The sequence below is a fragment of the Triticum dicoccoides genome, chromosome 5B (genome assembly GCF_002162155.2).
Source record: "Triticum dicoccoides isolate Atlit2015 ecotype Zavitan chromosome 5B, WEW_v2.0, whole genome shotgun sequence".
NCBI classification, from domain to species: Eukaryota; Viridiplantae; Streptophyta; class Magnoliopsida; order Poales; family Poaceae; genus Triticum; species Triticum dicoccoides.
In genome coordinates, this window is record NC_041389.1 from 413,976,946 (window position 1) to 414,047,757 (window position 70,812).

Genomic DNA, 70,812 nt, shown 5'->3' on the forward strand with positions numbered 1-70,812 from the left:
GCTCACTGTTCATCAAGGGAAGGAGGCAGCAGGGTTCGATCGGCTTCAGTTAGCAGCAGTAGCGAAGGAATCACTTGGGTTCAGTAATGTAGCTAGTGCAATCGCTTGGGTTTAGTTAGATCACAACGCCTCGCTTGGGTTCAGTTAGAGCCCAACGCCTCGCACACACGTGTGTATGTGTACGAGAGAAACTCGCATCACTCGGCCCCCGACCACCCACCGTAACCGGGAACTCCCCGAAATTTTCCTCGCCCTCGCTTCTACCATGGTTTTTTTCGTCATGGATGGCCCAAATAATATCATGCAGCTGCGTCTCCGGCCCGCCCAGGACGAAAAGCCCATTTTCTATCATGATTTTTTGTCATAGAAGTAGGATCCCACCACATTTATGATGATACCGAGTTTTGTCACAATTATCGTCATAGAAGTGTCATAAGCATGACAGGAAAAAAATCATTCGGCCCAAAATGTCACGGACGTGTCTTTTTTTGTAGTGTCCGATGATGCGTGAGTAGCTTACCACAGACCTTCGGGTCCATAGTTATTAGCTAGATGGCTTCTTCTCTCTCTTTGATTCTCAATACAAAGTTCTCCTCGATGTTCTTGGAGATCTATTCGATGTAATATTCTTTTTTAGTGTGTTTGACAAGATCTGATGAATTGTGGATTTATGATTAAGATTATCTATGAATATTATTTGGTTCTTCTCTGAATTCTTATATGCATGATTTGATATCTTTGCAAGTCTCTTCAAATTATCGGTTTAGTTTGGCCTACTAGATTGATCTTTATTGCCATGAGAGAAGTGCTTAGTTTTGGGTTCAATCTTGCGGTGTCCTTTCCCGGTAACAGTAGGGGCAGCAAGGCACGTATTTTATTGTTGCCATCGAGGATAATGATATGGGGTTTTCATCATATTGCTTGAGTTAATTCCTCTACATGTCATCTTGCTTAATGCGTTACTCCTTTCTTTATGAACTTAATACTCTAGATGCATGTTGGATAGCGGTCGATGTGTGGAGTAATAGTAGTAGATGCAGGCAGGAGTCGGCCTACTTGACACGGACGTGATGCCTATGTTCATGATCATTGCCTTAGATGTCATCATAACTATGTGATTTTCTATCAATTGCTCGGCAGTAATTTGTTCGCCCACTGTAATATATGCTATCTCGAGAGAAGCCACTAGTGAAACCTATGGCCCCCGGGTCTCTTTTCCTTTATATTGAATCTCTTTTCCATAATATTGCATCTCATTTACATCTTGCTAGTTTCTGATCTATTATTTTGCAATCTTTACTTTCCAATCTATAAACCAAAAATACCAAAAATATTACTTTATTATCTCTATCAGATTTCACTTTTGCGAGTGACCATGAAGGGATTGACAACTCCTTTATCGCGTTGGTTGCAAGTTCTTGATTGTTTGTGCAGGTATTCTGTGACTTGTGCGTCGTCTCCTACTGGATTGATACCTTCGTTCTCAAAACTGAGGGAAATACTTACGCTACTTTGTTACATCACCCTTTCCTCTTTCAGGGAAAACCAAAGCAAGCTCAAGAGGTAGCATTTCTCTCTTACCTAAAGGGAGTGATGCCGGCTGAAATAAAAATGTAGGCCCATTTGTCTACTTAATGTTGACTTCAAAATATTCACCAAGTTTTTGGTGAATAGGTTGATTGCAATCATTAAGGGCATAGTTAGAGCATTTCAAATAACCTTCACTAAAGGAAGGTATATTTTAGAGGGTGTTATGGTTTTGCATGAAACTTTGAACTCTATGCATAAGGGGAAAATGTGAGGGGTTCTTTTCAAGATTGATTACGAACAAGCTTTTGACAAGGTTAGATGGCATTTCAAGATCTTAAGATGAAAAAATTCCCTGACAAATGGAATGATTGGGTAAGGAAAACATCTATGGGGGAAGAGTTGTTGTTAAGGTAAATGGGGGAGATAGAGCCTTATTTTAAAACACATCAAGGCCTGAGACAGGTGGATCCCATGTCTCCCTTCTCCTTGATTTTTGTTGTAGATGTCCTAGCTATACTTTTTGACATAGTTGTTGAATGAGGTTTGTTACAGGGCTAGCCAATCGTAAGAAGAAAGGGGATGTGTCCATCTTGCAATATGGAGATGATACTATCTTACTCTTCCAAGATGATTTAGACCAGGCTAGGAATGTTAAGAGGGTCATTAGGCTGTTTGAAATTATGTCAGGTTTGAAAATCAATTTTCGTAAGAGTGAGGTGATCTGTGTGGGCATCGGAGGAAAGCATTAAAATATTTGAGGAAATTCTTACACGTGGAAGAGGGACTTTCCCTATTAAGTATTTAGGGATTCCACTAGACAAAAAAAGATTAAAAATGGTGTATGGAATCCTTCTGTTGTTAAGGAGAAAATAATGGTGGGTGGTTGGGTAGATAATTCCTCAATATTGCTGGAAGGACTACCTTAATCGACTCCTCATTATCCAATTTGACTCTTTCATGCTTTCCTTTTATGGGCTCCCCAAAGGGATCAAGAAGAAGCATGATAGGCTCAGGGCTAGCGTTTTGTGGAGTGGAGAGAAAGAGAAACATAAATATCATTTGGCTGACTGGAGGAAAGTTTGTAGGCCAAACGACATGGGTGGTTTGGGAATCTTAGATCTTGATATTATGAACATTGCCTTCTTGCTAAGTGGTTGTGGAAAATGTTCAATGAGGTTGTTTGTGGTAAAATATCTTATGGAAAAAATATATTGGTAATCTAACACTTGGGGAAATGCAGTTAAAATAAGGGGACTCACATTTCTGGCAGGCATTGCTGAAAATAAATAAAAAACCTCTTTCTGGTTTGTTGTAATTTTTGTGTTGGGAATGAGAAAAAACTAGATTTGGGGAAGATAGATGGTTAGGTAAATAAAGTTTGTCCTCAATCTATCCCAGGCTATACAACATTTCTCATAATCAACATTTCGTTTCAACCTTTCTTCTTTAAGTTTTAGAAGAGCTTTGGTTGGAGAAAAAGTTGAACACTGGCAGTCTTTGGTTGATGTTTGTAAGAATGTTTCGCTAAATGATAATGAGGATATGTTGTCTTGGTTGCTAGATTCAGCATGCCAGTTCAGTATTAAATCCTTCTATTTTGCAATGCAACTAGGTGAAAAATGCCCTGACAGATTCCTGTGGAAGGTAAAAATTCCTCCCGGGATTAAAACCTTTCTCTAGCTTGTCTTCAAGAGGAGCATTTTAACCAGGGACGTGTTACTGCATCGGGAGGGGGTGAGGAAGCCTGCCTTTTCTATGGGAGAAAGGAATCTACCAATCATCTTTCTTTAAAGTGTCCCTCGCTAGGTATACTTGGAATATAGAGAGCTGCAATTTAGGGATTCCATGTAATTTCTATGATTTTAACACTTGCTTCAATGTATGGTTAAAGGGGACGGGGTTTGGGAAAAAATTGTGGGGGTGTAGCAATTTTTTGGAGCATTTGGAAAGTGACGGATTTGGCTTGTTTTCACAGAAAATGCCATGCCGATCCTTGTATTGTTTTGTTCAGAGTGTCATGTTGTACTAATGAATGGAGTGTTTTGCAGGTGAGGGGGCACAAAGTTGGGGTTACAGCGGTTCACAAGACCTATGGATCGAGCCGCCAATGAGATATTCCAAGCACGAAGAGGTTGGGCGTCCTGGATCCCGAGGCTGGAGGGTGGATGATCTGTAGAGGAATTGTTATGTCTTCCCCTGTGTCTGATCATACTTTTGTGGCTCAGTTCTACTGTGTATGGGCTTGTGTTTCCCTCTGTAGATGATAGATGTGAGTAGGGTGTTGGTGTTTTCGCAGAAACAAAATGAGTTTGTTGTGCTTTTTGGCTTTCTTTGTCGGCCCTGATCTTAGGTTCTAGTTTCGGGGGGGGGGGGCTACACTTCATCTTGTTATGATGAAAGGATATGGGAAAAATGGGATGGAGGGGTTTATCTGAGGGATTTTGAGAACTTATTGGTGGTCTCTATGTTGGGTTGTAATCAGATTCTGGTTTCGTTCATGAAATCGGGGAGCAAATCCCTTTTATTCCCCGACTCGTTCCCTACCCTAGCCACCGTGACGAGCCAGGCGACTAGGGAGACGATCTTCTTCCACCAATCTCCATCGGCGAGGGTGCTGGCCCCCTCTCCCTCTGGCTGCTGCTCTGACGGCATGAGGAAGGGGGACCCCGTTCCTCCGCCATGTAGTTAGGGTTTGGATTTGTAGGTCGTGGTGCGCTGTTGGGGTGGTGGGAGCGGCGCCCGGATGAATAAATCTGCCTCAACTCCACTCCCACACCGACGGTGTCCTTCATGGCGGCGTCTTGGAGTTGCTGACATCATGTGTATGCCGATCCTTCAGATCGACGACATTAGGGTTTATGAATGGTGTCGGTGAGGCGGTGACGGCGACTCCATTAGGTGTGTATCTCCTTTTGCTCTGAGACCTCATCAAGTTCTATCTTCCTCTAACTCAATTCTTTTGAGAGAAACTCTTTCTCGAGAAAGGACACGTTCTTAGCGACAAATACTTTGCCCTCAGATATGAGATAGAAGGTGTACCCAACTATCTCCTTTGGGTATCCTATGAAGACACATTTGTCCGCTTTGGGTTCGGGCTTTTCTGGCCGAAGCATTTTGACATAAGCATCGCAGCCCCAAACTTTAAGAAACGACAACTTAGGTTTCTTGCCAAACCATAATTCATATGGTGTCATCTCAATGGATTTAGATGGTGCCCTATTTAAAGTGAATGTAGTTGTATCTAACGCATAACCCCAAAACAAGAGCGGCAGATCAGAAAGGGACATCATAGAACGCACCATATCTAATAAGGTACGATTACGATGTTCGGACACACCATTACGCTGTGGTGTTTCAGGTGGCGTCAACTATGAAACAATTCCACATTGCCTTAAGTGATTGCCAAACTCATAATTCATATACTCTCCCCCTCGATTAGATCATATGAATTTGATCTTCTTGTTATGATGATTCTCAACTTCACACTGAAATTGCTTGAACTTTTCAAATGTTTCAGACTTATGCTTCATTAAGTAAACATACCCATATCTACTCAAGTAATTAGTAAAGGTGAGAAAATAACGATATCCACCATGCGCATCAACACTCGTCGGACTGCACACATCAATATTTATGATTTCCAACAAGTCACTTGCCCGTTCCATTGTTTCAAAAAACAAGGTTTTGGTCATCTTGCCCATGAGCCACGGTTCGCATGTGTCAAATGATTCAAAATCAAGTGACTCCAAAAGCCCATCAACATGGAGTTTCTTCATGCGCTTAACACCAATATGACCCAAGCGGCAGTGCCACAAGAAAGGGGTACTATCATTATCAACTCTACATATTTTAGCATCAATGTTATGAACATGTGTATCACTACGATTGAGATTCAAAAAACTATTCACATTGGATGCATGACCATAGAAGGTATTATTCATGTAAACAGAATAGCCATTATTCTTTGACTTAAATGAATAATCATGTTGCAGTAAACACAATCTAACCATGTTCATGCTCAACACAGACACCAAATAACATTTATCTAGGTTCAACACTAATCTCGAAGGTAGAGGGAGCGTGCGATGGTTACATCAGCCTTGGAAACACTTCCAGCACACATTGTCACCTCGCCCTTAGCTAGTCTCCGCTTATTCCACCGCTTTTGTTTCGAGTTACCAATATTAGTAATTGAACTGGTATCTAATACCAGGGTACTACTAGGACTACTAGTAAGGTACACATCAATAACATGTATACCAAATATACTTTTGTTGAAGTTGCCAGCTTTCTTATCTACCAAGTATTTGGGGTAGTTCCGCTACCAGTGACCATTCCCCTCACAATAGAAGCACTTAGTCTCGGGTTTGGGTTCAACCTTGGGTTTCTTCACTGGAGCAGCAATTGGCTTGCCATTCATGAAGTTTCCCTTCTCGCCCTTGCCCTTCTTGAAACCAGTGGTCTTGTTAACCATCAACACTTGATGCTCCTTCTTGATTTCTACCTTCGCGGCCTTAAGCACCGCGAACAGCTCCGGGATCATCTTCATCCCATGCATGTTATAGCTCATCACGAAACTCTAGTAGCTTGGTGATAGTGACTGGAGAACTCTGTCAATCACTATCTTATCTGGAAGATTAACTCCCACTTGATCCGAGCGATTGTAGCACCCAGACATTCCGAGCACATGCTCACCGGCTGAGCTATTCTCCTCCATCTTGTAGGCAAAGAACTTGCCAGAGGTCTCATACTTCTCAACACGGGCATGAGCCTAAAATACCAATTTCAGCTCTTGGAACATCTCATATGTTCCATGGCGTTCAAAACGCCTTTGGATCCCCAATTCTAAGTCGTAAAGCATGACACACTAAACTATCAAGTAGTCATCAGAACATGTCTGCCAGATGTTCACAACATCCACAGACAACGCTAGAGGGGTTGGCACACCAAGCGGTGCATCAAGGACATAAGCCTTCTGTGCAAGTGAGGACAATCCACAGACTATGGCCCTAGTCTGCATAATTGCTTACAATATCTTTCAACTAAGTATTTCTCTAGGAACGCATTGAAATTCAGGGAGCTATTGCGCGACCAATTGATCTACAACATAACTTGCAAAGATTGTTTAGACTATTGTTCATGATAAAGAGCTCACTTAATCATATTACCTAGAACTCCACTCAAATCAACATACCTTCGATTGTCCGAGTGTAACATGATCCAAATTCACCAACCCAAGTCCGATCATCACATGAGGTGAGGTGGTTTCAATAGTGAACATCTCCATGTTGATCATATCTACAATATCACTCATGCTCGACCTTTTGGTCTCTTGTGTTCCAAGGCCATGTCTGTACATGATAGGCTCGTCAAGTTTAACCCAAGTGTTCCACATGTGCAAAACTGGCTTGCACCCATTGTATGCGAACGTAGAGTCTATCACACCCGATCATCACATGGTGCTTCAAAACGATGAACTTTCGCAATGGTGCACACTTGGGGGGAACACAATTTTATCTTGAAATTCTAGTGAGGGATCACCTTATAATGCTACTGTTGTCCTAAGAAAAATAAGATGCATAAAAGGATTAACATCACATGCAAATCATAAGTGACATGATATGGCCATCAACTTGTGCCTTTGATCTCGATCTCCAAAGCACCGGCATGATCTCCATTGTCACCGGCAATGACACCATGATCTCCATCATCGTGTCGCCATCGGGGTTGTCACGCCAACCATGCTTCTACTACTATTGCTACCGTTTAGCGATAAAGAAAGCATTACATAGCGCTTAATGATTGACACGTAGGTCATACAATTATTAAAGACAACCCTATGGCTCCTTCCAGTTGCTATATGCATCGACATGCAAGTCGATATAAACTATTACAAACATGATCATATCATAAATCAAATATATTTCATCATGTCTTTGGCCATATCATATCACAACATACCCTGCAAAAACAAGTTAGACATCCTCTAATTTGTGGTTGCATGTTTTACGTGGCTGCTATGGGTATCTAGCAAGAACGATTCTTACCTACGCAAAACCACAAAGGTGATATGCAAGTAGCTATTTAACCTTCTACAAGGACCGCCTTCGTCAAATACGATTCAACTAATGTGGAAGAGACAGACACCCGCCAGCCATCTTATGCAACAAGGTCACATGTCATACGACGGAACCGGTCTCATGTACGTGGACATGTAAAGTTGGTCCGGGCCGCTTCATCCCACAATACCACTAAATCAAAATAATACCAAGGAAGGAAGCAATCTGAATATCAACGCCCATAAACTCCTTTGTGTTCTACTCGTGATGTCATCTACGCAAGACCTAGCTCATGATGCTACTGTTGGAGAACGTTGCATGGGGAACAAAAAAATTCCTACGCTCACCAAGATCAATCTAGGAGATGAACATCCACGAGAGGAGAGATTACATCTACATGCCCTTGTAGATCGCTAAACAGAAGCGTTAAGAAACGTGGTTGATGTTGTCGAACGTCTTCGCGATCCAATCACGATCCGTGCCGCAAACTCCCGATCCAAGTGCCGAACGGACGACACCTCCGCGTTCAACACACGTACGGCTTGATGAAGCCTTCCTACTCGATCTAGCAAGCGGTGGTGACGTAGTAGCTTGACTCCTCCGGCAGCACGACGGTGTGATGGTGGTGGTGGTGGAGAAATCTCAGCAAGGCTTCGACAAGCCTCACGGAGAAGAAGAAGGACTACGAGGGAGAGGAAGGGTAGCATCATGGCATAGATGGGTTGCAGCTGGCCTCCCTATACCCCTCCATATATGGGGGGAAGGGAGGGGAGAGGGCTCCCTAGGGTTTCCCCTAGGGGGCGGCGGCCACACCAGATGGGGGCGCCCCTAGGGAAACCCTAGGGTGACTTGCCCCCCAAGCCAGGTGGAGGCACCCTAGGGGGCGCTGTCGGTGTCAAAAACGGCGGATCTCGGGTAGGGGGGTCCTGAACTGTGCGTCTAAGGGTAATGGTAACAGGAGGCGGGGGACACAATGTTTACCCAGGTTCGGGCCCTCTCTATGGAGGTAATACCCTACTTCCTGCTTGATTGATCTTGATGATATGAGTATTACAAGAGTTGATCTACCACGAGATCGTAGAGGCTAAACCCTAGAAGCTAGCCTATGATTATGATTGTTCTTTTCCTACGGACTAAACCCTCTGGTTTATATAGACATCGGAGGGGGCTAGGGTTACACAGAGTCGGTTACAGAGAAGGAAATCTGCGAATTGCCAAGCTTGCCTTCCATGCAAAGGAGAGTCCCACCCGGACACGGGACAAAGTCTTCAATCTTGTATCTTCATAGTCCAACAGTCCGGCACAAGTACATAGTCCGGTTGTCCGAGGACCCCTTAATCTAGGACTCCCTCGGTAGCCCCTGAACCAGGCTTCAATGACGATGAGTCCAGCGCGCATATTGTCTTCGACATTGCAAGGCGGGTTCCTTCTCCGAATACTCCAAGGTAGATTTTGAACACATGAATCGTGTCCGGCTCTGCAAAACAAATTCCATGTGCCACCGTAGAGAGCACAATATTCCACAAATCTAATCTACCGACTACTTTTTATAGCATGACATCACGTTGCAGCCCGGTCATTATACGAACCGTTTTTGCCAACCTGCTGCTGCACGTCTTGCGAGGCGGTAATATTGGCATGTATTGTCGAAGCAGAGATCGTGTTCCCCTTATCATGAGATTCTCATCAATACGGGCGTGGGTAACCCAACCGTGTCGTTAGTATGATTCCTCGGTTTTAGGAAAGTCCCAAACGGCCATGCGGAGGATGCTTGATATTCGTCCTCTTTATAAAGAGGTTAAGACCTGTCCTTTTCTTTCCACGCTCGATCCTTCCCTTCCCCTACCTCGAGTTCCAACACCCAAGGCTCGGTCCAAGCGCTCCGGACCTTCAACCATGTCCGGATCCAACCTTCAAGGCCGGTGGATGGCCTCTTCCGTCACAGAGGAGGACATCAAGAAGCTTAGGGAGGCTAGGTATATGACCGCCAAAATCCCTCATAGGCTACCTGCTCAAGGGCAGGTCATCCCCACTCCCGAACCCAACGAGAGTGTTGTATTTCTTTCCCACTTCCTCCGAGGGCTAGGTTTTAGTCTTGATCCCTTTGTTAGAGGGCTCATGTTCTATTACGGGCTAGATTTCCATGATATAGCTCCAGATGCCTTCCTTCACATCTCGTCATTTATCGTCGTGTGTGAGGCCTTCCTCCGCATTACCCCACACTTTGGTTTGTGGCTCAAGACCTTTAATGTAAAGCCAAATATGGTCGACGAGCAACACGCGGAGTGCAGAGGCGCTATAATAAGCAAAGGTGCCGACGCCCCATGGCCAAAGGGTTCCTTCCTGGAGGTGTCTGACCTATGGCAACGGGAGTGGTTTTACATCACAGCACCCCGAGGTACAAAGTGGGCAGCCGCCCCAGCCTTTCGCTCTGCCCCTCTGCCCAACTGGCATCATGGGTCAACAAATGGCTGGACTGGGGGCCAGTTAATGATGTGACGACATTGCAAAGCCACATCCGAGATCTCCTCGAGAGGGATATCAGTCTCATCAAAGTAATTCAAGTAATGTTATTTCGTCGGGTCCTACCATGCCAACGTCGATCTCTCCGTATGTGGGAGTTCAACCCGGAAGGACCGCAATCCATTCAACACTTCTTCGGCGTGACGCTCGAAGGGATGTATCGATTATTCTTCAGATCACTGATGTCTACTACACAACCTTCTTATTGTAGATGTTGTTGGGCCTGCAAGTGCACAGGTTTGTAGGACAGTAGCAAATTTCCCTCAAGTGGATGACCTAAGGTTTATCAATCCGTAGGAGGCATAGGATGAAGATGGTGTCTCTCAAACAAACCTGCAACCAAATAACAAAGAGTCTCTTGTGTCCCCAACACACCCAATACAATGGTAATTTGTATAGACGCACTAGTTCGGCGAAGAGATGGTGATACAAGTGCAAAATAGATGGTAGATAAAGGTTTTTGTAATCTGAAATTGTAAAAACAGCAAGGTAACAAGTGGTAAAAGTGAGCGTAAACGGTATTGCAATGATAGGAAACAAGGCCTAGGGTTCATACTTTCACTAGTGCAAGTTCTCTCAACAATAATAACATAGATAGATCATATAACAAGCCCTCAACATGCAACAAAGAGTCACTCCAAAGCCACTAATAGCGGAGAACAAACGTAGAGATTATGGTAGGGTACGAAACCACCTCAAAGTTATTCTTTCGGATCGATCTATAAAAGAGTTCGTACTAGAATAACACCTTAAGACACAAATCAACCAAAACCCTAATGTCACCTAAATACTCCATTGTAACCTCAAGTATCCGTGGGCATGATTATATGATATGCGTCACATAATCTCATATTCATCCAACCAACATAAAAGTACTTCAAAGAGTGCCCCAAAGCTACTACCGGAGAGTCAAGAACGTGTGCCAACCCCTATGCATAGGTTCCCAATGTCACGAAACCCGCAAGTTGATCACCAAAACATACATCAAGTGGATCAATAGAATAACCCATTGTCACCACGGTTATCCCACGCAAGACATACATCAAGTGTTCTCATAAAAGACTCAATCCGATAAGATAACTTCAAAGGGGAAACTCAATTCATCACAACAGAGTAGAGGGGGAGAAACATCATAAGATCCAACTACAATAGCAAAGCTCAGGATACATCAAGATCGTGCCATAGAGGGAACACGAGAGAGAACACGAGAGAGGGAGATCAAACACATAGCTATTGGTACATACCCTCAGCCTCGAGGGTAAACTACTCCATCCTCGTCATGGAGAGTGCCAGGATGATGAAGATGGCCACCGGTGAAGGATCCCCCCTCCGGCAGGGTGCCGGGAAGGTCTCCCGAGAGGTTTTTGGTGGCTACAGAGGCTTGCAGCGGCGGAACTCCCGATCTATCTTCTGTTCTGGAAGTTTTACGATATGTAGGTATATATGGGTGCAAGGGGTACGTCGGTGGAGCTTCGGGGGGCCCACGAGGCAGGGGGGCACGCCCTAGGGGGTGGGCGTGCCCCCCACCCTCGTGCCAGCTCCCGTATCTTCTGACATAGAGTCCAAGTCTATCCGGTGGCTTTCCTTCCAAAAATAACTTCTCCAGTTGATTTCGTTCCATTTTGACTCCATCTGATATTCTTTTTCCTCGAAACACTGAAATAGGCATAAAACAGCAAATCTGGGCTGGGCCTCCGGTTAATAGGTTAGTCCCAAAAATAATATAAAAGTGGAAAATAAAGCCCATAATCATTCAAAACACATAGTAATATAGCATGAATGCTTCATAAATTATAGATACGTTGGAGACGTATCAACATCCCCAAGCTTAATTCCTACTCGTCCTCGAGTAGGTAAATGATAAAAGAAAGAATTTATGAAGTTTGAATGCTAGAGGTGCACAAGTTTGATCAATGATAATTTCAATCACCTTTTCTAGCATGATAATATGTCATAACAGTAGTTCATCTCATAAAACTTTTCACGAACTAGTAACAAGCAATTCACATGTTAAAGCATAGACCATAAACATTCTTGAAAACTAGCAAACTTCATTCTTAGTCATCAAAACAATTGCAATTCATCTTATTTTCAGGAATAGCAAACTCCACATACTCAACTATCATATAGTCTTCTACAATTGCTAACACTCACGCAATACTTGTGGTTATGAAGTTTTAATTAGACACAGAGAAAGATTGGGGCTTATAATATTTCCTCCAAACGTATTCACCTTTGGGTGATGTCAACAATAATAGTTCATGCTAACGTACATCCAATTGGATATATATATATATATCAGGATCACCCCACCACAAAGTGCTTGCCAAAGGATAAAATGAAAAAGGGAAAGGTGAAGACCACCTTGACTCTTGCATAAAGTAAAAGACATAAAGTAAAATATAGTCCCTTCGCAGAGGGAAGCAGGGATTTGCAGAGGTGCCAGAGCTCAATTTTGAAATAGAGATAAATAATTTTGAGAGGTATGATCTCATTGTCAACATAACAACCAAGAGTTCCCAATATCTTCCATACTACATACATTATAGGCGGTTCCCATGCAGAATGGTAAACATTTATACTCCCCCAACCACCAACAAGCATCAATCCATGGCTTGCTCGAAACAACGAGTGCCTCCAACTAACAACAATCCTGGGGGAGTTTTGTTTAATTATTTTGATTTGATTTTGATCTTTTTGATCATGGGACTGGGCATCCCGGTTACCGCCACTTTCTCGTGAATGAGGAGCGGAGTCCACTCCTCTTGAGAATAACCCACCTAGCATGGAAGACACTGACAGCCCCTAGTTTCTACATGAGCGATTCGGGCATACAAAACAGATTATAATTTGAAGGTTTAGAGTTTGGCACATGCAAATTTACTTGGAACGGCAGGTAAATACCGCATATAGGTAGGTATGGTGGACACTCATGGCAAAAACTGGGTTTAAGGATGTTTGGAAGCACAAGTAGTATCTCTACTTGGTGCTAGGAATTTTTGGCTAGCATGAGGGGGAAAGGCAAGCTCAGCATGTTTGAATGATCCATGACAATATACTTTAACTGAGATGCGAGAAAACATAACCCATTATGTTATCTTCGTTGTCCAACATCAACTCTTTAGCATGTCATGCTTAATGAGTGCTCCCAATTATGGAAGATGTCTATGATAATATATTTATATGTGAATCTCTTCCTTCAATATTCTTTCATGAATTGTTCAAATGACCAATACAATGCTTGCTAACCGTCAATAAATTTACAACCTCTACTTCTTAGATGTGAAGTCATTACTACCCATGGAATAAGCAAATGAGGCATATATAATTTCAGATTTATGACAATCAATTCATTCAACAATTTATTCATAGGATATAAGTGAAGCACACGAGTAAACGACAAACTACTCAAAAAGATATAAGTGAAGACCAATGAGTAGCTAAATAATTATGTAACTATGTGAAGACTCTCTCTCATAAAAGAACTTCAGATTTTGGTATTGTATTCAAGCAGCAAGCAAAACAAAATAAAATGACATTGCAAGGATATCACAACTCATGTGAAGAAGCAAAAACTTAGGTTCAACCGATACTAACCGATGATTGCCGAAGAAGAAAGGTGGGATGCCTACTGGGGCATCCCCAAGCTTAGATGCTTGAGACTTCTTGAAATATTATTTTGGGGTGTCTTGGGCATCCCCAAGCTTGAACTTTTGTGTCTCCTTAATTCCTCTCATATCATGGTTTATCTTTTTATCAAAAGCTTCATTCACAACAAACTCAACAAGAACTCGTGAGATAGGTTAGTATAAGCCAATGCAAAACCTTATCATATTCTACTGTAACAAATCACTAAAATTATTATTCAACATTGAATACTAAATGCCTCTGCATATTTAATACTCCTATCCTCAAATAGAATCATTAAACAAGCAAACATAAGCAAACAATGCAATCATAACAGCAATCTGCCAAAACAGTACAGTCTGTAAAGAATGCAAAAGTAACAATACTTACCTGACTCAAAAAATTATGAACTAAAATTCCTACTGTAATAAATTTATCAGAGCTTAATATGCAAAAAGATTCAACGTTATACCATTCTCTGACTTTTCTAGGGAATTTTTGCAACAGCGGTAAACTTTCTGTTTTCAAACAACAACATGTATACTAGCAAAATAAGCATGGCAAAGGCTATCCTTGACTTTTTTTATTGAAACTAAAGATGCAAAACATTATTCTAACTAAAATCAAGCAAATACTACCAAAAGAAAATGACGCTCCAAGCAAAACACATATCATGTGGTGAATAAAAATATAGCTCCAAGTAAAGTTACCGATGAACGAAGACGAATGAGGGGATGCCATCCGGGGCATCCCCAAGCTTAGGCTCTTGGTTGTCCTTGAATATTACCTTGGGGTGCCTTGGGCATCCCCAAGATTAGGCTCTTGCCACTCCTTATTCCATAGTCCATCGAATCCTTACCCAACACTTGAAAACTTCAACCACACAAAACTCAACACAAAACTCGTAAGCTCCGTTAGTATAAGAAAATAAAACCACCACTTAGGTACTGTGATGAACTCATTCTAAATTCATATTGGTGTAATATATACTGTATTCTAACCTCTCTATGGTTCATACCCTCCGATACTACTCATAGATGCATCAAAATAAGCAAACAACACAATGAAAACAGAATCTGTCAAAAACAGAACAGTCTGTAGTAATATGTATCAAACGTGTACCTCTGGACCTACAAAAATTATGAAATAAATTGTTGGACCTGAGTAATTTGTCTATTAATCATCTGCAAAAAGAATCAACCTAAAATCACTCTCCAGTAAAAAATGGCATCCATTCTTGTGAGCTCAAAAGTTTCTGTTTTCTACAGCAAGATCATATAAACTTCACCCAAGTCTTCCCAAAGGTTCTACTTGGCACTTTATTGAAACAAAAGCTATAAAACATGATTACTACAGTAGCATAATCATGTCGACACACAAAAACAGTGAGGGTAAATATTGGGTTGTCTCCCAACAAGCGCTTTTCTTTAATGCCTTTCTAGCTAGGCATGATGATGACAATGATGCTCGCATAAAAGATACGGATTGAAACATAACGGGAGCATCATGAAGCATATGACTAGCACATTTAAGCCTAAACCACTTCCTATGCATAGGGATTTTTTGAGCAAACAAGTTATGGAAACAATAATCAACAAGCATAGGAAGGCAAAACAAGCATAACTTCAAGATTTTAAGCACATAGAGAGGAAACTTGGCATTATTGCAATTCCTGCAAGCATATATTCCTCCCTCACAATAATTTTCAGTAGCATCATGAATGAATTCAACAATATAACCAGCACCTAAAGCATTCTTTTCATGATCTACTAGCATAGAAAATTTACTACTCTCCACATAAACAAAATTCTTCTCATTCGGAATAGTAGGAGTATCATAAGAGTCTTGAACACTAAAAAATGTTTCCACATTAAAAGAGTAATGTTCAGAAAAATGGTAATCATAATCATGACAAGTTTTATAAATATAATCATCACTGCTTTTTATACCATAAGTTTCATCACAATAATCATCATAAGTAGCAACTTCGTTCTCATCATAATCAATTGAAACCTCTCCCAAGGTAGTGGAATCACTAAATAAAGTTGACACTCTTCCAAATCAACTTTCATATTCATCACAAATAGATTCAACATCCTCCAAAATAGTGGGATCACTACTTCCTAAAGTTGACACTCCTCCGAACCCACTTTCATCAATATAATCATCATAGGTAGGAGGCATGCTATCATCATAACAACTTTGCATATCAAAACTTGGGATGCTAAAAATATCATCTTCATTAAACGTAGCATCCCCAAGCTTGGGACAAACATTAATTTCAGCAAATATATTCTCAAATATTTCATACTCATCAAACATAGCTTCCCCAAGCTTTGGCCCTTTCATATCATAAGCATAATCACTCTCATCATTAAAAATATGGATAGCACCAATAGTAAAGCAAATATCATCATCACAATGAGTAGTAGGAGCAACATCATTTGGGAGGGATACCTTTCTACCTTTGTTTCTCCTTCTTTTCTTTTTCTTCTTCACATTATGTGTAGGTTCAACCTTCCTCTTTGAGCTCCTTATTGATGAGATTGGTTGAATAGAAAGCTCCTCCTCGTTACCTGATTCATCATGAGAAATAATAGGAGGATATTGGGAAGTCTCTTCCCTTTCATTAGTATTCTCATCATCTTCTATTTGTTTCCTTTTCTTTAGGTAATTGGCAATATAAGGATTTTCAATGCAGTTCTCCGCACAATACAAATAAATATCCTCTAGATCAAAATCAAGAAATCTATCAAGATTAAATTTTGGAATACCCTCGGTTATACGTTTCATTTCTTCATACCCCAAAAGAAGACTAAGCTCTTTATGATTCCCAAGGGTAATCAAGTTATCACAATTTTTGGACACGATTCGATCATAAAACAATTTGCATTGGAGATTTAAATGACCACGTTCATTGCAAAGTTCACAAGGAGCGCGGAAAATATTGAATCTTTTAGCACACTCATCAAGACTTTCTTGCAAACCTTTAGTTTTTAAATACTTATGGCTCTTGCAATATCTATTTTCTCTATTTGGTGCGTCCATGCAAATCCAATCCACTCCACAAAAATCAACATGCTTATAGGAGACATTTTCATCATAACTAGTACAATCATCATTAGTACTATGGATATTCAAAGAGTTCATACTAACAACATTGCAATCATGATCATCATTCAAAGATTTAGTACCAAGCATTTTAATGCATTCTTCTTCTAGCACTTGAGCACAATTTTCCTTTCCATCAAAGTCACGAAAGATATTAAAAATACGAAGCATATGAGACAAATTTAACTCCATTTTTTTGTAGTTTTCTTTTATAAACTAAACTAGTGATAAAACAAGAAATAAAAAGATTCGATTGCAAGACCTAAAGATATACCTTCAAGCGCTAACCTCCCCGGCAACGGCGCCAGAAAAGAGCTTGATGTCTACTACACAACCTTCTTCTTGTAGACGTTGTTGGGCCTGCAAGTGCACAGGTTTGTAGGACAGTAGCAAATTTCCCTCAAGTGGATGACCTAAGGTTTATCAATCCGCAGGAGGCGTAGGATGAAGATGGTCTCTCTCAAACAACCCTGCAACCAAATAACAAAGAGTCTCTTGTGTCCCCAACACACCCAATATAATGGTAATTTGTATAGGTGCACTAGTTCGGCGAAGAGATGGTGATACAAGTGCAAAATAGATGGTAGATAAAGGTTTTTGTAATCTGAAATTGTAAAAAAAGCAAGGTAACAAGTGGTAAAAGTGAGCGTAAACGGTATTGCAATGATAGGAAACAAGGCCTAGGGTTCATACTTTCACTAGTGCAAGTTCTCTCAACAATAATAACATAGATAGATCATATAACAAGCCCTCAACATGCAACAAAGAGTCACTCCAAAGCCACTAATAGCGGAGAACAAACGTAGAGATTATGGTAGGGTACGAAACCACCTCAAAGTTATTCTTTCGGATCGATCTATAAAAGAGTTCGTACTAGAATAACACCTTAAGACACAAATCAACCAAAACCCTAATTTAACCTAGATACTCCATTGTCACCTCAAGTATCCGTGGGCATGATTATGCGATATGCGTCACACAATCTCATATTCATCCTACCAACATAAAAGTACTTCAAAGAGTGCCCCAAAGCTACTACCGGAGAGTCAAGAACGTGTGCCAACCCCTATGCATAGGTTCCCAATGTCACGAAACCCGCAAGTTGATCACCAAAACATGCATCAAGTGGATCAATAGAATAACCCATTGTCACCACGGTTATCCCACGCAAGACATACATCAAGTGTTCTCATAAAAGACTCAATCCGATAAGATAACTTCAAAGGGGAAACTCAATTCATCACAACAGAGTAGAGGGGGAGAAACATCATAAGATCCAACTACAATAGCAAAGCTCGGGATACATCAAGATCATGCCATAGTGGGAACACGAGAGAGAACACGAGAGAGGGAGATCAAACACATAGCTACTGGTACATACCCTCAGCCTCAAGGGTGAACTACTCCCTCCTCGTCATGGAGAGCGCCGAGATGATGAAGATGGCCACCGGTGAAGGATACCCCCCTCCGGCAGGGTGCCGGGAAGGGCTCCCGAGAGGTTTTTGGTGGCTACAGAGGCTTGCGGCGGCGGAACTCACGATCTATCTTCTGTTCTGGAAGTTTTATGATACGTAGGTATATATAGGTGCAAGGGGTACGTCGGTGGAGCTTCGGGGGGCCCATGAGGCAGGGGGGCGCGCCCCACCCTCATGGCCAGCTCCCGTATCTTCTGACGTAGAGTCCAAGTCTATCTGGTGGCTTTCCTTCCAAAAATAACTTCTCCAGTTGATTTCGTTCCGTTTTGACTCCGTCTGATTTTCCTTTTCTTCGAAACACTGAAATAGGCATAAAACATCAAATCTGGGCTGGACCTCCGGTTAATAGGTTAGTCCCAAAAATAATATAAAAGTGGAAAATAAAGCCCATAATCATTCAAAACACATAGTAATATAGCATGCATGCTTCATAAATTATAGATACGTTGGAGACGTATCAATCACGAATAAAGTGTTCGGACACCACCGATGATGTGGGTCTCAACTGCAACCGTCCAGATACCCAAGTAAGTAACTCCGCAACCAAACACGCTATCATCATGTTTGTCACAACATTATTCTAAACAATTACCCTCGGCCAAGACTGGATAAGAAAGGCGGAGAGGATCAGGTGTTCGGCCCCTCTTCCCGAAGGCTCGCCGGATCCCGTACTAACCAGGATGCTGGCTCGCGTACCTTATCAAGTGCCATCAGGAGAAGACGAGGGGAGGGATAGACAAGCCAAAAGCAGGCTTCATGCATTATACATCCGACCCGGGGGAATTGGTGCCTCCGTGTCGGAGGATGATCGGGGAGGTGGATCTAGAATCCCTTCTCCCCACGGGAAGAAAAGGGCCGCCCCTGAGGACTTGGAAACGGAGGTTTCCAAACGAGGAAAGCAACCTTTACCAGGGGGCTCTGCACCGGAGGGCATCCTTAGTGCCCAGCGCCCACAAGGGGGCCAGCCGTCAACCGAATTGTAAGTAATCAAAGGCACATTAGTAAATATGCCCTGCTCTTTTCCTGAGAATAAAGACCGAGACATATGTTTTGCAGTCCGGCTCATAGCCCTTCTCCACAATGTTCGTCTTCGGGGGATCTTCTTCTGGAGATGATGGAAAGCGAAACGCCTCCTCCTGCTTCCCCGCCTCATGAGATGGACGATCCTAAAGTGTCGTCGCGGAGGATTTCTCCTAATCCGCAAAGGCCAGAAGGTAATTCTTCGGCCGCCCGAAGTCCGGAGTTCTCGGCTCCCAAGGAGACCAATAGAAAGAGCCCGAGATTGTCCGGTGTGAAACCAGACACATTGATGGGTCTTATGGAGCAAGCGGCTATCTCAGAGGCACATCGTACCTTAATGGGTACGGTGGTTGAGAGGATTTCATCCACAAAAAGCGGGTTGAATGAAGCCTTTACGAGCCTGCTAAGAGGCTTTGAGGTACGCAAAGTAATATGTATATTTTTGACTGTACCGCATACGCAAGGTGTGCATTGTATAGATATTAGCCCCTGAGACTCTGGTTGCCGTCCAAACGCGGTGAGCAGAGGATCATAGTCTCAGGTAATGATAGCACTGCTTTCGTGCGCAGGCAGCTGCAGATCCAGCGGCTGACCGAACTGCTAAATTTACCGAATTGAGGCGGCAACTTGATGTGGCGGATGCGGACATCACGCTTGTTAACAAGCGGCTTGACGAGGCACAGGGTATGCACATTCGGATGGTCAGCAAATTTTAAGAAGAACATGATGCTAGTATTTATAGTAAGCTTTGACTGCAGATGGAGCTGCGGTCGTGGAGACCCTTCAGACAGAACTTGCCCAAGCCAAGGAGCAAGCCAGGAGAAGTGATGCGGCCGCCCTGAAGGCGGCCGAAGAATTAAAAGCTGAACAGGTTGCACATCGCCAAAGTAAGGATAAAATAGCCAGCATGGCTATTGAGCTAAAAAATGCCGCCAGCCGATATGAGCTTCTCGAAAGGGAAAACCAATCAAAAACGGCTGACCTGGAGAAGGCCTTGCAAGCAGCAAAGGAAACTCGCTCTGAAATCAGAGCGGCGCGGGAGGAGCTTCGGCAAGCTGGTGATATCGCGGCTGGGAAGCCCTTTTTATTTCGAACAAAGTTCGGCGATCCAAAATATGCCCCTCTTGATCAATTGTGGAGTTCTGCGGATGCATACTTGGATTTAGCAAAAAGTGCTACTGATGCGACGGAGTATTTCAAGGATCATAAAGATCATGAGGTGGAAAGATTGTTCTGGTCGCAATTCAGTGCTCCAAAGCATTTGCTGCTGTTGAATGAGCAAATGGCCGAGTGGGCCGAGCTCCATAGGTTGTACGGACTTGCCATGAAGGCTGTCGTGGATCATATGTGGCCGAAGGAACCAAGCCCAAGCAGTTATTTTGGTTTGGGACAACGATTTCTTCGTGTTGTGCCGCATATCGACGCTGTCAAGAGGTCGACGTGCATAGAGGGTGCGCGGATGGCTCTTGCGTGTCAAGACATATTAGGCGAAGATGGAGGCCACCGAAATTGCGACCAGGGGTCCACCTGGGGGTGAGTACTCGCCCGAGCACTATTTTGAAGAAGTCCTATAAGGTGCCCGTTCAATAGAGGCTCAGTGCTCCAAGAATACCATGTTTCAGTGACATGTATCTTGATTGTAAAAATAATGCTATTTTGATTATAAAGGCTATATTTATACTTTTGCCCGTAAAGTATTGTAGTGCCTCCTGTGCGGCCGTTTATGTATGTATGTATGTATGTATGTATGTATGTATGTATGTATGTATGTATGTATATAACCTGAAAGTTTGTAGTCGTCGGCTTCAGCCCCCACGCATATAATGCGGGGGTGTTAGGAAAAGCGCGTACTCACACTTGATCCAACATCTTGGTCCGTTAAGGAGGTGATAGCGCGGCGAACAAGGCAATCAGACTGTATAGCTTTAACACTTTCACTTAGCCATAGGAGTTTGATGGTGGAGATACTATATAGCCCCTGGTATGTTCGCGTTCATCTGAATACAGGGCGCATGCATACGTGACCGGGAAACCGGTCCTTCATTAATGCGGAGGAATCGCGAAGATTCCGCTGAGTCGTCGAGTGGTTGACCAGTCTCTCGCTTTATCATGACAGTCAGTTTTCGGCTTTCTCTACTGAGGTGCTCGTCCAGATGAACCAGGGCACAATCGCAGTAGTTCTCCCGGTGCCTCCTTAGCCGATAGAGCGGAACGTAAGGTAGCAAAACACGGGACCCGTGCAAACCCAACTATTGACCAAAGGCATGATTCAGAGCTGATGCATATAAGGCCAAACTCGCAATGCCGAACACTCCCGAAGGTATTCGGATTTTACAACATATACTGGGCCGATTAGTGCCCTCGATAATGAGCCCTGAATTTCCAGGTACATGCATTAACCTGGCGTGATGAAAGAGCTTGCCAATAACGCCAGTATCCCTCTCAGTTGTTCTAAGTGTCCGGAGGGTGTGAAACAACAAGAGACAATAAAAAAAGGTTTACACATGGTCTTGATCTAAAAAGAAACCTTTGAACGGGGCCCTGCTGCACGTCTGCGCCTTTGTCTCCGTTGTGCCGTATCCTGGAAGGGTGTAGCATGATGATCATCTATAAAAAAAAGAAAAACCTAGGTGAAAGAATCTGGTGTGATCGTGCGAAAAGTTGGTTATTCTTAATGAACCATGAGAATTCAATTTATTATGTATTAATAGGGTCGAGCCAAACTATGGACCCTTTTACATGCGGACAGCCCCTAGCACCACATATGGGGGCGTATCCGTCGACCAAGCTCAGGTTTATCTGGGCTACTACAACTAGTGGTGCGTCGGACACGTCTAGCCGTGTCCGTGGTCTCGACGACCGATCATTTATTCGGGTTGAAGAAGATGTTCAGTGGTTTGGCTGCTAGAGCCGCCACATATTCTTCCGCACGCAAGGAACACTCTGTATTTCCGCTGATTGTAATGACGCCACGTGGACCGGGCATCTTGAATTTAAGATAGGCGTAATGCGACACTGCATTGAAACGAGCGAAGGTCATTCTTCCGAGTAGTGTGTAATAGCCGCTTCGGAATGGAGCGATGTCGAAGATTAGTTCTTCACTTCGAAAGTTGTTGGGAGAACCGAATACAACCTCTAATGTTAGAGAGCCCGTGCAGCGGGCCTCTACACCTGGTATTACTCCTTTAAAGGTAGTACTGCTTTGGCTAATTCTTGACGAGTCTATCCCCATTTTGCCGACAGTGTCCTGATATATCAGATTAAGACTACTGCCGCCATCCATGAGGACTCTGGTGAGATGGTATCCGTCAATTATTGGGTCGAGCACCAAGGCAGCCGAACCGCCATGCCGGATACTAGTCGGATGATCCCTGCAATGTAAAGTGACCGGGCAGGCCGACCATGGGTTGAATTTGGGGGCAACGGGCTCTACATCATATACGTCTCAGAGTGCGTGTTTGCACTTCCTCTTTGGTATGTGGGTGACATAGATCATGTTCACTATTTTGACCTTTGGTGGAAATTTTTTATGTCCCCCAGTGTTCGGCTGGCGAGGTTCGTTCTCGTCTTCACTTGGCGGCTCCCTCCCCTTGTGTTCGGCGTTTAGCTTGCCGGCCTACTTGAAGACCCAGCATTCTCTGTTGGTGTGATTCGTAGGCTTCTCAGGGGTGCCATGAATCTGACATGACCTGTCTAGAATTTTCTTTAGGCCGGACGGTCCATCTCTGCTGCCTTTAAATGGCTTTTCCGTTGACCGGGTTGAGAGCCCCTGAATCCGGCGTTTACCGCCGTGTTGTCTGGGCTGTCTTCATTATTTTGATGTTTGTTTTTATTGTGTCGCGGCTTTCCATTGTCATCCCTGACTTCGGATGTGCCTGAGTCGCTGGTGCCGCTGCGGGCCAACCAACTGTCTTCGCCCGCGCAAAAGCGGGTCATAAGGCTTGTTAGGGCTGCCATTGTCCTCGGTTTTTCCTGGCCGAGGTGTCTGGCGAGCCATTCATCCTGGACACTGTGTTTGAAAGCCACTAAGGCTTTGGCATCCGGGCAATCAACGATTTGGTTCTTCTTGGTGAGAAATCTGTTCCAAAGCTTACGGGCTGACTCTCCGGGTTGTTGGATTATGTGACTTAAATCATCTGTGTCCGGAGGTCGGACATAGGTCCCTTGAAAATTGGCCCTGAAAGCGTCCTCAAGTTCCTCCCAACTTCCAATTGAGTTTTTGGGGAGGCTTTTCAACCAGTGCCGAGCTGGTCCTTTCAACTTGAGAGGCAGGTATTTGATGGCATGGAGATCATCTCTGCGAGCCATGTGGATGTGAAGGATAAAGTCCTCAATCCAGACTGCAGGGTCTGTCGTTCCGTCATATGCCTCTATGTTTACGGGTTTAAATTCCTCTGGAAATTCGTGATCCAGCACCTCATCGGTGAAGCACAGGGGGTGCACAGCACCCCTATATTTGGATGTGCCGTGGCATGTTTCTGACGAATGTAGTGTTCGGTGTTGATTCCGAGCCAGTATTCGATCATTATAGTTGTTTTGGTGGCCGTGATCCTGCATAGGGGCACGCTTCCTAGATCCATAGATGGACCTAGCCATACCGCCTTTTTTGTCCAGATGCTCACGTAGATCATGTGCTGACTTGGCTGCGGCGTCATTAGTCACTCTGTCTCGGCCACGGGGTGGTCGGTCCCGCAGCTCGGCCATATTATTTTTCGGCAGGATGGGCTCTATAGCCTGGTCATCGAATTCGGGCAGCAGCTTGCGCTTTGGGTAGCTCTTTGTGTGGCGATCGCCACCGTATTTTTCGTCAGTGTCGAGCACTTTGTTCCATCTGCGGTTGAGCGTATCCTGCGCGGCCTTAAGCCTTTGCTTCTGCTTCTTCAAGCTCCTCGCGGTGGCGATAAGCCTTTTGTGGAGGTTTTCTTGTTCCAAATGCTTTTTCGGGATGATGAATACATCATCGTTCGGACTGTTCTCCTCTCCAGAGACAGGTTCATGAGTTTTATCTTTGCCATCGCTATGATCAGACAGCGGCCCCAGACTATGTTCTCCATCCCTTGGCTCATCCTGCTCCATCGTTGGGTCCATGGGGTCGTCGTTACCTTTGGAGTCGACCGGGGTATTATTCTTTCTTGTGCCGCTATCGCTGTTTTTGGTGTGGCGGGATTTAGAGCGGTGCCGTCGCTCGAGAGGATTATCCTCTGTTGCATCCTTCGGTTCCTCGCCGTTGTTTTCTTTGGGTGTGTCCACCATGTATATATCATATGATGAGGTGGCTGTCCAGCGCCCTGTCGGCGGTGGTTCCTGTTCTTCTCCGGCATCATTGTTCATACCGTTGATGTCTTCGGAGTCAAAATCAAGCATGTCGGTTGAGTCGTCGACAGTGGCTATTAAGTGGGTGGTGGGTGGGAGACAAATTTCTTCGTCGTCCGCTTCCCACTCCAGCCGGACATAGTTCGGCCAAGGGTCTCTTGAAAGGGAGAGAGATTTCAACGAATTTAGCACGTCGCCCAAGGGTGAGTGCCAAAAGATATCCGCGGAGGTAAACTCCATGGTCGGTGCCCAATCAGGTTTGATAGGCACGAATGCACGCAGTTCGGAGCCTATGGCCGGAGACGAGTCCGAGGGTCCGATGACACATACCTCATTGGAGGCGAAGTCTGTGTTCGGCTCTATCGTCGATGAGTGTGCGGCCTCCGTGGTGGGGTCTATCCACTCGTCCTCGGAGGGCACAATCTGCTCCGAATCTAAGGCGGGGACAGCTGTAGGCGTGATCTCCCGAACACCGTCTGATAGCAGATCTAAGTCATGCTCATCGTGACTGTTCGGCACACCTGTCATGGGCTCGAATCCATTGAAGATCAAGTCTCCGCGGATGTCGGCAGTGTAGTTCAGGCTTCCAAACCTGACCTGATGACCAGGGGCGTAGCTATCGATCTGCTCCAGATGGCCAAGCGAGTTGGCCTGCAGTGCGAAGCCGCCGAATACGAAAATCTGCCCGGGGAGGAAAACCTTACCCTGGATCGCATCGTTGTGGATGATTGAAGGAGCCATCAAGCCTTACCATGACGACACAGTGGAACTCTCAATGGAAGCACCAATGTCGGTGTCAAAACCGGCGGATCTCGGGTAGGGGGTCCCGAACTGTGCGTCTAAGGCTAATGGTAACAGGAGGCGGGGGACACAATGTTTACCCAGGTTCAGGCCCTCTCTATGGAGGTAATACCCTACTTCCTGCTTGATTGATCTTGAAGATATGAGTATTACAAGAGTTGATCTACCACGAGATCGTAGAGGCTAAACCCTAGAAGCTAGCCTATGATTATGACTATTCTTTCTACGGACTAAACCCTCCGGTTTATATAGACACCGGAGGGGTCTAGGGTTACACAGAGTCGGTTACAGAGAAGGAAATCTGCATATCCGAATTTCCAAGCTTGCCTTCCACGCAAAGGAGAGTCCCACCCGGACACGGGAGACGGGACGAAGTCTTCAATCTTGTATCTTCATAGTCCAACAGTCTGGCATAAGTACATAGTCTGGCTGTCCGAGGACCCCTTAATCCAGGACTCCCTCAGGCGCCCCACCTCCTCTATTGATCGTGGGAGGGGGACTTGGGGGCGCACATCCCCTTAGTGGGTTGATGTGCTCCCTTCCCACACATGAGGCCCCCCAACACTTGCCGGGGGCCCCGAAACCTCTTTCGGCTCTCCTGGCCTCAACCCAGTACCTCTGTAACACTCCTGAACTCTGATGACCTTCGTCCTATATATCGATCTTCACCTCCGGACCATTCCGGAGTTCCTCGTCATGTCCGGGATCTCATCCGGGACTCCTAACAACCTTCGGTAACCATCATAATGACACAACTATACATATATCGTCACTAAAGGTTAAGTGTGTAGACCCTGCGGGTTCGAGAACTATGCAGACATGACCGAGACACCTCTACGGTCAATAACCAACAAAGGGACCTAGATGCCCATATTGGTTCATATTCTACGAAGATCTTTATCGGTCGAACCTTGATGTCAAGGATTCATCTAATCCCGTATGTAGTTTCCTCTGTCTATCAGTATGTTACTTGCCCGAGATTCGATCGTCGGTATCTCCATACCTAGTTCAATCTCGTTACTAGCAAGTCTCTTTACTTGTTCCGTAATACAAGATCCTGTGACTAACCCATTAGTCACATTGCTTGCAAGCTTCTTGTGATGTTGTATTACCGAGTGGGACCTAAGATACCTCTTTGCCATACGGAGTGACAAATCCCAGTCTTGATCCATGCCAACTCAACAAACACCCTCGGAGATACCTGTAGAGGACATTTGTAGTCACCCAGTTACACTGTGACATTTGGTACACACAAGGTACTCCTCCGGTGTCAGTGAGTTGCATGATCTCATGGTCATAGAACATATACTTGACATGCAGAAAATGATAGCAATAAATTTGACACGATCATGTGCTACGTTTATAGTTTGGGTCTTGTTCATCACATCATTCTCCTAATAATGTGATCCCGTTATCAAATAACAACTCATGTCTATGGCTAGGAAACCATAATCGTCTTTGATCAACGAGCTAGTCCTGTAGAGGCTCACTAGGGACATGTTGTTATCTATGTATCCACACATATACCTGAGTTTCCGATCAATACAATTCTAGCATGGATAATAAACGATTACGATGAACAGAGAAAATATGATAATAACCAATTTATTATTGCCTCTAGGGCATATTTCCAACAGGAGGAGGGAGGTTTTGTCATCCAGGAGTACACGCAGATGCTTGTCTACGCAAGTGACAGCTGGAAGATGGTGCATCTTGTGCTAGTTTTGTGATTGGAGGCTGACAGTTCTGGTTTCCTTTCCGAGGTATTATTTCACCGACAATGGTCTTACTTCAGGCAAAATACTTTGGAGGTCTGTAAAGCTGCTGATCAACAATGGAGCAACGTCGAGCTCAGGTGAAGAGGTGACCTGTCTCCTTTTCCTTAGTGGAGAGGAACATGCACTGACTTCTTGCATAGGATTATCCTATCTTTCCAGTCTTGCAATGTTGATGTTTACGTGGCTTGTAACTAAATCTTTATGTTATTAATGAGACACGTATTACTACGCAAAAAATCACTTTTATTCAAAAAGAATGGAAAATGAAATTCATCTCGTGCACACTCTGCATTGCACAAACGTCCCATCTTTTCTTTTCTTTGAGGGGTTGCACACATCTTACCTTTTTTCAAGACAATGTTGCACATAGCTTTACTGCCTTATTACTGGAGGATAGGAACTTGGTGCTCTCATGTACCCGCGCACCCTATATGCGCCAAAAAATTTAGTAATTCAAAAAAAGTTAAAAAATCTAAATCTTTTTTGGAATCAAACATGATCAGGTATTGTGCTCGTATAAGAAGTTTGGACAAGAAGTGATTCCTATTGACTTGAGGGCAAAAAAGACAAGTTTATGACGACAATATCGTGTGTACAATACTTGTACATAGCGACCTTTCTCCGAATCTTCGACCTAGGATTAAACCAAAGCCATTCTCTGACAAAACTTTTTATACAAGTGCAAGACTTGATCATGTTTGATTTCAAAAAAGATTTGGAATTTCTGAACATTTGTTGAATTACTTTTTTTTTTTTTGCATATAGGGTGCGCTGGCACTCGAGAGCACAGATGTATTTTCCCCTTACTCGCCTTCTTCCTTGCAGTCTTGGGCCTCTGTTTCTTTTCCTTTACCGTTTTGGGCCTTGGTTCTGTGCTCTACAGCCCATCAATCTCCAAACCAACAACGGTCCAGGGTTGTTCACTTTCTGCGAACCCTAAAAAAAAACAAAAAAACTTCACTTTCTGCGAGCGGGAATACGAAATTAGCTGCGGACACCCACGAATTCCAAGTCCCCGCTCTCCTTTGCTTCCTCTCGCCAGAACCCCCAACCAGCAAACCCCACCGCCGCTCCGGCCCGGCAGAGTCCCCTCGACCCGCGGCGGCCGGCGATGGACCGGATCCACGTCACCGTGCGCGCGCGGCCGCTCCCACCGGAGGACGCGCAGAGCAGCCCGTGGCGGATCTCCGGCAACGCCGTCGCGCTCACCGCCCAGCCCTCCACTCGCTTCGAGTTCGGTGAGGAATCCGCCCCCCTAACCCTCGCTTCCTGACGCTAGCCGCGGGATTACTGAGAAATTGCCCTCTATTTCGTTCTCGCAGACAGGATTTTCGTCGAGGACTGCCACACGGCCGACGTCTACGGGGCCCGCACCAAGCACATCGTCGACTCTGCCGTGCAAGGGTTCAACGGTAAACATTTCTTTGGCACAATTTCCAATTCTGATTTCTACAACTTGCTAAGTTGAAAATTGACTCCAGCTCTGAGTAGAATCTGTGGGCCGCAATACTGGGCTCTTTCGCTTCTTACATAGTGGTGCTTGATAATAATGTTCTCACCTCTCAATTGTAACCGACCGATACAGGATGAGCAATGTACAATGTACAATTTCTAATCATACGAACTCTGCCATAAAACGCTACAGTATTCTTGCTCGCGCCTTCTTAAATATATTTTTCATTTATTAGATTTTTTGTGAACTATCCGCAGAATATATTTTTCTCCATCATTCTGGCAGCATGTGGGTATTAATGAAATGTTCGGTCCCTTTCCTTGTATGACAGGCACTGTGTTTGCATATGGACAAACTAACAGCGGAAAGACCTATACAATGAGAGGATCTGCTAATGAACCTGGAATAATACCGCTTGCGGTTCATGATTTATTTAGAACTATACAGCAGGTGATTTGTATGTCCATTCTCATCAGACAATCTTTATTCTGCTTACTGTGTAATGTGTATCGCGGATTGCTTACAACATATACACAGTTATTGCGTTTGGCTATTAGAGTACCGTCTAACTGTCATTTTTTATTCCGTGCAACTAGTACGTGTCCTGCATAATTGCGTGGTAAATGTTTGTCATCATATTTAATGTATTGAACCCACATAAAGATATATTGTTATGCTACTTGTAGAAATACAATATTATGAATGGCACAATATTAAAGTTCAGATTGTCAGTTTGCAGATTGTTAGTTTGTAAATGTTGTTGGCCTATGAGGTATCATTACACAAAACTGAAGCTCATGTTGCTTGCCAGTCGGTGTTTTTTATGTGATGTTAGGGCAGTGCATGAAATTAATGAGCACATTTGACATTACATCTAGAAATTAAAGCGGATGATGCCTAACTGTAGTTAGAAAAAAATATCAGCTGTGATCAACTCGGTGAACCATAAGTTCATAACTAATATCTAAAATATTTTGAGAACCGTGAATTTAGCAAGTCTATGTTTGGCGTCAAGTCTGCATGCTTGAGATTATTTTTGAGGGTGAAAAAAAAAGAGAATACACAGGGAGAAACACATTGGATTGGGACTCTACTTGCATCCCGTTCCTTTTTATCAGATTCAAGGTTGCATGCAGATTAGTTATTAGTTATAAGGATATACTGTTGTGATCTTCTTAGAAACAATTATGATAATCTATTGCTCGGTCTGTCTAGGCATGATTATATGATTATAAAGGTCTATTGGTTTTGACTAACTTATCAGAAATAAGTCCATCAGACTCTTTTGTGGACTGGGACTCTACTTGCATCCCATTCCTTTTTATTAGATTCAAGGTTGCATGCAGATTAGTTATTAGTTATAAGGATATACTGTTGTGATCTTCTTAGAAACAATCACGATAATCTATTGCTCGGTCTGTCTAGGCATGATTATAAAGATCTATTGGTTTTGACTAACTTATAAAAAATAAGTCCGTCAGACTCTTTTGTGGATTTTTTTTGACATTTCTCTCTTTTTCTGTCACATTGTGCTTTTAATATACAGTTATGAGACTGAAGGGAGATATGTTTGGATAAGTTTGTCTGTCAGTTATGATATATTATGTACTTAATGTCTTCTTATGTTCGTACTATGTTTTCACGGTCTAAAAAAAGTTGAGATGCAAATGGTCATAAAGGCTAATGTGACCAGCTTGGTTTTTTTAAGGCCTGTTTAAAGTACTCTTAACTACCTCTGTGTTTAATACGAAATCACCTTTGTACACTATGAGGCTTTGCTTATAGTTTTCATTGCCTATAGTGTATAATTCTGCCTGACTTAATTTTTACAATTTTAGCATATGGACAGAGAATTTCTTGTCCGCATGTCTTATATGGAGATTTATAATGAAGAAATAAATGATCTTCTTGTCCCAGAACATCGAAAATTGCAGATTCATGAGAATTATGAGGTAATATTTCATCATTAGTATCAAATAATTAACACTATTTTGAAATATTATGTATCCTCCTTGCTCTTCTTATTGATATTCTTGTTTGTAGAGAGGCATATATGTTGCTGGCTTAAGCGAGGAAATTGTAACCTGTCCTGAACAAGTCTTGAAGTTTGTGTCATTTGGAGAATGTAAGTTTTTTTACTGTTTGGTATCTCAATTAATTTATGATTAACTTATTTTAATAATTATTAGAAAAATTGCAGCCCACCGTCATATCGGGGAGACAAATATGAATGTCTACAGCAGCCGTTCTCATACCATATTTCGCATGGTATGCTTAGGTTCCATTGTGCTGTCCTATATGCAATATCAACCTATCTTATGCCACAAATTACTCAGGTTATTGAGAGTCGAGATAAAGCTGATGACAGTGACACAGATTCTTGTGATGCTGTTCGAGTTTCTGTTCTGGTACACACAATTCTCAGTTTTAACTAGCATATGCTTTTGTCCAAGTTACTTCTTCTTTTAGCTTTATACACGCAAAACGCACAAAATATAAGACGTTTTTTGTTTTGCATAGAGCATAAAAAACTTCGTACATTTTGTTACGGAGGGAATATTTCACATTTCTCTTTAACACACATATCAATAAGGAAACAACATGTGCATTTGATTTTTTATGATGACTAAAATAGGTGCATTTAAATGAAAATATTGCCTTGAATCAAAACAATAACTAATCGCAGACTAAAACTAAATTGCTGCTCCCTCCATATCACAAAAAGTGACGTTGTAGACATTGACACGGTCTTCAAGATGTAACTTTGAACACTAATTTATAATACAAAAATACAATTGTATAAGACTTAGAAAATATAATATTCTGAAAATATTTTTCAAGACGTACATATGATTTTCAAATGGAATAATTAAAAGGATACTCACAGTCAAACGTTTTAATTTTTTGATTGGAGGCATGTCGAAAGCGTTACTTATTTGTGATTGGAGGAAGCAAAACATTATCTTTCTTGCACTAGTGGTTGTACTTTATACAATTATTGTCTGCCAGGGTTTGTTTTGTTATGTTGCAATTGACATGTATTTTCACATTTTAGAATCTGGTGGACTTAGCTGGTTCAGAACGTGCTGCAAAGACGGGTGCAGAAGGTGTGAGACTTAAGGAGGGTTCCCACATTAACAAAAGTCTAATGACTCTCGGAACAGTAATCAAGAAACTAAGTGAAGGCATAAAGGGCCAGGGGTAAGTTAGAAACTTCTTACAACGACTCAAGTTGATTTGATTCCCCCTTTTGGGTTCATTTAGTAATGAATTTCATAATCAGGGGGCACGTTCCTTACCGAGATAGTAAGTTGACAAGGATATTGCAACCTGCTCTGGGTGGAAATGCTAACACAGCTATCATTTGTAATATAACACTTGCACAGGTATGCTATATTAAACATCTCCGTATCTCTTATTGACCGGTTCCTATATTGCTTGGTATTGGAGGTAGAATACAGATATTAGGTGTTTTATCTTTTCTCACTTACTGCATTTTTGGACAGTAAAGTATGAACCACAAGTATTTATTATTTCTTGTGCATTGCTATTGTAATTTCAATTGTTTAATTCCCTCAAAGAAAATCAACTGTTCAATTTTATTTAACGGTTAATTGTATGGTGTTGGAAATTATAAAATGATTATCATGACATCCTCTTTGGTCATTAAAATGGATTCCATTTTAATTTTAATTTCAGGTATTGCGTCATAGGTCAGTCATTAGTCGGCTAGCCGCAACTATTACCTTGTCATGTACTCATGTGGCTTGATTGGTGAACTGAAAATTTACAATAATACCATTAATCAAAATAAGATCTGTGGGGAATTCTTGATTGTAAATTTAAAAAAGCAATATTAACATAATGGTAGCTTTGCAATATTATATGATAACCCTTTTAGGGCGCGCTTGGAATGGTTGTAAGTAAATACGGGGGTGTTTACTTTACACTTGTATCTTACCAGCCGCGTAGCAAATTTCGGCTGGAATCGAAACGACGAGCCGAGACCTGTATTTATTTTACAGGTGTATTTGGAGGAAACACGACAATCCAATCAAGGCCTTACATAAGGGAAACTAGTTTTTCACAACGCTTCCATCGAAGAAATCCACACATATAATTCTCATTATTAAGTGGAGAAAAACAGGTGACGGGCCAGTTCGTTGCGGGATAGTCTTTAAGGACATTGGTATTTTTTTCTTCTGTAAGTTAGGAATGGACAAATATGTTACATATGTGTTATTGTGTTGGTGGTGGTGCAGTGGATAGAACTCCCTCAGCTTTAGAAGATAAAATGTGTTACTAGATCTTTGTACTAGCGGAATTCTGACTTAATGATTATCTACATACTACGTGTTCCTCAAATGATCTACTCCTAAAGTGATGTGAATATTGTAGAACTAAAAAGGGCAGCCTGGTGCACGTAGCTCCCGTTTGCGCAGGGTCCGGGTCCGACCACTTTGGGTCATTTGTATGCAGCCTTTCCCTACATTTCTGCAAGAGGCTGTTTCCAGGACTCCTTTCCCTACATTTCTGCAAGAAGCTGTTTCCAGGACTCAAACCTGTTGGTCCGAGGCAACAGCTTTACCGCTGCACCAACGCTTCCTTTCATGTGATAATCTACAACCATGCTTAGAAAATACTACCTCTGTACCTTAATATAGACGTTTTTGGCACTATCATAGTGTCAAAGAAGTCTTATATTAAGTTAAGGTACAGAGATAGTACTAGAGTAACAGAAATTGGACATTTGAAAAGAAGTTCAAAAAAAAGAGAGAACAATTATTCTTACAAAGTTACAATTATTTATTTGCTTCAATTTTTTGGCATATGTCCTTGCAAACTATTCACTTTATTTGTACTGTAGGTCCATGCAGATGAGACTAAAAGCAGCTTGCAATTTGCTAGTAGGGCATTACGTGTTACAAATTGTGCAGAAATCAATGAGGTAATGACATTTTTTTATTGTCAATCAAATTGCGTTTTCCTGATTAATTAAGGTGTTAAAAATGCATAAATGTTTACTCCACATGTATGTATGCAAATACAGATTTTGACGGATGCCGCTCTTTTAAAGCGCCAAAGGAAAGAAATAGAGGAACTTCGAGCAAAACTCAAGGTATGTATTAAAAAAGTTATGTTAAGTCAATGCATCTTGAACCTAAAAAACTGTATACCTGCGTCCACAGAACTCTCAAAGTGAACACTTGGATGAAGATGTTTTGCACTTGAGGAACACCCTGCTACAGGTCCCTTTCTAATCCTTAAGCACATCTTATCTCTTGGTTGTAGAGTATAGTGCCTTAAATAATCTGAGTACTGTTTCCAGAGTGAACTGGAAAAAGAGAGAATTGCTTTAGAGTTGGAGGAGGAAAGGAAAGCTAAAGAGCAACGCGAGAAGAGGTTGCTTCAGCAAGCAAAGAAGATCGAAAATCTTAGTTCGTTGGTTTTAAATTCAGAGAGAGATGATAGGGCTATTGTTTCTAGTAAGGTCAGTACTCATTTCCTTTATCTCATAGTATGTACTGATAGTCATAACAAGCTGCCCCATTTAGACAGCGGAACAACAATGTAAACCTACCTCTGATGTCTTTATATTTGTCCCTTGAACAGAACAAAAGAAGGCAAACATGGTGTGCTCGACCCCTGTCGAATGAATTCAGTGTCGAGGTATAATATACTGTAACATGTTAAATTCATCATTCTGAAAATCTAAAGGTACATTGTTCTTTTGGGGTCGCTATAGCATCATGAGCTGATTGTTCTCATATCATTTATGAAATGTTAAAACAACTACCCAAAATATTCACTTGGATGCCCTTCTTTCTGGGTACTTACTTTACTTCTCTCCTCTTCTTTAGTTCCTGGGATAAATTACATGTGATATTCCATTTTTTGGTACTTCATATGGATACATGACATACTTCTGTCAATGTTCATGTTATAGTTTTCTTTTCATGTTCAGTCCATGACAGAACTTCATCAAATTTATAGAAGACTACATATGTTGTTAAGATATGTTTTGGGCATCTCTACAAATATCCAGGTTCAAGAACCTGCTTCTGAACAAGGCTCTGCAAGCAGCTCAGTTCGTGAAGAGCGTAACATGGGGATGCCCCCATGTTTTGAAGAGCTAATGCAAGAAAGTTACGCCAGCAATGGCGAGCCTTCTGCTCATGGTTGTTCATTCAGTGATCTATCAAATGAAGATGTTTCTCTTCCCGATGCACATGCTTTGTTGCATGTTACCAGCAGAAGAAAGCCAAATACAATGGTGTGTGACTCTCATTTTCAATTAATGCAACATATCGCTATTGAGGTTTGATTGGAAAAGTGAATCCACATTTTTTTACTGCAAATGCCTTCTGAATTTTGAAATACATTGTCTTGACAGAAGAAAGCAGATCAAGAGCAACTTAGGGGTTCAGTGCCTGAACTACCCCAAGACCCTAATGAGCAGAAAGATGCCATGCTAAGTCAAGAACCTAGTGGCTTATCTGCTCGAGAGTCCGAGGCAATTCTTGTCATTAAACAACTTCAAGACCAGGTGCTAGTCCTTTTTCTATGATTTCCCTATTCTGAAATGTGTTTCCAATAAGTATTTCTGGAAATCCCAAGTAGGTAAACTCGCTGGAGTTAGAGAAGAGTTTGATTCAAAATAACTTGGACGATGTTCTTGAGGTGGCAACGCAGCAGAAGGCTTCTTTCAGTGAGAAGTATGAAGAGGTGAATTATCTTATACTGTATTATATTTAAAATTCAAACATATCCAATATGTTACTTCCTTTTGGGTGCTAGGTAGCTTTGTTATCTTGTCAGGCATGTTATATTATCGATATATTCGCCTATTAAATCATGAGTTAACAACTTTAACATGCAGTTTGGTACTACTTTGGTCTGTCAACTATCGCCTGTTGCTGAGCTTGCTCCCTTAATTACGAAATTGGCCAAATAGATCTGTGTACACAAATTTGGCCATGTTAGTCCTTCTGCACAGCTGCCATCAAATGTGGACATGTTGACTCAGTTTAAAGACAACTTTCTGACTCACCACAAGAGAAGTGTCGAGAACACCATCATCTACTTCTTAGATTTTATGCTGTCTTGTGTGGACTATTTAGATTTTAAAATCGGTTGTTACAAATCTTTTACAGCAAAACCATTTGGTTTGGTCCTTGCGTCTTGCATGTGCTGCTAAGGCCTAAAAGAGCTGTTACAGATATTTATCAACACGTCTGCACTAAGTGATTTAAGAACGACCACCAACGGAGGAAGTCCTCAGGGTGATGAGGGCCTGATGGGCACGTTGAGAGTGACGGCATGGACAGTGAGCGACCCTCCTTGATGGCTTCCATCTGCTTTCCTGTCGTGGCGAGCATGGCAGGAAGGATGCTGAAAAGGAACTTGGAGAAGGAGATCTTGCTGACCATGATGGCAAAGGTGCCAAGGAGGAACTTGGGTAAAGGATTGTTGCTGTTGACGGCGATGGTGAGGTTGCGCACTTGCGCTGGAGGGCGAGCACAAGCAGGAAGGGCTTGGTTCACGAGCTCAAGCAATAACTTGGCGAACAGGACACCGGTTGGCTATAGCCAATTGCACCCCGCCCAGACCCTGCAATTAATCAACAGAAGATACTTAAAAAACCAAGTTGTATGTTAACTTTATTAAACAATATCATGTTATTTTAATTTTCTTGATATTGTCATACATGTGGTGATAATCAAAATTACCCATGAACCAATTGTCCCAAAAAGAGGGAGCAACAAGCTTTGCTTACCATTTTGTACATGTTTTCTGTGGTAAAAGTAAGACCATCAAGTAACCTCATTTTGACTGGCATCTGGTGAAGCTGCCATCTGTTTTCATGATCATCTAAGACTCCCATATTTAGATTTACTTCTAGTGCACAGATATAAAAGAATATGGCTGTTATACTATCCATTTAGCTAAGAAAATCACATAGCATCTGTGTGATACTTTTTTCTTAAATGTTATCTGTTCTTTAAACTGTAACTCAATAGCCTGAAAAAAGTTCATTACAGACATTGGTGTCCTTCCTTCATTATGCTCTACCTGCCTTGCATTAGCTTCATTATGTTTCCATGCTACTTGCATCATATGAGAGCTATTTAGAATGGATTTGCATATTTTCCTTGTAATTGTCTATTGATTCTTGGCCTGGTTTCAGCTTCAGAAGAATGCTCTGGCGGCACAAGAAGAAGCAAAAATTGCTGGTGAGAAGCTATCAGCTCTGGCTACTATTTGGAAATCCAAACAAGTACTTTCCTATCTCCACTTGCATTGTTCTTTCTCTTCTCTAATATAATGCATAATTAGGATGTTTAATCAGTTCTCTAATCTTCTTACACCATTTTCATGTCGCAGTCTGATTTATTGACATGATTGCGTACTTGAATGAAACATTTGGTATAACTACAGGAACTAGTGGATGAATTCCTCAGCAACGTGTCAATGGAGACTCATGGAATATCTGTGCAGATGGATCAGACAACCCACTCAGTCGACAATGCTATTTCTTTCATTGAGGAACTCTTTCAGAGTCTGTCTGCGATTGCAGAGAACGTAACTGTATGTTTCTCTGATCATGATTGTATCTCCATAGTTCATTGATTAATCATGTCCCTCTTCCCCTTGCTCTCCTTTCCTCAATATTCACCCTGGAGTCATTTCATTAAACAAGTTGTCTCAGTCAAAATTCAATGTTGGGCCAGTGTGCATTTTACTAAATTATTGGTATCACCTCATCAATTAAATAATATGAAATACTTTGGCAATTCAAATGTTGAATGTGATCATATCCTCTGGATATATTGTTTACGTATAAGCTACTATTTTGGTTACGCAAATAAGTATTTGCATGAATGGGCGCCATCGACTTTGTAGGTCATAAACCAGTTGAAAAAGGTATGCAGATGGTCTGGTAAATGTCTGGTGCCGACGGAATACTTTGTTCTGTCTATTATCAATTTGCATATAGATCTATCTATGTAGACTTAGTACCACAGTTGTTTTTCTTGTAAGTACTATATTTCGAAATGATCTCAATTGTTCTTTCTGTAGGAATTCAAGCAGTCTGCTTATGGGCATATAAAACAATCCAGTTACGTGATTATGGATCATGAGAAAATGTCAAAAACATTGATGGAGAAAATCAGCAGACTTGAATTGGAGAAGGTAGCTATATCAACTTATCCAATCCACACTTCAATTTTGACCAGGCTATACATACTTAAATTCTAAGGAGCTACCATTTGTTAACATACTCGGACTTGAGTGCAGAAGCTGCTACACGAACAGTTCCTTAATCAACAGGATGAACTTCGGAGGATGAAGTCCAGTCTGGAAAGCTGTGAGAAGTCCAAGGATGTCTGTCATTACTTAAGTTATTAAGCTATCGTCAGTCATCAAGTTTCTAACTTCTTGTGTCTGCTCTAACAATGTTACTTATACTCAGGATTGTATTCTTCAACATGAACTTGAGAAGGATAACATTCTCTCAGAGCTTCTAACTCTCCAAAAGGAAGTCACGACCTTGTCATCATCTTCCTTGATGAAAGAAAAGGAGTCTATCCGAAAGGAACTTGAAAGAGCGAAAACAAAGTTACGAGAGACTGACAACAAGCTGAAGAATTATGTTCAAGAAAAAATTAAACTTGAGGTTATTATTTTGTACTCAGTAATTTGATCGTTCATTACGGTGGCACAAATTCAGGTGTATCTTCTCCAAAACGGTAAAATGTAGCAAGTATGAATCCATACTCTTTGTCCAGGGTGAAAAAGCGGAGGCACACAGGGAAATAAAGAAGTTACAAAGCCAGAGGACCCATCTTGAACGTGATTTAAGGAAACATGATTCTGTCACTGTTGATAAAAGACATGAATTGAATGTGAAGCCAGAAGAACTTGCTGGATTTTTTGATCAAGCTGTGCAGTTGCAGGTTGCAGTCTTCCCAATTTGTATTACTTTGTGCAAACACACTATTCTTAAGCATCCTGATACATGTTGAGGTGCTCATATGATATTGTTATAGCAAGACTTACGTAAATCACCACAGCTCCAGGAATAAACCCAAACTCCAACTACACCCTCATACCATACCGTGGTTCTAGATTATATGTTTCAGACAGCTGCACATTAGTAGCTGGTATACCATTGTGGATATAACATCACTTGTCCCAAGCTACTGGCTAGGAAATACTAGTTTTTTTTTTTGGATTCTAATAGTTTATTGCTCTCATACCTTGTAGTTATGCCACAAGTTTTTTTAGTAAGCCCGGTTTCAGTGCCTCGTTTCTTTATCCAGAAGGTCCATCATTTTAATTGACCTGCAGTCAGAAAATGAGTGCCACCTTACAAATTTACAATACATGTGTTGTGTATGTATGTATTACGGCATTAATGGCATGCAGTCTGTTCTTCATTTACTGGAGCTTATGTTTATCTATGACCGTGTATCTTGTTTCTTCATATTCAGGAGGAGTACCAAAGGCTTGAGATTCATGCTTCTGATATGGAAGATGAAATTGCTTCTTTGCAAGAAACTTTAGCTACCTTGACTGCAGAGAAGGAAGAAGCGCTATCTAAAGTAGAGTTTATGGTGTTGGAACAGGAAGATCTCGAAAACAGGCTTACTTCCGCAGAATCAAAGATAAATTCCTTAAACGACGAGATTGTTGTATTGGTATACTTAAAATGGCTTTGCAGTATATTTTGCCAGATCCCCCACACCTTTTGTCTAACCCCAAAAAAAATTTCACCATGAAATTTCTTTTTTCTGTGATACAGACCAAAAAACTTGATGAATCTGAGTCTTTTGGTAGAAAAGTGGAGGCTTCTCTCAGTTCTATATCAAAGGAAAAAGAAGACTTGGGAATGGTAATTAGCTTTACGGTTTTATCCAAAACGTTGACGCTCTCCGTAATTTGTTTGATTTTTTTGTGCTCTGAAATGCAGCAACTTACTGATGTTCTTCTGGAAATGGAATCTGAAAGATCAATGTGGATAGCCAAGGAGAAAGCATATTTAGAAACTAAGCAGCAATTGGATATATGCACTGATGAGAATAGTAAATTATCCGAAGATTTGATTAAGGTACGTTCAATAGAGTTCTCTTGATTACATACCTGCCAGATCTAATTTATGATCAATCCTCAACGTCGACAATTAGCGTGCAGATGCAATGTGGTTATCTTCTAACTGTTTTTTTTGTGAATGTCAACTGACGATATGTCTATAATTTGAGTTAGGCAGAAGTAAGCACTGTGCATGCATGCCATCTGCAGTTTAGAATTATTTGACTAGTGAACCGTTGATCAGTAAGCAGTAGAAGTCGTTAGAAACTTTATACCATGAAGGCATGAATTATGTTTTGCCATTTCGATTTGACAGCTCAAACTAGCTTCTCAAGTTCCTTCCGTTTATTTGATCCATATTGTACTGTATTTAGTACTCATAGAAGGACATCACTATATTTACTCTTTTTTTATTAGACATCCATTGGCCTGTCTTGGTATGCAGGAACAAGTATGGGGTACTGCAAGATGCCTAATTTTAGTTTATTTTTTTAGTTCATGTTAGTTCCATGTTTATTTTCATCAATTTTTTATATAATTGTCTGTTTCTCATTTCTTATTACTGTATATTATTTCAATATGTCACTAGGTGAGACAAGAGCTGGTGCAGTGTAGAGAATTGTTAAAAACTCGGGAAGACAAAATGATCCTTTCTATGGAGCATAACATAAATGAGGGAAAATGCTGGTCAGTCTTCTCTCAGAACCTCTTTTCAATGCAACAGTACCACTCTATTGTGCTTCAGTTTTGTATCGACTTGGTAGGTAACAGCATGCACATAGTCTATTACTAATGTAGTTTCATTCAATACTTTTCACACGGAGCTAAGATGCTTCATATATTTTGAATGTGGTTTGATGAGAAACAAAAGAACAAATCAAAATTATCAGAAGTTCTTTTGAATCTTTAGAGCATTAGCGATGAAAGCAATTTTAGAACGCAGGCAATTACTCCAGTGCTAGTGAACATAAAAAGTTCATAGAGTAAATCATCATAGGTTCCAAGGAAGCATGGTGTGTTTGCATACGCTCATGTACTCAACTTACTGCTAGTTATGTTATCTGATGCAGCAGGGAGAGTTGTGAAGAATCAGAACAACTCGTGGAGAAAGGAAGAAACATTGATAATGAAAATGTAAGCCTTAAGCCCATCCATTTTGCTCTTAGTGTGAAATCTTTTTTTAGAACATCAGGAAACCAAATTTAAAATATGTATTCGTATTGTCAGGACTAGTTGCACACAAATAAGTACCATCACCAGGACAGCTATGTTGTTTCACTTTTGAGTTTTAATGATCTTTCCCTGTTGAGAAACAATTGGCTAGAGTTTCTTGCTATGACTTGGTTGTTCATGGATCACACAAGATTGCTAACCATTAATATTTTTTATAATTATTAAAAATTTCAGTTGATTTTCTAGGGAGTAAAACTTCAGGAGATATATTTTCCATCTTTTGTGTTGACTCCAATTTTGAGCAGGAACTTTTCAAGCAACTACAGCTTATTTCGGAAGAACGCGATAGCTTACTTTCTAAGATGAAACAGATGAGCTTAGTCATCAATGAATTAGAAGCCTTAAAGGAGGTTTCCAATAATAAGGCAAGTCAGATAATTTGTTACAACTTACAAGTTATCTCAGTAAATTAAATTTAAGTTGTTTTTATGTGTCATTTATGCAGCTACTACAGGCCAAAGCTAATATGGATGAGTTGAGCTGTCAGATATCTGCCATGGAGGTCAAGATGAAAAATGTAAGCATTGCTGAACCCATCACTCTCTACGGTTGGTTCAGGCAGAGTATTTCTGCGGTTTGAGTTTTGAAGTGTTAAATCTTCCAGAATAAGTGCCTGATTACTGTACTGAGTATCAGCATCAAGCTTTGGAAATAAATTCATTGTAGCTTTGCACGCAAGTAGGGTTCTTGTAGTAGCCTGTGCTGAGATAGGAACATCTGCTGTTTTATTTTATTTTATAGCATTTTTATGTGTTCATTCACTTTTGGAGATGGAATATCATAAATATTTCACTAAACACAGTACTAGGACCCTGAAAGCAAAAAAAACGTATACAAGCTGATGAGTTTAGATTCTACCACAGAACACATTCCCATTTTCAGAATCATAAGTGGGCCGATGGAAGCAGCATATAGTTAATCATTCTGGCATGTTTTCATTGCATAAGTTGCTTGTTTGCGCACTGAAGTTCTATTCCAATAGATCGACATGCACTCAACTGACTCAAGATGAAGATTTATACTGACACCAACCCTAGAACCTTGTTTCCTATAGTTCCTCAAGTTTCCAGAGAACTGAGTGGACTACTTTCAGAAACCGACTGTAATTCTGGTATTTTTGTACCACAATAATGCTATTGATGACATTTCGTAACTTGACTGTTGACAGTATATGTAGAAAGCATTGAAAATTGACAGACAGTTAACGCAACAAAGAAATTCCTGATGATTCTCTTGCAGTGCTGTGTCATCAAATTCCGGAAGAAACTCAAATCGGTGGTTCTAGCTGTCCTCTTTAAACTGTTGTGTCACTTAACTAAAATTTCCTGTTCAAATTTTGTCTGATCGCGGTTCAGTAAAGCAGTGACTGGCCAGCCAGTGAAGCAGAAGAGCACACTGCATGCCAGAAAGATCGCCCGCCAACCAGCATAATCTCCACAATACCAGTTCCATAACCTGCTTTCTTTCTACAGGATGCTTCGACCCACAACAAAGAAAAAACAAAGCTTCGCATGCAAATCCGGTGGCTGCAACCAGAGCTCGACGCGAACCGCGGAAGGCTTAAAGAGGCAGTAGAAGAACGGGCGCTGATGGATGAGAATTATCAGAAAGCAACCGACATGCTGAAGGAAAAGCTGAGAAAGACGTGCCGTGAGGTCCTGAAGCTGAGAGAAGAGCTTAAACGACCAGAAGCCGCATCAAACTGACGCAGTAACCTTTCTTCTTCGCAACTACGTGCTCCTAACCTAGTGGAACCGTTTCACGTGTTGGCAGCGGCGATAATTGCCTCAATGCAGGTCTGACTCTTTCAGACCAGTGCCTGAGTCGGCTTCATTAAGATTGCCAGGTTGTACAGAGTCGTTAGAGACCGTCGTATTCCGGCCTGGACCCCTGGTGCCTCGTGCTACTGATAGCTTTGCTAGCATTCCGCTCTGAAGTTGTAATATGCTGTACATTTGCTTGTGGTCTAATGATTTGGGCTTGGACATGGACGGGTCATGGGCATCAGCCCTAGAGGACGACTGGTACAGGCCGGGCTTCACTCGGTGCTGTACACCTCTAATTAGCCATCCAGATCGTGAATCCAAAATTTCCAAGATCGTACGCTCATGGGTCTTGGCCGCCCTGGGCATTAAAGGCATGGTTGCATGCTGAACAGGCTCGCAAGTACGTATGCTCTTACTAGGCTGGTTGATTGGTTGATCCTGAACATATAATGTGATCATCTAAGCATCTGAATAACCGAGTTCATGCATCTATCCTGGCTGTTCGGGGAAAGGGGATTTGAGATGGAGCCGTGGTGTTAAGAAACTGTGCTAGTAAGTTTTGAGGCACTTCAAACCACAACATAGATTTTGGACCTCGGACAGGAGAGCACGCCGTGGTCTTCAAGATGAGCCTTAGGTTTGTTACATTTGCTTGCAAGATGAGGACAATGTCGAGCACATTCTGGTGCAGTGCTCCTACGCGAGAAAAGTTTGGCACACGTGTTTTGACACTCTGCATGTAAATGTTGGCAACCTGGATGGGCAGGAGCCACTCGAGGAGTGGTGGCTTAGGGCTAGGAGAGGATTCCACGGGAAGGAGAAGAGAGGATTTGACTCGTTGGTCATCGGAGCGTTGTGGCCATTTGGAAGCAAAGAAATGCCCATGTACAACTCGCCGGAGCAGGTGGTTGGCCCTAGAGAGCTTGCTTTGGTGATACTTGGGGACATCCGTGATTGGTCACGTGCTAGTTTTGGTGTGGGTGGGTTAGATAGATTTGTGAGAAGTTAGCTTTGTTTGTACTCCGGTGTAGGTGTACCGACAATTGATGTTGGCATTGGTTGTCAGATTCTTGTAAATATTTGCTCCCTTCTATAAAGTATGGTACGTCAGCGTACTCTCGGGAAAAAAACACACAGCGGAAGAGTCTGCTGAAACTCAAACATGTTTTCAGTCTGCAGCAACCTTTATCAGGAATCAAAACGTAAATAGCGCGGTGCACGTGTTGCCAGGTGAACTAGTAATTAGCATAGCTAACAGCACACTGTTTGTGGCACTGGATGTTTCCTATCGTTGTCTCCGTTCTTTTTGTGAACGACGTCGAAGAGAGCGAATTATGTTCTTCGCGAATGGCGTTCTGCAGTTTCGAGACCAAACATGCTACTTTATCTACCCAGCTGAACTGAGTGGCTGACCCGGCCGAAAGACCAGCTTTTCCTTGGGGAGTACGTAGAAAGAAGAGAAGACAAGCTCACCTCACACTCCCAGGAATGAATAAGGGTCTGTTTGATTCCAAATAAATCACCAACTTATAAATCGAAAAGTGAAAAAGGTGACTTATTTTGCCAAACAGATGCAACTTATAAGGGCCTGTTTGGTTCCAATAAGTCACCTGACTTATAAGTCAGGTGACTTAAAACCAGTGACTTATAAGTCACGCCTGTTTGATTGTCACCTGACTTATAAGTCACTTGACACACCTTTCCACACCAATCAACATCATGCAGGTGATGAGACCCACGTAAAAGGGGTGACTTATAAGTTTTAAGTTGAGGTAGAGCAACTTATGACTTATAAGTTGGGGTGACTTATAAGTCGGGTCTGTTTGGCAAAATAAGTCACTTTTTTCACTTTTCGACTTATAAGTTGTTGACTTATTTGGAACCAAACAGGCCCTAAGTCACCCCAGCTTATAAGTCATAAGTTGCTTTACCCCAACTTAAAACTTATAAGTCACCCCCTTTTGTGCGGGTCCTATCACCTGCATGATGTGGATTGGTGTAGAAAAATGTGATCAGGTGACTTATAAGTCAGGTGACAATCAAACAGGCGTGACTTATAAGTCACTGGTTTTAAGTCACCTGACTTATAAGTCAGGTGACTTTTATTGGAACCCCTAAATCATGTTTGGCTTGCAAGAATGTGGCATGGGCACACCCGACCTGTCCATCGGAATCAGAATCTTGGGACTGGGAACTTGGGGCTGACCGACACAGGTGAGGTGAGAGCGTGGCGTGGAAGCAGCCACCCGAAGCCTTTTTCTTTTGTGCCATTCCTTCCTGATCACCGTGCATGTCCATCTATCTACCTCAATGGTCTCGTCACCGAGGCGGGACATGGTGGACGGGACGAGGAAGCTGCCGGTCGTGGATGGTCGAGCGTGGAAGATGGGACGGACAGACACGCACGCTTGCCCGCAGGATCCTCAGCCGCAGATCCATCTCCAGACGCATAACAATTCTAGTAGTACTACCGTAGTAGGAGCCGTGTGATGGACACGCGGCCTACACATGTCCCCGTTCGTACACGAGGCTGCTCGCTGCTGGTGCGCCTTGTGTTAGAGTTGTATCGAATATTATGTACAAGACAGGTTACAGCTGGACTGTAAGTAGTATTGTGTTTGGATAGGATATGAAGTCGTGTCCTAGTAGGATACTTGTATTCTAGGCCTTTCTTATATAGCGAGGGTAGACACATGATGTAACCTATCCCAACATAATAGCACTGGAACGCAGGGGAAGCCGGCGGCATGTGCCGGTGTCTAGGGCGACCGGGTGCGGTATTGTAGCGGTGTCACGGGGAGGAGCACCCATAGTCAGACCCCGAGGATGTAGCCATATCGATGAACCTCGTTAACAAATCTCGGTGTCGTGTTTGTGTGATTGCTTGGTCCTCGGATAATCGACGGTATGCCTCAGATTTATTCTAAAAAATGGTTTCAGAGCAAGGTTCGATTTGAGGTTTCGGTTGTTGATCTGGAGGTGGAGCAGAATTCGTCGGATCGGTTGGTGGTCGGCTTGCGACTGAAAAGATCGATAGAGGCGGCGGGAGTTCTGCTCATGTCAGAAGTAATCGGAAGCGGCGGCTTAACGTGACACGATTGGGCGAAGTCTCGGCGAGATCGGATTGCAGCGGTGGCGACGGTCGTGTAACCCGCTAGGGCACATGTACGTGCAAGCGCAGGGGCCGAGCCAGGCCACAGAAGGCTAGGCGCGTGGCCCAGGTGGCGGTTAGCGGTGTCCACCAGACAAGGTCCAGGTGGAGCGGTGCCTTTGGTCCAAGGCCGAAGGCGCACGGCTAGTGGCTGGCGCAGGTGCTAGATAGCTGCAGGATAAGGCCGTGACAGGCGTGAGAGTTGTGAAAAAAAGGGCAGTCTGTAACAGTATGGTAATTGACGTTAGCATGGATAGCAATTGGATTTAGAGAAGGAGCATTGGGAGGTGTGGCGGCACACTTGGTGCAGTCACGAGAGCTTCCATGGAAGCAGTTTTGTGATGCATTGCTAATTGCGTACGGTGTTTTACCAGGAGTTTAACAGATTGACAACGTGCATATATGGTTCAGAGGAGCCTGGAAGTGCATCGTGAAGATCATGCATACACATGGCATCCAAGACATGCACAGATGTGCGAGCGGTCATGGTGCAGGGTGGAGCATGGTTGCAGTCGGATATGTTTGGCTGGGTCAGACTTGTCGGTTTGACGGATCGACGCAAGTCGGTTGGTGCAGAAGACGGTGGTGGGATCGGCGACGACGACATAGGAGCGTGATGCTGATGGTGACCGACTTCTGGGGCGTGTGGCACAGGCCCCGAGGGCTTGTGTGACTTCGACAAGACTATGGCGTGGGGTTGATTCAAGGTGGTGTATAAACGGAGCTTGAAGTCGACGGGGCGCGAGGGTGGACTGATCATCTACCATGGAGTCATGTTGAAGAGTTGGATTGAGGAGGTACGGTGTAAGGATCCAGGGAATCGAAGCCTATTCAGCAAGGGCGGGAAAAGCGAGTGACACGTAGTTCGGACTGAAGCCCAGTGGTTTGATGGAAGCGTGAAACTCGTCACCGGTCGGCAATGATCGGCGATACTCTGCAGTGAGGGTTGAGTGGTGTGGTTTTGCGACCCTTGAGATTCGACCGGGACAGCGGAGACTCGACGCGGTAATAGCGGCGAGGCGTGCGGTACGCACGGGACATGGAGACGGGCCAGGGCTCTGGTGGTCATACATGTGGTGAGACAACTGCGAATTTGACTCGAGATGACTACAAGCAATGGTGAAATTCCTTCAAGTTTCAGACAGGCGGTCAAAAAAGGAGTGGTGATATTGAGTTCATGTAATTCTTGTGTGTGACACCCAACATGTGAGTTGTTCATTTTTCACGCAGGTCAGTGATCAGTGTGTGATGGCGTTGGACTGACACTCTGGAAGTTGGGAGCACAAACTAGAGTAATAAGGAACTTAATTTTGCTCGAGTGTTGACTGTGGTCAAGAAAAGAAGGGACTACAAGTTGCAGGTGGAGTCACATGGAGTCTTTGGAGTAGCAGCGGTGCTCATGGAATAAGCTCAAGTCCAATGTACATGCAAGTTTGACGCATGAACGAATTCAAGGTGGTGGAGAATATTCGCCAAGGTGGAGTTTGTTAGAGTTGTGTCGAATATTGTGTACAAGACAGGTTACAACTGGACTGTGAGTAGTATTGTGTTTAGATAGGATATGAAGTCGTGTCCTAGTAGGACACTTGTATCCTAGGCCTTTCTTATATAGCGAGGGTAGACACACGATATAACCTATCCCAACATAATAGCACCAGAACGCAGGGGAAGCCGGCGGCATGTGCCGGTGTCCAGGGCGATCGGGTGCGGTATTGTAGCGGTGTCACGGGGAGGAGCGTCCGTAGTCAGACCCCGGTATGTAGCCATATCGGTGAACCTCGTTAACAAATCTTGGTGTCGTGTTTGTGTGATTGCTTGGTCCTCGAATGATCGACGGTATGCCTCGGATTTATTCTAACACCTTGCTCGTCGGCCATAGCACCGCCCCCGAAAAAGTTCAGGAAAACAACCGATCGAGGCGGCGGTAGTGATGGCTAATGACAGTCAGGGGGTGTGGTGCTCCTTGAGGCGAGCGATGATGAAATCTGCGAGATTCCACGTACTGCTGCTACTACGACTACATTCCCGTGAGTGCGACTGCCCTGCGTCTGCGTGCATGATTGCTCATGATGCACCCCCGCAGTGGCCTCGACCCGATCCTTATCTCAGACCCAGTGGAGACGATGATGGAGAAGAGAGGAGGAATGGATGATCGAGTGTACTGGGTACCCCCCATCGAGTTCCAACCCGTCCTTGACCAAGGCCTTGACCCCCACTTTTAACCCCGCAATCATTGCCCGCCCAGGGGCTTGCTTTTTGTTTGATCCGGCTTTTTGTTTGGTCTTGTTGCCTTGTTCCTTTCCCGATGCAAAACGCCAAGATCGGCTAGGTTGCTAGACCTAGGTATAGGTAGCACTGGCTCGCGCTCGGTACGGGACGGGGTTCGCCCGTCCAGCCAAGAGCATCGCGACGAAGAAGCACGACAGTACATCTCAGTTTTTTGTTAAAAAAAAACAGTGCATCTTTTCGGTATCTCAAGGACAGTACGTCTCAGTATCTCACGTACCGACGTAGTACTACGTGGTCGTGGTGTACCGGTCGGGCGGCTCTGGCAGCTCCCACACATGCAGGGTTGCGTGCATGCGTACGTATGTCTGATCTGCGACCCGACGGAGACGGACGGGCGGACCAGTCGATCGATCTTATTACTAGCAGGGCAGGGCAGGGCGGCACGCGTAGACGGCAGACGTACAGTGGCCCGCCCGGACGCGCTCCCCGCACCCGCCGCCGCCGGGCGCACCGCACGGACGCGCGACGGATGGCCGAACTGGCCACACACCCGTGACTGGACGCCCGAGATGGACGGACGGGAGCACTGTGCACGCGCAAGGCGTGCGCGAAGCCACGAACCGCGCCCATGCCGCCACCCCAACGGAATGCCCGGGGCCCTGCCGGGGCCGGCCCGATCGACCACACGGACACGGTGGCGCGGACGAGCACGTGGGTCGCTGGCTGAACCGAAGGAGCCTCCCCGCGTGCGTGCGTGCGTTTTTAGCGTCTTGCTGTTGGGCGTCACGGAACGGATTCTGTCCGTCCGGCCGCTGGGAGGGGAGATGGCATGCATTATCGGCCGGGCCCTGGTTAAGGAAGGCGACCGAGGGGAGGTCCCCGCCGATGCCGTTGGACGGCTTCTTAAAGTCCAAACGGAAGAGTGGCTTTGCCTGTTCACCTTGGAGCGGCACGCAGCTACGTGCATCTTCGTAGTACATCCGGCCATGCCATTGCCATGGGCTGCCTTTTTCCGCCGGGCAGGCCAGGCCGGTCGCTCTCCGTCGGCCTCGTGGGGTACCCTGCCCGGACTCGACTCGAGGCTAGCTATCCATCCATATCAGCAGCTACACATAGCCAGCTGCGAACGTGGCTTGCCCAGGAGTAAATTGCTACACCTGTTTGAGCATATGCACAGCAGGAGGCTCTGAAAGTCTAGCAAAATACGTAGGTGTCCAGAAACTTTTTAATTATGTCTATTCATAGCTCTTGCTTTTCGCTCCTAGGTCCTAGCCCTAGCTAGTTCGATCGGAAGCTCGACTCGATCGCCGAAGAAGCTAGTGGAAGCTGCTGGTCAGAATGATTCGTTGCTTAACCACAATGAAACCGGACCGGCAAATCATCATCGTTAATCAAGGCAGCAGCTCCTAGCTTTACCTGCCAGTGAGGTCGACCTTGCAATTGGAAACGCACGTACCACTGCCCCACGGCTACGGCCTACACCGCAAACAACTGGAGTACCACCGCCCGTCGGATCCACGTCGGCCTGACATAACATCGACCCGAACGCAACTGCCCTGCTGGCATCCCACCCACACATTTCCCGACTCGACTCGTGCCCAAAACCTCGCCAGCGCTGCCCGCTACGGCGACATGCATGGCTCGCCCTCGCCTCATGCACGCACGCACGAGAGAACGCCTCTCTGCACTGCACGAAAACTTTTCAACGATCGCCTCTGTTTGGGCACTGGAGACCGGCAGCGCAGGAGAGGGGACAGGGCCCGTGGAATGTGATCTCAGCGCGATCGCAGCCACGGCCCCGACCGACCCGCCATTAATGGCCTGGCTTCTACGTGAAGGCAGCGCAGCCACAACGAGGCGGCCCCGTGTGGGCAGAGCCGGGGATAGACGTCGTCCCTTGCCAGGCACATGCACAGGTGGTACGGGACAAAAAACAATTCATCCCGTTCAGCTCTCCGAGGCGCCACTACTCAGTCCGCAGCGGCAGCAGTGGAAAAAGCCGAGCGCACCGGCAGCGGCATGCACTGCGCCAAGAGAATCCGAGGCATCCATGAGCAGCCGCGCCGACCCGAATTCTTCTCATACGAGTGTGTTTTCTCGCCGGACCACACACCTCTCATGCATCCATGCGACGTGGATTCGCTGGGTTGATTAAACATGGGCAGGAGAGCAGCGAGCAGCGGGCATAGAAAAGGACGCCCAAGTTGCACCGCTCCGCTCGTGGTTCCAACTTGCGGGACAAGGGTTGACATGCATGTTCGCCACTTCACTTGGCGGATCGGCACGAGGGTGTCCAGTCAGCTGGCTGCTCCGGTGAGCGGCAGAGATGGAGAGACCACATGACACCGGCAGCGTGGAAGGGACCAACCGGTGTGTTTGTGTCCTCGCCTTGTCCCTTGGGGCCTTGCCAGCTATGGCCCTGGTCGGAACGCCCGTCGCCGGCACGCCCGCGTGTTACCGTCGTCAACTTTTTTCTTCTCGGAGAATTAGGGGGTGTTTGTTTTCAGGGACTTTTTGATGTAGGGACTAGAAAAAGTCCCTAGCAAACCAAATAAGGTGGGACTTTTTTAAGACTTTTTGCTAAAAGTCCTTAGAAGCACCTCCTTGAGAGTCTTTTTCAAAAAGTCCCAGGGACTAGAAAAAGTCCTAGGACTAGAGAAACAAACACCACCTCATTTGTGCCTCCGGCCCGTGTCGCTCCCCCGCGGGCGACCCGGGTGCGCAACCCTAGCCACCGGCCCCTCCATCCCCCCTCTCCCTCCCCTCCCCGCCGCCGCCGTCGGCGGGCGCCCGGTGGCGGCGGGATCTGCTCGCGCTCGCCTGGAGTAGGGGCCGCGGGGGGCTTCTTCTTCGATCTGGCTGGGGTGCTCGGAGGACGGCACGTCGTGGCCAATGGGGGCGCGCAGGCAGGAGATGGAGCAGGGCAGCGCTGCGTGCTGATCGGTCGCGACGCGCGTGCTGGCTGGGGTGGCGCGCCCCGACGCACCTCCTTCGCGCGGGGGAGCTGCATCTGGAGGGCGGCGCGGAGGCTGGGCTGTTCGGTCTTGGCGCGAGCGGTGTGGCGGAGCGCGTGCTAGGCGCGGGCATGGTCTGGCGCGGCGTTCTTCTCACGGGGGCTCGCGGTTCGGTTGGAGGCACAACGGGTGCAAGGCGAGGGCTTTCACCGGATCCTGGCGAGGAGCACTTCTGGTCGGTGGTTGCAGGTGGAGCGTCAGCATCGGCGGTGGCGGCGGCGTTGGATCAGCCATGGGGGTGGCGGCGCCGAGATGGCCCTGCCAGGAAGGTGTCCTGGCGTGCAGCGGGTGTCCGGCCGCCTCCGTGTGAGGGGATCGCGGCGATGCCCCGGTGGAGTTGGCGCCGGAGTGAGGTTGGAGGGGCGGGCCAGATCCAACCTGGCGGCAGTCTCTTGATGTCAATGAAGGCCGTTGGAGTGGATCTAGTTTTTGCTCTGCTTGGAGGTTGAGGTTGCTCCTCGATGGCGATGTTGGTGGAGGTCTGGTTCACGCTCTCTCCGCAGTGCTGGTGGTGTTGGTCCTCGGCTTCGCGGTTTCGGCGGATTTGTTGCGGTGACGGCGGTGCGAGGTTTCAGGAACGGTGCTGCCCACCTCGTCGGAGTGGAGATGCACAACGTCACAGATGAAAATCCTGTCCGGTTTTTGGCCGACCGGCGTCGATGGCACCCGCGGGTGTCGTTCTCCTCTCTGGAGGCGACGTCGAGTGTGTAGCCATCTCCCTCGTGATTGGTGCTGGCAGTTGTCTCTGGGCGAAAGCATTGGTCCTCTGGAGCGGCATGTTGGCGGCGTCTGCGACGTCGTTTTTCTGTTGGGAGCATCATGCAAGGAGACTGAGCTTCCTGTTGGTGCTCCTCCGGTGTTCGTCGTGGCCCTGACCGCTCCTCTCCGTCGTCGCGGATGAATCCAAAGAAAGCTGGAGTTGCTATTCTTCGGAGGTGTTTGGTGTCGATCAAGACGCGGCGAGGTTTTTTGGTTTTGGGCAGGTTTTTCCGTGTTATAGTTGTGTTGTCGAGTGTGGCTGTCCCGAGGATAGCCGGATGTGGTGTTGTGCTACGCTCGTTGTTCGCAGCAAGTGGTAGATGTCATGTACTCCCTTCGTTTCAAAATAAGTGTTTCAACTTTGTACTAGCTCTAATATAAATTTGTACTAAGGTCAAGACACTTATTTTAGGACAGAGGGAGTATTAATTTTCTCTCCTTTTATAAAGCTATGGTACGCAATTTGCCTACCTCGAGAAAAATATTTTTCTTCTCGGAAGGGCATGTACGCACAATCTTGTGGTTTAAACATATTTTTGCATTCCTCAAAAAAGAATAAACATATTTTTGCAGCGTTTATATGGACAGAGTATGCTAAGTCACCTCCATGTATTTCCAAGTGAGGGTTACTCAGGTGCATTTCCTTTCCATGTGGTTTCAGTCTTGACGGACTTCTTTTTCTTGTTGCCGAGGGGGTGGTTCCCCACCTGAATTTTCATAAAAGGAGAAATGGGTGTTTTCAGAGCTACTCTCTCCTACCCATAATATAAGAATGTTTTTCAATACCTTAAAAAACGTTCTTATATTATAAAACGGAGGGAATATCGTTTATCCCAAAGAGAAGATGCCACCCCATAGATCGGCCTTATTTTTCTACTCAGACTACTCACGATGGGTAGAATGTTACTAGTCGAAGTTATTACCTCCTAATACTTTTATTTTGCATCATGCTTTTTTCTGTTATCTATAATGTTTTTATCATCATAACATTTTGTGATGAAATTCTAATACATTTTCTCTCTTGATTTGCAAGATTTATATGAAGAGGGAGATTGCCACCAGCTGAAATTCTGGACCAGACAGGGCTATATCAGAGATACCTTTTTGCACAGCTTCAAATGAGCTGAAATTTCATAAAGAATTATTTTATAACATATAAAAAATACCGACGAAAGAATTACCAGAGGGGGACCCACCAGGTAGCCACAAGCCTAGGGACACGCCCTGGACTTGGGGGCCCCTGGCTGGCCTTCGAAGCACGGGCAGAGTTACATGGTGTCCAGGGTGGGCCGCGGCCCACCCTGGAATTTCGGACCTGCCTATGTACCATATAGAGAATACACTAGAGATAGGCCAAAGAAGAAAAACAACCCAACATCTTTGACCCAACAACAACAACGAACGCACCCATGCTCCATCTAGTGAGCTCTTCTTTCATTTCAAAAAAAATTCTAGCGAGATCTTCCCGTCACTGACGCCAAGCCGCCTCGTCCTCGACTATCTCTGCTCGCCACTCCTCGCCCCCACCGCCAGTTGCCTGCCATCGACCGTCCAGGTGCCTAGCAGGCTCCTTCCTCTCTCGCACTCCCGGTGCTTGATGCCAGCCGCGCGACCGAGCCCTCCCGCGACCCTCTAGGCTGAGAGCATGCGACCCTGTCGTGCCCTATCCCCACACACCGGAGGACGCCCTTGCAAGCCAGCACCAGTGGCGAGAAGCTAGCCTGCACTCCGACACTCTACTTGATTTGAGGTAGCAGCTCGCCAATTGCTCGTTCCCCAATTTTGATCTAGGGTTTGCCCTTTGCTTTATGTTCAATTATCCGGTACATGAACCGATAAACACACACATAATTTTACACATCATTTCTATTCAATTATGTCATTATGATTGATAGAAAAAATTCTTATAGCAGATTATTGGAGAATGAAGAATACCGTAGACATTTCTTATATTTTTCACAAACATGCTATGAAGATAGGAAGAAGGCTATGCTGAATGTTTTTATGACCAAATTTATCTATTCCTATATGGTAATTTTTGCAAGTATTCCTATATGGTATGGTAATTACTTAGATCATTCACATCTCATATTTGTTGTCATTTGTTTAGAAGGACCACCCTGGTTTCAAATCCTAGATCCGCCACTGCTCCGAAGCCCATCTTCTTCTATAAGGTGTCATTTGACCTAGAAAAAATAAGAAGATTTTGGGACGAAGCGCCTCCGTCTCGAGGCGGAACCTGGGCAAAAACACTTTTGATCTTCGGTGGAGCAATTCCGCCGGGGAAACTTCCCTCCGGGAGGGGGAAATCGAAGCCATCGACATCACCAATGATCCTGTCATCGTGGGAGGACCAATCTTCATCAACATATTCACCAACACCATCTCGTCTCAAACCCTAGTCCATCTCTTGTATTCAATCTTTGTCTCAAAACCTCATATTATTACCTGAGGGTTGCTAGTAGTGTTGATTACATTTTGTAGTTAATGCTAGTTGGTTTATTTGGTGGAAGATTATATGTTTGAGTTCCCTAATGATATTCAATACCCCTCTGATCTTGAGCATAAATATGATTTGTGAGTAGTTACTTTTTTCTTGAGGACATAGGAGAAGTCCGGTTATAAGTAATCATGTGAATTGGGTATTCGTTTGATATTTTGATAATATGTATGTTGTTGCTTCCTTTAGTGGTATCATGTGAACATCGACTACATGACACTTCACCATAATTGGTACTAGGGGAAGGCATTGCAGAGTAGTAATTAGATGATGGGTTGCTAGAGTGACAGAAGTTTAAACCCTAGTTTATGTGCTATTCCGTACGGGTCTGGTTTTGATCCATATGTTCCATGTTATGGTTAGATATATCTTAATTATTCTTTCATAGTTGCTGATACTTGAGGGAGGGGATAATCATAAATGGGAGGCTTGTTCAAGTAAGAACGACACCCAAGCATCGATCCACCCACATATCAAATTATCAAAGTAGTGAACGTGAATCAAATAAATACGATGAAACTGACTAGATAAATTCTCATGTGTCCTCAAGAACGCTTTGCTTGATATGAGAGAAAGTTTGGGCTTGTCCTTTGCGATAAAAAGGATTGGGCTACCTTGCTGCACCTTTTTTTGCTATTTCTACTTGTCACTTGTTATGAATTATCTTGCCATCAAACTATGTGTTACCGATGATTTCAGCGCTTGCAGAAAATACCTTGCTGAAAACCGCTTCTCATTTACTTCTGCTCCTCGTTGGGTTCGACACCCTTACTTATATAAAGGACTACGATTGATCCCATATACTTGTGGGTCATCAAGACTCTTTTCTGGCGTCGTTACCGGGGAGTGAAGCGCCTTTGGTGAGTGGAATTTGGTAATGAAACATTTATATTACATGCTGAAATTTACTATCACTTGTTAGTATGGAAAGTAATCCTTTGAGGGGTTTGTTCGAGGTATCTTCACCTTGACTGGAAGCAATTAGAGTTTCCCCTCAACCTAATTCACCTAGTGAAAATATTTATTATGATATTCCTTTGGGTATGTAGAAAAACTGCTAGCTAATCCTTATGCACGAGATGGAACATTAAATCCTGATATGCACTTAATCTATTTGGACGAAATTTATGGATTGTTTAAGCGTGCATGTTTATCCGAGGATGGAGTTAAGAAGAAGGTTTCCCTTTTATCTTTGGAGGGAAAGGCATTGCCATGGTATAGGCTATGTGATGATATTGGAACGTGGGTTGGAACTGATTGAAATTGGAATTTCATCGGAAATTTTTATCCTATGCATCTGGTTCATCGTGATCGAAATAATATATATAATTTCTAGCCTCGTGAAGAAGAAAGTATCACTCAATCTTGGGGGAGGCTTAAGTACATGATGTACACATGCCTCAATCATGAGCTCTGAAGAGAAATAATTATTCAGAATTTGTATGATCGACTTTCTCATGATGATCGATCCATACTGGATTCTTCTTCTACTGGTTCCTTCATAAAGAAAACTATTGAATCCAAGTGAAATATTTTGGAAAGAATTAAACGCAGCTCTGAAAATTGGGAATTCGACAAAGGTAAAGAGTCGGGTATAAATCTTGAGTTTAATTGTGTTAAATCTTTTATGGAAACTGATGCTTTTGATAAGTTTACTACTAAATATGGACTTTACTCTGAGATACTAGCTACATTTTGTGAATATTTTGCTACTCATGTTGATCTCCTTAAGGATAAGTGGTTTAAATATCACCCACCTATAGAAGAAATAATTGAGGAACCTATTATAGTTAAAGATGAAACAATCATTTATAGTGTTGATTTAGTTGTGCCTACTGCTTATATTGAGAAACCACCTTTTCCTGATAAAGCAACAACTGTGGTTAATAAAAGTAATATTGGAACACCTAGACCATCTGAACAAATTAATGTTGAACCTAATATTGCAATGGTTAAAGATCTCTTGGTCAATAATATTGATGGACATGTTATTTATTTTTGCGATGCTGCTGCTAGAATTGCTAAACCTGTTCGAAATGAATGCGATAGGCTAGATAAGAATAAAGCGGGCATGCCTGTTGTTTCTATTAAAATTGGAGATCATTGCTATCATGGTTTACGTGATATGGGTGCTAATGTAAGTGCTATTTCGTTTACTCTATGCCAAGAAATTATGAATGATGTTGCACCTACTGAGATTGAAGATATCGATGTTACTATTAAGCTAGCAAATAGAGAAATTATTTCAGCACTTTGGATTGTTTGAGACATTGAAGTCTTGTGTGGTAAGATCAAATACCCAACTGATTTCCTAGTACTTGGTTCACAACAAGATAATTTTTCCCATTATATTTGGTAGACCTTTCTTGAATACCGTTAATGCTGAAATTGATTGTGTTAGGAGAATGTTAGAGTCAAATTTGGTGATGTATCTCATGCATTCAATTTCTCTAAGTTTCATAGACAACCACATGAAAGAGGTATTGTCTAGTAAGGATGAAATTATTTATGTTGATTTTATTGCCGTTCCTCCTATTGATCCTTTAGAACAATATTTGCTAGACCATGAAAATGATTTGCATATGAATGGAAGGAATGAAATAGATGATATATTCTTCAAACAAGTACCTATCCTTAAACATAACTTGCCTGTTGAAACTCTTGGGGACCCTCTTCCACCTCAGAGTGATCCCATGTTTGAATTAAAGCAATTACGACACACATTAAAGTATGCTTATCTTGATGAAAAGAATATATATCCTGTTATTATTAGTGCTAACCTTTCAGCGCATGAAGAAAAGAGATTGCTTAAAACTTCGAGGAAACACTGTGCTACTATTGGTATACTCTTGATGATCTTAAGGGCATTAGTCTCACTCTATGTCAGACAAGATTAATATGGAGCCCGATGCTAAGCCAATTGTTGATCATCAACGATGGTTGAATCCTAAGATGAAGGATATGGTAAGAACTGAAATATTAAAGCTTCTATAAGGAGGTACAATTTATCCCATAGTCGACAGTAGATGGGTAAGTCCTGTTCATTGTGTCCCTAAGAAAGAGGACATTGCCGTTGTTCCTAATGATAAAAATGAACTCATCCCACAAAGAATTATAACTGGTTATAGGATGGTAAGTGAGTTTAGGAAATTAAATAAAGCTACGAGAAAAGGTCATTACCCCTTGCCCTTTTTTAATCAAATGTTAGAAAGATTATCTAAGCATACACACTTCTGCTTTCTAGATGGTTATTCTATTTTTTCTCAAATACCTATATCACGAGAAGATTAAGAGAACAACACTTTTACTTGTCCTTTTGGAACTTATGCTTATAGACGTATGCCTTTCGGTTTATGCAATGCACCTGCTATCTTTCAAAGATGTATGACTGCTATATTCTGTGATTTTTGTGAAAACATTGTTGAGGTATTCATGGATAATTTTTCTGTTTATGGGACTTCTTTTGCTGATTGCTTGAACAACCTTGATCGAGTTTTGCAGATATGTGAAGAAACCAATCTTGTCTTGAATTGGGAGGAAGTTACACTTTATGGTGAATGAAGGTATTGTCCTTGGGCATAAAATTTCTAAAAGAGGTATTGAAGTAGATAAAGTAAAGGTTGATGCAATTGAGAAAATGCCATGTCTCAAAGATATAAAAGGTATAAGAAGTTTTCTTGGTCATGCTGGTTTCTATAGAAGGTATCTTACTAATCTTTTGCAAAAGGATGTACCCTTTTTATAATGATTGCGTAGAAGCCTTTGAAATACTTAAGAAAGTCTTAACCTCTGTTCCTATTGTTCGACCACCTGGTTGGAACTTGCCTTTTGAAATTATGTGTGATGCTAGTGACTATGTTTTTGGTGTTGTTCTAAGACAAAGAGTTGATACGAAATTGAATGTGATCCATTATGCTAGTAAAATCCTAGTAAGTGCTCAAAGAAATTATGCTAGTACTGAGAAAGAATTTCTAGTAGTTGTGTTTGCGTGTGATAAATTCAGATCATATATCGTTGATTCTAAAGTAATTGTGCACACCGACCATGCTGCTACTGAATATCTCATGGAAAAGAAAGATGCTAAACCTAGACTTATTAGGTGGGTTCTTTTGCTACAAGAATTTGATTTGCATATTATTGATTAAAAGGGAGTTGAGAACCCCGTAGCTGATAATTTGTCTAGAATGGAGAATGTTCTTGATGACCCACTGCCTATTGATGATAGTTTTCCCGATGAATAATTAGTTGTTATAAATGCTTCTCGTAATACTCCTTGGTATGCAAACTATGCTAATTACATTGTTGCAAAATAAATACCACCTAGTTTCACATACCAACATCTTTCAGTTGAGACATTACTTTTGGGATGACCCACTGATACGTCTCCAACGTATCTATAATTTCTGAAGTATTCATGTTGTTTTATTATCATTCTTGGATGTTTTACAATCATTTTATAACAACTTTATATCATTCCACTGACAAACATGCAACTAGTTTTGCATAAAGGTGGCTGGCGGGTGTCTGTTTCTCCAACTTTAGTTGAATCAAATTTGACTGCGGCCGGTCCTTGTGAAGTTTAAAACAGCAAACTTGATAAATCACCGTTATGGTTTTTGTGCCGTAGGTATGTACGGTTCATGCCAGCAGCCCATAGCAGCCACGTAAAACTTGCAGCAAACAAAGTAGAGGACTTCTAACTTGTTTTTGCAAGGCATGTTGTGATGTGATATGGTCAAGACATGATGTGATATAAAGATTGTTGTATGAGATGATCATGTTTTGCATAAGTTATCGGCAATTGGCAGGAGCCATATGGTTGTCACTTTATTGTATGAAATACAAACACTATGTAATTGCTTTACTTTATCAGTAAGATGTAGCGATAGTCGTAGAAGCTGGCGGGAGGACCACAACGCTACGATGGATATCAAGGTGTCAAGCCGGTGATGATGGAGATCATGACGTTCCTTCGGTGATGGAGATCATGAGCACAAGATGATGATGGCCATATCATGTCACATATTTTGATTGCATGTGATGTTTATCTTTTATGCATCTTATTTTGCTTAGTACGGCGGTAGCATTATAAGATGATCCCTTACTAAAATTTCAAGGTATAAGTGTTCTCCCCGAGTATGCACCATTGCAAAAGTTCTTCATGCTGAGACACCACGTGATGATCGGGTGTGATAAGCTCTATGTTCAAATACAATGGGTGCAAGCCAGAGTTGCACACGCGGAATGCTCGGGTTAAACTTGACGAGCCTAGCATATACAAATATGGCCTCAGAACACTTGAGACCAAAAGGTCGAACGTGAATCATATAGTAGATATGATCAACATAGTGATGTTCACCATTGAAGACTATTCCATCTCACGTGATGATCAGACATGGTTTAGTTGATTTGGATCACGTATGATTTAGATGACTAGATGGATGTCTATCTAAGCGGGAGTTCTTAAGTACTATGATTAACTGAACTTAATTTATCATGAACTTAGTCCTGATAGTTTTTTGCATATCTATGTTGTAGAGCAATGGCCTGTGCTACCGCTCCTTTGAATTTTAATGCGTTCCTAGAGAAAGCTAAATTGAAAGACGATGGCAGCAACTACATGGACTGGGTCCGTAACTTGAGGATTATCCTCATTGCTGCACAGAAGAATTATGTCCTTGATGCACCGCTAGGTGTACCACCTGCCCCAACAACTTCAGACATTGTGAATGCTTGGCAATCGCGTGTTGATGACTACTCGTTAGTTCAGTGTGCCATTCTTTACGGCTTAGAATCGGGACTTCAAAGACGTTTTGAATGTCATGGACCATATGAGATGTTCCAGGAGTTGAAGTTAATATTTCAAGCAAGTGCCCGAGTTGAGAGATATGAAGTCTCCAACAAGTTCTATAGCTGTAAGCTGGAGGAGAACAGTTCTGTTAGTCAGCACATACTCAGAATGTCTGGGTACCATAATCACTTGACTTAGCTGGGAGTTAATCTTTCAGATGATTGTGTCATTAACAGAGTTCTTCAATCGCTGCCAGCAAGCTACAAAGGCTTCGTGATGAACTACAATATGCAAGGGATGGAAAAGACTATTCCCGAGCTCTTCGCGATTGTCGATGTCAAAACCGACAGATCTCGGGTAGGGGGTCTCGAACTATGCATTTAAGGATCGAAGGTAATGATACGTCCATTTTGCATCATGCTTTTATATCGATATTTATTGCATTATGGTCTGTTATTACACGTTATGTCACAATACATATGCCTACTCTCTCTTATTTTACAAGGTTTACAAGAAGAGGAAGAATGCAGACAACTGGAATTCTTGGCTGGAAAAGGAGAAAATATTAGAGACCTATTCTGCACAACTCCAAAAGTCCTGAAACTCCACGGAAGTTATTTTTGGAATTAATAAAAAATACTAAGTGAAGAAAATACCAGAGGGGGGCCACCCACCGTCCACGAGGGTGGGGGGCACGCCCTACCCCCCTGGGCGCGCCCCCTGCCTCGTGGGCCCCTTGGCAGGCCTCCGGTGCCCATCTTCTGCTATATGAAGTCTTTTACCCTGGAAAAAATCATAAGCAAGCTTTCGGGACGAAACACCGCCGCCACGAGGCGGAACCTTGGCGGAACCAATCTAGGGCTCCGGCGGAGCTGTTCTGCCGGAGAAACATCCCTCTGGGAGGGGGAAATCGTCACCATTCTCATCACCATTGATCCTCTCATCGGGAGGGGGTCAATCTCCATCAACATCTTCACCAGCACCATCTTCTCTCAAACCCTAGTTCATCTCTTGTATCCAATCTTTGTCCCAAAACCTCAGATTGGTACCTGTGGGTTGCTAGTAGTGTTGATTACTCCTTGTAGTTGATGCTAGTTGGTTTATTTGGTGGATGATCATATGTTTAGATCCTTTATGCATATTAATACCCCTCTGATTATGAACATGAATCTGATTTGTGAGTAGTTACGTTTGTTCCTGAGGACATGGGAGAAGTCTTGCTATAAGTAGTCATGGGAATTTGGTATTCGTTCGATATTTTGATGAGATGTATGTTGTCTCTCCTCTAGTGATGTTATGTGAACGTGGACCACATGACACTTCACCATTGTTTGGGCCTAGAGCAAGGCATTGGGAAGTAATAAGTAGATGATGGGTTGCTAGAGTGACAGAAGTTTAAACCCTAGTTTATGAGTTGCTTTGTAAGGGGCTGATTTGGATCCATATGTTTCATGCTATGGTTAGGTTTACCTTAATACTTCTTTTGTAGTTGCTGATGCTTGCAATAGGGGTTAATCATAAGTGGGATGCTTGTCCAATAAAGGGCAGTACCCAAGCACTGGTCCACCCACATACCAAATTATCAAAGTAACGAACGCGAATCATATGAGCGTGATGAAAACTAGCTTGACGATAATTCCCATGTGTCCTTGGGAGCGCTTTTCTATATAAGAGTTTGTCCAGGCTTGTCCTTTGCTACAAAAAGGATTGGTCCATCTTGCTGCACCTTATTTACTTTCATTACTTGTTACCCGTTACAAATTACCTTATCACAAAACTATATGTTACCGATAATTTCAATGCTTGCAGAGAATACCTTACTTAAAACCGCTTGTCATTTCCTTCTGCTCCTCGTTGGGTTCGACACTCTTACTTATTGAAAGGACTACGATAGATCCCCTACACTTGTGGGTCATCAAGAATCTTTTCTGGCGTCGTTACCGGGGAGTGAAGCGCCTTTGGTAAGTGGAACTTGGTAAGGAAAATTTATATAGTGGCTGAAATTTACTATCACTTGTTACTATGGAACATAATCCTTTGAGGGGCTTGTTCGGGGTATATTCACCCCGACCAGTAGTGCAAAGAATTTCTCCTCAACCTACTAAACCTATTGAAAATGTTTACTTTGAAATTCCATCGGGTGTGGTAGAGAAACTTCTAGCTAATCCTTTTACAGGAGATGGAACATTGCATCCCGATTTGCACCTAATCTATGTGGATGAAGTTTGTGGATTATTTAAGCTTGCAGGTATGCACAAGGATGTTATCAAGAAGAAGGTCTTCCGTTTATCTTTGAAGGGAAAGGCATTGACATGGTTTAGGCTATGTGATGATATGGGATCATGGAACTACAACCGATTGAAATTGGAATTTCATAAGAAGTTTTAACCTATGCATCTTGTTCATCGTGATCGTAATTATATATAATTTTTGGCCTCGCGAAGGAGAAAGCATCTATCAAGCTTGAGGGAGGTTTAAGTCAATGTTATATTCATGCCCCAATCATGAGCTCTCAAGAGAAATTATTATCCAAAAAATTTATGCTCGGCTTTCTCTCAATAATCGCTCCATGCTCGATACTTCTTGTACTGGATCTTTCATGATGAATCCTATTGAATTCAAATGGGACTTATTGGAAAGAATTAAACACAACTCGGAAGATTGGGATCTCGATGAAGGTAAGGAGTCACGTATAACACCTAAGTTTGATTGTGTTAAATCTTTTATGGATACCGATGCTTTTCGTGAATTTAGCACTATATATGGACTTGACTCTGAGATAGTAGCTTCTGTCTGTGAATCATTTGCTACTCATGTTGACCTCCCTAAGGAGAAGTGGTTTAAATATAAACCTCCCATTGAAGTAAAAGTAGTTGCACCTATTAAAGTTGAGAAAAATACTATCACTTATAATGATCCTATTGTTCCTACTACCTATATTGAGAAACCACCTTTCCCTGTTAGGATAAAGGATCATGCTAAAGCTTCAACTGTGGTTCGTAAGAGTAATACTAGAACACCTACACCACCTGAGCAAATTAAAGTCGAACCTAGTATTGCTATGGTTAAAGATCTCTTGGCTGATAATATTGATGGGCATGTTATTTACTTCTGTGATGAAGCCGCCAGAATTGCTAGACCCGATACTAAAAATTAACATAGACCTGTTGTAGGCATGCCTATTATTTCTGTTAAAATAGGAGATCATTGTTATCATGGATTATGTGATATGGGTGCTAGTGCAAGTGCAATACCTCATTCCTTATACAAAGAAATTATGCATGATATTGCACCTGCTGAGATAGAAGAAATCGATGTTACAATTAAGCTTGCCAATAGAGATACTATTTCACCAGTTGGGATTGTTAGAGATGTTGAAGTCTTGTGTGGGAAAGTTAAATATCCTGCTGATTTTCTTGTTCTTGGTTCCCCACAAGATAACTTTTGTCCCATTATATTTGGTAGACCCTTCTTGAATACTGTTAATGCTAAGATAGACTGCAAAAAGGATATTGTTTCGATTCATTTAGGGGATATGTCTCATGACTTTAATTTTGCTAAATTTCATAGATAACCCCATGATAAACAATTGCCTAGTAAGGATGAAATTATTGGTCTTGCTTCTATTGTCGTGCCTCCTAATGATCCTTTCGAACAATATTTGCTAGACCATTAAAATGATATGTTTATGAATGAAAGAAGGGAGATAGATGAAGTATTCTTTAAACAGGGAACTATTTTGAAACACAACTTGCCTGTTGAAATTCTAGGGGATCCTCCACCACCCAAGGGTGATCCCGTGTTTGAGCTTAAACCACTACCTGATACTCTTAAATATGCTTATCTTTATGAAAAGGAGATATATCCTGTTATTATTAGTGCTAACCTTTCAGAGCAGGAAGAGGAGAAATTATTGAAAACTCTGAAGAAGCACCGTGCTGCTATTGGATATACTCTTGATGATCTCAAGGGCATTAGTCCCACTCTATGCCAACACAAAATAAAGTTGGAGAAAGACGCCAAACCAGTTGTTGATCACCAACGATGGTTAAATTCTAAGATGAAAGAAGTGGTAAGAAAAGAAATACTAAAGCTCCTGGAGGCAGGTATAATTTATCCCGTTGCTGATAGTCAGTGGGTAAGTCCTGTCCATTGTGTCCCTAAGAAGGGAGGTATCACTGCTGTTCCTAATGATAAATATGAATTGATCCCGCAAAGAATTGTTACAGGTTATATGATGGTAATTGATTTCTGCAAATTAAAAAAAGCTACTAAAAAGGATCATTACCCTTTGCCTTTTAATGATCAAATGCTAGAAAGATTATCCAAACATACACATTTTTGCTTTCTAGATGGTTACTCTGGTTTCTCTCAAATACCCGTGTCAAAAGGGGATCAAGAAAAGACCACTTTTACTTGCCCCTTTGGTATTTTGCTTATAGACATATACCTTTTGGTTTATGTAATGCACCTGCTACCTTTAAAAGATGCATGATGGTTATATTCTTTGACTTTTGTGAAAAGATTGTTGAGGTTTTCATGGATGATTCTCCGTTTATGGATCTTCTTTTGATGATTGCTTGAGCAACCTTGATCGAGTTCTGCAGAGATGTGAAGAAATTAATCTTGTCTTGAATTGGGAAAAATGCCACTTTATGGTGAATGAAGGCATTGGCTTGGGGCATAAAATTTCTAAAAGAGGTATTGAAGTTGATAAAGCTAAAGTTGATGCTATTGAAAAGATGTCGTGTCCTAAAGACATTAAAGGTATAAGAAGTTTCCTTGGTCATGCCAGTTTTTATAGGAGGTTCATTAAGGACTTCTCTAAAATCTCTAGGCCTCTGACTAATCTCTTACAAAAAGATATTCCTTTTGTCTTTGATGATGATTGTGTAGAAGCATTTGAAATACTTAAGAAGCTTTGATTTCTGCACCTATTGTTCAGCCACCTGATTGGAATTTACCCTTCGAAATTATGTGCGATGCTAGTGATTATGCCGCAAGTGCTGTTCTAGAACAAAGAGTTGATAAGAAACTAAATGTTATTCAATATGCTAGTAAAACTCTAGACAACGCCCAGAAAAATTATGCTACTACTGAAAAAGAATTTTTGGTAGTTGTATTTGCTTGTGATAAGTTCAAACCCTATATTGTTGATTCTAAAGTAACTATTCACACTGATCATGCTGCTGTTACATATCTTATGGAAAAGAAAGATGCTAAACCTAGACTTATTACATAGGTTCTTTTGCTACAAGAATTTGATTTGCATATTATTGATAGAAAGGGAGGTGAGAACCCCATTGCAGACAACTTGTCTAGGTTAGAGAATGTTCTTGATGACCCACTACCTATTGATGATAGCTTTCCTGACGAACAATTAGCTGTCATAAATGCTTCTCGTACTGCTCCATGGTATGCTGATTATGCTAATTACATTGTTACTAAATTTATACCACCTAGTTTCACGTACCAGCAAAATAAAAAGTTTTTCTATGATTTAAGACATTACTTCTGGGATGACCCACACCTTTATAAAGAAGGAGTAGATGGTGTTATTAGACGCTGTGTACCTAAGCATTAACAGGAACAGATCCTACGCAAGTGTCACTCCAAGGCTTATGGAGGACACCACGCTGGAGATAGAACTGCACATAAGGTATTGCAAACTGGTTTTTATTGGCCTACTCTCTTCAAAGATGCCGTAATTTTGTCTTGTCTTGTGATGAATGTCAAAGAATTGGTAATATTAGTAGACGTCAAGAAATGCCTATGAATTATTCTCTTGTTATTGAACCATTTGATGTATGGGGCTTTGATTATATGGGACCGTTTCCTTCCTCTAATGGGTATACACATATTTTAGTTGCTGTTGATTACGTTACTAAGTGGGTAGAAGCTATTCCAACTAGTAGTGCTGATCATAACACCTCTATTAGGATGCTTAAAGAAGTTATTTTTCTGAGGTTTGGAGTCCCTAGATACCTAATGACTGATGGTGGTTCACATTTTATTCATGGTGCTTTTCGTAAAATGCTTGCTAAGTATGATGTTAATCATAGAATTGTATCTCCATATCACCCGCAGTCTAGTGGTCAAGTAGAACTTAGTAATAGAGAGCTCAAGTTAATTTTGCAAAATACTGTTAATAGATCTAGAAGGAATTGGTCCAAGAAACTTGATGATGCATTATGGGCTTATAGAACTGCATATAAAAATCATATGGGTATGTCTCCATATAAAATAGTTTATGGAAAAGCATGTCACTTACCTCTCGAACTAGAACATAAGGCATATTGGGCCATTAAAGAGCTCAATTATGATTTCAAACTTGCTGGTGAGAAGAGGTTATTTGACATTAGCTCACTTGATGAATGGAGAACTCAAGCCTATGAGAATGCCAAACTGTTTAAAGAAAAAGTTAAAAGATGGCATGACAAAAGGATACAAAAGCGTAAGTTTAATGTAGGTGATTATGTGTTGCTTTCAACTCTCGTTTAAGATTTTTGCAGGAAAACTCGTCTCTAAATGGGAAGGTCCTTACGTTATCGAGGAGGTCTATCGTTCCGGTGCCATAAAAATCAACAACTTCGAAGGCACAAATCCGAAGGTGGTGAACGGTCAAAGGATCCAACATTATATCTCAAGTAATCCTATAAATGTTGAAACCAATGTCATTGAAACCGTAACCCCAGAGGAATACATAAGGGACACTTTCCAGAATGTTTCAGACTCCGAAAAGGAATAGGTATGTGGTACAGTAAGTAAATCGACTCCAAAACGGTTCTAATAGCAGTTTTTCTCCGTTTTGGAATATTTAAGAAAATAGGAAAAATAAAAAGTAGTCCGGGAAGGACACGAGGCGTCCACGAGGGTGGAGGGCGCGCCCTACCCCCTGGGCGCACCCCCTGCCTCGTGGGCACCTCGTGTGCTCTCCGAACTCTGTTTTCTTGCACGATACTTCTTTTTGTCGGGAAAAATTCATTATATAATCTCCCGAAGGTTTTAACCACCGTACCACGACGAAATCCTCTGTTTTTGTTTTGAGCTGTTTCTGTCGCAGATTAGAGCAAGATGTCTTCTCAAGAGTCAGTAGGGGAGAGTCGGGTGTCTCATCCGACACCGGGTCCAGGAGCAAATAGCGATGCTGACAACTTTGGGCCATCAACGGAGGAAGAGATGGAGGCCGATTTGAAAAGTATAGATGGCATGGAGGAGGATCAAGAACTTACTTCTCGCTTTCGAGCCGGATTCACGATGGGGGAACTACAGAGCTCAGCTATTCTAAACTCGGTCATCCCTTCCAATGTTAGATTTCCTTGTTATGAAAATATGAAAAAGAGTGTGACTTGTTCTCCAGCAGCTATGCAACATCCATGGGTGAAAGGAGCTTTAGCCGTCATGGGTAAGCTCCATAAGGAAATAATGGACCTCAAGCAGCAAGTCAATAAGCTCGAGGAGGAGAATCGTATCCTGAGGGGCATCATCGCCAAGAATATCACATCACCACCTCCGAAAAAAGAGACATGGACACATGGGTATGGGCACTCCCCTTGGCAACTGTCAAGCTTGGGGGAGGTGCCCCGGTATCGTATCACCATCACACTCCTATCTTTATCGTTTTTCCTAGTTTGATCCTTTTGGTAATATCTTGATCTAGTAGAAGAAAGTTTTGGTATGATTTAGTTTTGAGTTTCGCCTTATGATCCTTCTATGTAATAGAGTCCATGAGCTATATATAATAAAGATTAGTGTTGAGTCAAGGGCTTGATTATCTTGCTTTGATCTTGAGGGAATAAAATAAAAAGAAAGAATAAAAAGAAATAAAGAGATCATATGTGTCTTATGGAGAGTAATGACTTCACATATAAAGAGTATGATGAATAAAAGCTGTTGAGAGTTGACAAACATAATTGTGGTCATCGTTGCAATTAATAGGAAGAAATAAAGAAAGAGAGGTTCTCACATATAAATATACTATCTTGAACACCTTTTATGATTGTGAGCACTCATTAAAATATGACATGCTAAAGAGTTGATACTGGACAAGGAAGACAACATAATGGGTTATGTTTTTTTATATTCGAAATAAAGTATATTGTCATGGATCATCCAACATGTTGAGCTTGCCTTTCCCCCTCATGCTAGACAAATTCTTTGCACCAAGTAGAAATACTACTTGTGCTTCCGAATATCCTTAAACCTAGTTTTGCCATGAGAGTCCACCATATCTACCTATGGATTGAGTAAGATCCTTCAAGTAAGTTGTCATGTTGCATGCAATAAAAATTGCTCTCTAAATATGTATGATTTATTAGTGTGGAGAAAATAAGCTTTATACGATCTTGTGATGTGGAAGCAATAAAAGCGACAGACTGCATAATAAAGGTTCATATCACAAGTGGCAATATAAAGTGACGTTCTTTTGCATTAAGATTTCGTGCATCCAACCATAAAAGCACATGACAACCTCTGCTTCCCTCTGCGAAGGGCCTATCTTTTACTTTTGTCTTATACCTTTTGCTAGAGTCATGGCGATCTTCACATTTCCTTTTTATATTTTATCCTTTGGTAAGTACCTTGTGTTGGAAAGATCCTGATATATATATCCAATTGGATGTAAGTTAGCATGAACTATTATTGTTGACATTACCCTTGAGGTAAAAGCTTGGGAGGCAACACTATAAGCCCCTATCTTTCTCTGTGTCCGATTAAAACTTCATACCCATAAGTATTACGTAAGTGTTAGCAACTGTGAAAGACTAAATAATAGATGAGTATGTGGACTTGCTGAAAAGCTCTTATATTGACTCTTTCCGATGTTATGATAAATTGCAATTTCTTCAATGACCAAGAGCATAATTTGTTAGTCCTCAATGAAGTTTCTGATTCATACTTGACATTGTGGATAGATTATTACTTGAGCATAAGAAATCATATGATAATATATATATATATATATATATATATATATATATATATATATATGGTCGCTAATATAAGCCTAAGCGTATTCTAATAATCCTTCGCTCCGGCCAATGCCCGACCCAATAAGGCACCGAAGCCGCATCACACATTCGGTTAAAACCGGCCCCTCCTGTGATGAGTTAACCATGGTAAATGCATTTGCGAAATGTAGTAAAAAAATGAATAGTGTTATTAGGTAGCACTCACCGCTCGTTCGTCCCCTGGGTTGCCGGATACATCGTAACACAATTAACCTAGTTACCAGATTTATGGTCCACCCATCAATGCATAGTAAGGTGTCAAAACTGGATGATAGTTTTTCTTAGCGGAGAACAAATCTGGTGGTAATTACATTACGGACTTGTACAGAGCCAGTTAACAAAGATGCACATAGTGTAGTAATAGCACACGTCTTAGCAGCAAATATACATGCATGGATGTAGTAAGAGTGGATACAAAATCGAAACCATCGGTCAAATTACATAGAATATATTTTTCTAGTTGAACATTCTTCTTTTCAAATCCTATATGACAGGTCATAATGACCAAATTACTCTCACGCATTTACTAAAAGCAAACTTTTTTTATCGTGCCTCCAAGTTATTTTACAGTTGCAGCTTTACTATGTGTGGTATCCGGTAATGCTTTTCGGTGTGGTTAATTCCATTACTATATTTTGTACAACTTTTATGATAGTTATTCATGCAGTTAGAGATAGAAGCAGAAAGTAATTACATTACCATATAAGCCAACTTTTTTACCGCATGAGCGTGACTCACGAGGCGAGGTGTGTCGCATGGCACCACGTAACAGAATTAAATCAAATTACTTTATACGCCTGCACTTTTATGACACAATGGCTGCAGGAGTGGTTGGCTTTACACAGCGCGCGGGGAGCGGTTGATTAGTGACCGGAGCGCACGATAAAGGATTTTACGCTCACGCTGAGTATAGCGCAGCCGTATATATATATATATATATGTGTGTGTGTGTGTGTGTGTGTGTGTGTGTGTGTGTGTGTGTGTGTGTTGCTGTTAGAAGAATGATCATGATGCCCTCATGTCCGTATTTTATTTTATCGACACCTCTACACTACAAAAAAAAGACACATCCATGACATTTTGGGCTGAACGAATTTTTTTTCTGTGATACATATGACACTTCTATGACGATAATTGTGACAAAATCCGGTATCATCATAGATGTGGTGGGCTCCTACTTCTGTGACAAAAAATTATGACAGAAAATGGGCTTTACGTCCTGGGCGGGCCGGAGACGCAGCTGCATAACATTCTTTGGGCCGTCCATGACGAAAAAAACCATGGTAGAAGCGAGGGCGAGGAAATTTCGGGGAGTTCCCAGTTACGGTGGGAGGTTTGGGGCCGAGCGATGCGTGTCTCTCTTGTACATGTACGCGCGTGTGTGCGAGGCATTGGCTCTAACTGAAACCGAGATAGGCGTTGGGCTCTAACTGAACCCGAGCAATTGCACTGCAGGCTACGCGTTACTGAACCCGAGCGATCGATCGATGGCTGTTAACTGAACCCGATCGAGTGATTCCTTTGCTACTGTTGCTAACTGAAGCCGATGGATGCTGCCTCTCTGGATTAACAGTGAG

At 42.8% G+C, this 70,812-nt stretch overlaps 1 protein-coding gene across 1 annotated transcript; it reads left to right on the forward strand.

Moving 5' to 3' along the window:
- Window positions 1-28,240: 28,240 nt before the first annotated feature.
- LOC119309659 (kinesin-like protein KIN-7I) lies at window positions 28,241-43,004 on the forward strand. Its single transcript, XM_037585618.1, has 31 exons — window positions 28,241-28,475; window positions 28,560-28,649; window positions 29,022-29,140; window positions 30,529-30,642; window positions 30,734-30,815; window positions 30,891-30,958; window positions 31,027-31,098; window positions 31,746-31,891; window positions 31,974-32,076; window positions 33,558-33,638; window positions 33,741-33,809; window positions 33,880-33,939; window positions 34,020-34,181; window positions 34,304-34,360; window positions 34,737-34,964; window positions 35,085-35,237; window positions 35,312-35,416; window positions 36,879-36,968; window positions 37,130-37,279; window positions 37,772-37,885; window positions 37,991-38,077; window positions 38,166-38,369; window positions 38,482-38,649; window positions 39,187-39,393; window positions 39,498-39,587; window positions 39,666-39,803; window positions 40,374-40,471; window positions 40,855-40,918; window positions 41,263-41,382; window positions 41,463-41,534; window positions 42,490-43,004. The coding sequence occupies exons 1-31, from the start codon at window positions 28,349-28,351 to the stop codon at window positions 42,721-42,723; spliced, it is 3,672 nt and encodes a 1,223-aa protein (XP_037441515.1). The 5' UTR covers window positions 28,241-28,348; the 3' UTR covers window positions 42,724-43,004.
- The last annotated feature ends 27,808 nt before the right edge of the window (window positions 43,005-70,812 follow it).

Excerpts from the sequence above, each read along its gene's own strand:
- LOC119309659 (XM_037585618.1), top strand. The coding sequence starts at position 28,349 with ATGGACCGGATCCACGTCACCGTGCGCGCGCGGCCGCTCCCACCGGAG. Across the intron at positions 34,182-34,303 it reads GGGCTATTGTTTCTAGTAAG|AACAAAAGAAGGCAAACATG; the intron begins GTCAGTACTCAT and ends TCCCTTGAACAG. Across the intron at positions 40,919-41,262 it reads GAAACATTGATAATGAAAAT|GAACTTTTCAAGCAACTACA; the intron begins GTAAGCCTTAAG and ends AATTTTGAGCAG.